Source organism: Pinus tabuliformis, chromosome 3_1, assembly GCF_031772625.1.
Source record: "Pinus tabuliformis cultivar Carrire ecotype Pingquan chromosome 3_1, CPIR1, whole genome shotgun sequence".
NCBI classification, from domain to species: Eukaryota; Viridiplantae; Streptophyta; class Pinopsida; order Pinales; family Pinaceae; genus Pinus; species Pinus tabuliformis.
Genome location: NC_142301.1, coordinates 597,051,667 through 597,123,755, shown reverse-complemented (window position 1 = coordinate 597,123,755; position 72,089 = coordinate 597,051,667).

The following is a 72,089-nucleotide window of genomic DNA, read 5'->3' as shown; positions in this document are numbered from 1 at the left end:
CTAGTGGAAGTTAGGGAGCGATACGCTGAGGAATTTTTTACAGACATTGTAATATTTTTGTGTCGCCATATTTTCTGGGCTGGATCTGGAATCCACGATGTATATTTGCAACTCTTGAAGTTTAATACAAAGGACTGTGCCAGTTATGCATTTTCCTGTTCTAATGTATTTGTAATGTGTTATTTGAGTACCTGAAGTCCTAGATCTCATAGCAGGGAAACGAGCTGGTTGGATAGGGCCCAACCAACCCAGCTCATTCACCCTTTTCGTAAGGTGTGTTAAATTTATTTTTATGCAAGGTTTAAGCAGATCGTATTTCACTCTTTCATAGTTAACAGGCTTTGGCTGTTATGCAAGTTGTGTGATTTAGATCTGATATGTGTAGGCTTGGGTATGTTTCTTTCCTGCTTTTTGGGTTAACCCTGCTTTCCTTTGATGTATATTTAATTTCCTTTCTACAAAACGAGTGCGTTTTGGTTGCTTGCACCGATGCATTTTCATTTTTGCAAGTGAAGGTTGCTTAGTTTACTTCTGCAAGATCTTTTATTTCCTGCAAGATTCATTTGCTTTCTTTTGCAAATTGTGTTTTATTTCTAAGTGAGTTTCCAAGCATTCTCAACATGAAATTTCAGTTTAGAATGAATTTATCTTTATGAGCTCTAATGAAACATTGTTTGCATTATATAGATCTGTACTTGCACTTGTTTCCCTTGTGGAAGTAACTCAGTTTAACATTGAAATTATTAAAGGGACCTTTAAGCTAAAACTTTTATTTATAATAAGTGAAGATCTAATTTACATAATAACAGTCATCTCAAGATTAAGCCTGCTCGTATTTGAATTAGATAGTTATTTTAACATGAAAGAAGTTCCCTGTTCTAGAAAGGATTTTCTCTTTAACTTTGGCAGTACCTTTCATTTCTGAATGCATGATTAGTTAAAGGGTCCTTTGCTTATGAGTGTTTACTCTCTTAGCTCTGTTTCACCTTGCAATTTATTCTTAGTTAACACCCTTTTCATTTTCTGCAAGTGGTTTGGAAACCCAGCAGAGGAACATTGATTTCTTGGTATAGGAACCTATGTTTCGGTATAGGAATGGATATACTGGTACAGGAACAAAGTGCTCTGGTATAGGAATCCAGAGCTCTTGTATTAAGGTCGAAATATTCAGTGCAAGAACAATACATACTTCCAGTGTAGGAACATCGCTTTAGTATAGGAACATCATGCTAGTGCAGGAACGATAGTCCAGCGCAACAAGGAAATTCTTTAACGAAGATAAATATTCTTAACAGTTTAATTATTTCTTTTTCCTACGACTGCACTAAAATTAATCTTAGATATTTATCTTTCATTGTGCAGGATTGATTTGAAGTTCCTTTTATTGAGTTTCTACAAAATACTTTCTTTTTCATTCCAACACTAGAATTCTCTTAGTATTATTTGACGTGTGCATGGGGGATTCACTCACTGAACCTCTGACATATCACGTGCGTTTGTGGCATATTAAACAATACCCTTATTTTGACTTCATATTGGAAAATCCCTCTAAAAATCACATTATTTAACCCTCTACCAATATGAACCCAATACAACTTCCCAATTTAAAAAACCCCTACTTTCACTAGATATTGTAGGTATCCATTTTTAATTAACATTTTTTATACCCCTTTATATTTTTTCATTAACTTTAAGCTCCATGTTATGAAACTAGCTCGAAAAGATAGAAAAGATAGATCAACGCCTTAGAATTCAGCCTCTTCGAGGGGGCAACCTCCTTTACATTACATAAATGAACAATTCTTGGATGATTCAAATGACAAAACCTCCTTTCTATATATAGGAGTCTAAGGAGTCACAATATAATCCAGCCAACCTAACAATAATAATATAAAGCCACAAAAATAACAATAGAGGGATTCTATGGGGCACAATAATAACAATATGGGGGCAATAGGGGCACAACAATATTAATAAGGGGTATAACTACAATAGTAATGGGGTAATCACTAGTATTATAGGGACCCAACATGCCCCTCTCCTTCAAAAAAGTGTTGTCCTCAATGCTTGAGTAGTTCTGGATACTTCTGCATAAAATTCTCATCCTCCCATGTGGAATCTTCAGCGGATAAGTTCTTCCACTTGATAAGATACTCTGAAATTGATCGATTTCGTAGCTGTCGAGTTCTTGTTTCTGTGACTGCTTCCAGTTCCAATATAATTTTTCCTTCCTCGTCAAGTTCTGGCAATATTGTTTGAACTGGGAGCTTGTCGCCTATAACCTTCTTTAAACATGAAACATGGAAAACTGGGTGCAATCGAGAAGCTGCAGGAAGCTCCAATTTGTATGCCATAGTACCAATCTTTTGCAACACCTTGTACGGACCATAATACTTTGGTGATAATTTATTATCCTTCTTAGCTTGCTTGAGGGACATTTGCTTATATGGTTGTAGCCGTAGGAATACCCAATCACCTACATCAAAACTTCTTTCACTGCGATGTTGATCTGCCTGTTGTTTCATTCTATTTTGTGCCAACACGAGGTTATCCTTTAAGAGTTGGAGGACTTGTTGATGTTCGATGTGATGTTCCACTGCCTGAACCTTAGAATTTTCTCTTAAATATGATGTGATGGATGGTGGTTGATACCCATAAAGTGCCATAAATGGGGTCATTTTTGTTGTTGTATGGAAGGAAGTGTTATACCACCATTCAGCCAGAGGCAACCATTTGACCCATTGTGTCTGTTTATCAGATACAAAGCAACGAAGATATCCTTCCAAACATTTGTTTACTATCTCAGTTTGCCCATCAGATTGAGGATGATAAGATGAGCTATGAGCTAACTGAGTACCAAGACAAGAAAATAATTCTGTCCAAAAATTTCCAGTGAAAATGGGATCTCTGTCACTTACAATAATCTTTGGGTTTCCATGTAGCTTTTGAATTGTTTCCATAAATGCAGTAGAAACTGTACTGGCTTTAAATGGATGTGATAATGCACAAAAGTGTGCATACTTGGTAAGTCTGTCAACTACCACCATGATGACACTCTTTCCCTCAGACTTGGGTAAACCTGTGATAAAATCCATTGAAACCTCCTCCCAACGTTGGCTTGGAATGGATAAAGGTTGTAATAGACCCGGTGTCTTAATTGTTTCAACTTTATTTTGTTGGCAAACCAAACATTCCGCCACAAAATTTTGAATATCTGATTTAAGGCCATCCCAAAAAAATTCCTTCTTAACCCTGTGGTAAGTTTTTAAAAATCCTGAGTGCCCTCCTAAGGGAGAAGTGTGCAATTCCATAAGAATCTTTTGTTTTAGCTGGGAATTCTTACAGAGGTATAAGCGATCTTTGTACCATAACGAATCATTTTTCCAGCTAAATGTATCAGACGTACTGGAATCTTGTTGTAACTTTCGAATAAGTGCCCACACTTCTTCGTCATTCTTCCATTCCTCCCTTGCTTCGTTTATCCAATCTGGTTGGATAATAGAAATGGCGCACAACAATGCTTCCACATCCTCATCCTTTCTTGAGAGTGCATCTGCCACCACATTTTGCTTCCCTTTTTTGTAGATGATTTCAAAGTCATAACCCAACATCTTTGTGACCCACTTTTGTTGCTCTTCAGAGGATAATCTTTGTTCTAAAAAGTATTTAAGGCTATCATGATCCGTTTTTACCTTGAAGTGTCTTCCCATTAGGTAGGGTCGCCATTTCTTAAGTGCATGGAGTATTGCCAACATTTCCTTCTCATAAATAGCTTTGCTTAAAAACTTTCCCTTGATTGGACGACTTTCAAAAGCAATGGGTCTTTCATCTTGCATTAGAACAGCACCAATTCCATTTCCTGAAGCATCACATTCCACAATAAAGGTTTTTGTGAAGTCCGGTGTAGCTAAGACCGGTGCTTGGCACATTGCCTCTTTAAGATGTTCAAAGGCCTTTGTTGCTTCCAGAGTCCATGAAAATGCATCTTTCTTCAATAATGTTGTTAGAGGTGCTGCTATTCTCCCATAATTCTTAACAAACTTGCGATAATACCCTGTCAACCCGAGAAATCCTCGCAGATGCTTTATGGATGTGGGGATTTTCCATTCCTTAATGGCTTTAATTTTGCTAGGGTCTACCTTAACTCCTTCATGAGATACAATATGACCCAAATATTCCACCTCCTGGACTCCAAAGAAACATTTGGATCTTTTTGCATATAATTGTTTCTCCTCCAATAGTTGTAGCACCCTGTCAACATGTTCAACATGATCCTTCCAAGACTTGTTGTAGATTAGTATATCATCAAAAAATACTAACACAAATTTTCTAAGGAATGGTTTGAAAATTGAATTCATCAAACCTTGAAATGTTGAAGGTGCATTGGTAAGGCCAAAAGGCATGACCAAAAATTCATAATGACCCTCATGAGTTCTAAATGTTGTTTTCGGAATGTCTTCAATCTTCATTCTGATTTGATGATATCCTGAACGAAGATCCAACTTGGTGAAGTAAATTGATCCATGCAATTCATCCAGTAATTCATCAATGACAGGAATGGGGAACTTATCTTTAATAGTGAGCTTGTTGAGCTCCCTATAATCCGGACACATGCGCCATGATCCATCCTTCTTGTGCACCAATACTACTGGAGCAGAGAAAGAACTTTGACTCGGTTGAATTATACCAGCCTCTAGCATTTCTGCAACCATACGTTCAATTTCACTCTTTTGGACATAGGGATATCTGTACGGCCTGATGTTTGGAGGAACACTTCCTGGAATCAGATGAATAGCATGATCATGATCACGCATAGGTGGGAGACCTTTGGGAGTCTCAAATACCTTGGAATGATTGTCCAGGACTTTTTGGAGATCTGGAGAAATAGATGATTCCGATGTGGAAACATCTAGCGAACATAATTGTGCAATTACACCTCTTTGCTCCTTTTTTAGAAGCTTTGTCATACCATTAGAGCTGATTATCTTTCCTGGTTTCCCTGCAATACCCCTTAATTCAACTTCCTTTCCTTCCTTAGAAAATTTCATGAAAAGTTCTTGAAAATTAAAAGCTATTGTACCCAAGGATTGTAGCCATTGGACTCCTAGTACAACATCAGCACCTCCCATTGGAATGGAAAGCATTGGGCTAGTCAATACATATTCTCCCATGGATAGCTTGATATTATGGCACTTTCCAGAGCAATTTATTGTTCCTCCATTTGCAATCATCACTTGACACTCTGGTGCTGGATATAGGAAGCAATTCAATTCTTTTGCTACCTTACAATGAATAAAATTGTGGGTGCTTCCTGAATCAATCAACACTATTACCTTTTTCTTCTTGATTTGTCCTTCTATCTTGATGGTTTGAGGAGTGGTAATTCCCGCCAATGCATTACAAGATATGGTTGGATTTATTTCTTCTTCATCTAGGCTTTGTTCCTGGAGTATATCCTCTTCTTTTGACCTTTCTTGCTCCTTTTCTTCTTCCTCTTCACAATCTATGTAGAATAATTTCTTCTCAGCACACTTATGACCTTTAGTGTATTTGCTATCACAACTGTAACAAAGCCCTTTTGCTCTTTTTTCTTCCAATTGTTGTGGTGTCAACCTTATAGGTTGTGGAAGACTAGGGGCAACAACACTTCCGTCTTTATAGTTGTGAGTGGTATGCTTCCTAGTTGCCATAATTTTGCTTTCCATTTTTCTTGCTAACCTGAATGCCTTCTCTAATGAATCAGGTTCCCAAAGGCGAACATCATGTTGGATATTATCCTTTAAAGACCCTATGAACACATCAATCCTATGCTCCTCTGGAATATCTTTTACCCTTATGTTCAATTTTTGGAACTCCTCAATGTGCTCCATTATTGAACCCTTTTGTTTGAGACTTATCAATTGGCTAAAAAAAGTGTTGCTTTTTGTATCCTCATAATGTGCTATCAATTCTTCCGTAAAAATTGCCCAAGTGATAAATTGTTTACGAGAGCAAAGCCATTGATACCATACAAACTGATTTGGTTCCAAATATAAAGTTGCCATACGTACCTTTTGTGTGTTTTGCACATTATTGAGATCGAAGAATTGCTCCATCTGTAATATCCATGTGGCAGGATCCTTGCCATCAAACTTCCTCATATCGATTTTTGGAATATGGTGAGTCTTCGATCCAACATTAGCGTCTATGGAATCATGATTAACATTTCTTTTATTCTCATCATGAGTTTCCTTTAGTACCCTTTCACCCTTAGTGCCCATTTCTTGTAGCAACTTATTCATATTTATCTTCAATTCGTCCATGTCTGTCTTAAAATCTATCTTCAATTCATCCATCTTAGCTTCCACGCCAACTATCTTAGCTTCTACGCCTTTCTTTAAACAGTCCATCTTAGCTTCTACACCTTTCTTTAAACCATCCATCTTAGATTCTATTCCTTTTTGTGTAAGGGACAGTTGTTGCACTTGGTCTTGTAATTTTGATATATCATGTTTCATTTCTTCCTCTTCTTCATGAGTCATGCTAGAGCTTTCAGGTTCCTTACTAGGTGTTTGCATTTTATTTTCTCGGCGCATCAGTTACCGATAATAATGCTCTACTATGCCCTTTGAATTCCTTCAAAATAAATTTTCAAACCAAGCTTAAGCAAAAATTTAAGAAAATCTACACACCTTTTTTCACTTTGTAGGAGCTCGATATTGCCTCTGATGTATCTTTGTACTTGCCGATCATCTAGTTCTGAATTTCTGACCTGTAGTAACCCTTTTCGTCCTCTTTCCAATGCCACAAGTCTGACCCAAATTGGATTCTCCAAGGAATAGTTATGCGAAATCTCCCAAAGTGACTTGATTATAGACTAGTTCAGTAGAGCGAACTTGTACGACGTGCCACGAGTAACTATTTCGACCTTTGGCTCTGAAAAATGTATACAAGATACTACAGTCCGTCCTCTTTCTTTACCTTCTTACAAAAGTTCAATCCGGTCCCCAGAGAGAAAGTTATGACGACTTTCCCCAGGTCACCTGTTTGGAATGTAATTCATGAGTCTGCAAAAAGACCAACTTCCTTAGATCATCTCTCCGCAAATATAGGGCTAAAAGCTCTGAAATTTGGACCCAAGGTTTAGCATGATATCTTCTCAAATGGGTTTTTTTTGCGACTTCTGAAACGTCACAGAAAACAAGTTATAGGGAAAATTCCACGATGACCTGTTTGGAGCAGCGAAACCCTAGAATCCAAAGCTCTGATACCAAATGTTATGAAACCAGCTCAAGAAAAGATAGAAAAGATAGATCAACGCCTTAGCATTCAGCCTCTTCGAGGGGGCAACCTCCTTTACATTACATAAATGAACAATTCTTGGATGATTCAAATGACAAAACCTCCTTTCTATATATAGGAGTCTAAGGAGTCACAATATAATCCAGCCGACCTAACAATAATAATATAAAGCCACAAAAATAACGATAGAGGGATTCTATGGGGCACAGCAATAACAATATGGGGGCAATAGGGGCACAACAATATTAATAAGGGGTATAACTACAATAGTAATGGGGTAATCACTAGTATTATAGGGACCCAACACTCCATTTTTTATATTTTCCAATATACAAACCCTTTACCCCCTATATATCCACCAATATATTATGTCATTTTTTCCTCAATAAATTTCCCCAATATGGACCCACGTAGTATGATATTTCTCCCCCAGTGAAGCCCCAGTGGCCATGTGATCTTTTTTATTCTGCAAACTGTAATTAAGAAAGATAGGAACAAATTTAGTGAAGGTTCATATCGTTTCTTGGCATGTCCTGTGCTACACCTCTAAGCTTACGTAGCCCCGGGTTGACAAATTAAGTGTTGAAGGAGTTTGCTTAACTGAAATTCCTGCACCCAACATTTTGGCGTTGCTTTCGGGGAGGTATTTATGATTCGTAAGAACTTTCTGATTTTTTTATAGTAGCGGTAATTCTACTATTATTTTTTTCTGCAGTGTGCTTCTATTTCTTGAAGGATTTTTTTCTGCTAATTTTTATTTCGCAGCGTTTGATTTGAGATTTTTTTTCTTTTTTATATAATTTTAAAAGTTTTGTCATTCTTTTGGTTAATCATTTTAAGATGAATGCCTAAAAAGGGTAGGGGTCTGAAGCCCAATAAGGGCCAAAGAAACACTGATAAATCCAAATATTTTTCTCATTTTGGGCCTTCTTTTGCAGGTAGAAAGTCCAAACAGACACAGACCCACCACGTGGGAACTGTCCACTTGGATTCTGGAAACAACAGTTCAAGTGTGACACAACCCAAAAAGGGGAAGAAGGAAACTAGTGGTGATCAAAATACTAATTTAAAACATAGTCAACCTTCTAATTCTATTAGGAGTGGTCCGATTGGAGGTACAAAAATGGCAGAAAACGAGGACCATGCTGAAGGAACTGGCGAGAATCAGGTAAATGAGGAACAATCCACCTTTGGGTTTCCAATCGTGAATTCGAGAATAGTTGTACAAATGAAGAATATTCCACCATCAACTCTTCCTCATTTCCATGGTAAGGTACATGAGGATCTAGATTCTTTTCTGTTTGAATTTGATATATTATGCAGAAGCTATGATTACTCTACAGATGCCCAAAAATTAAAATTATTTCCTGCAACTCTCAAGGATTCAGCTTTACGCTGGTTCATGGGATTAGGAGGAGATACTATAAATTCTTGGGACCAAATGAAGAGAGTATTTTGAACAAATATTAGGAATATTGTAAAACTAGAGAAATGCAGGATTAGATCTTCACTATTGTGCAAGGTGATGATAAGACATTGGAAGATTATTTAGAGAGGTTTATATACATACTCCAAAGGTCAAAACACAAATTTCACATAAGTATTATTAGAACCTTGTTCTTACGTGGTCTTCAGAAGATTCTAGACATAATTTGAATTTATTAGGACAAGGGGATATTTTTTTTTAACAAGGTTGAATAGTGGATATATTACCAAAAGTTGTGATGGAACAAGCTCCTATTACAATCGGTTGTAGCATAAAAAGAAACTAAGCAATGAGATGGGAGCGCAGTCCCTTATCCTATGCATGATTTCAAGACTTAATATATTTTTGTGACTATTCTTGAGTACTACCTAACATACTGACCTACTAATAAAGCAAATTTACATATCATGGATTCTCTGAGACTTTTTCATGGCTTGTAGACTGATTGCTCTTGAGATGGTTGTTACTTCTTGTCATAGTTGACCGAGTTCTCTCCTTCATTACTCATAGTATTGTTTTTATAATATGCCACTACTTATCCTAAATTCTTGCATTTAGTTTTTAGCACCATGATCTCTTCTTTCTTCATTTCCATGTTCCTTTTCTGGTAGTTATACTCCATTCTCATTTCATTTCTGATATCCTTAACTGACTCTTGCAGTCGATGAATCATAAATTTGTTCGCTTTGCATGTTGGACATGCATCATTCCTTGCTTCCTTTTCAATGCGGTTGAATTCCATTTGATTTGTTTTCTTCTTCTGCCTCTTATGTTGCTTGCTATTCCTTGTATTGTTATGCTTCCTGTATCTTTTTTTGCCTGAGATAATCCTTCTTCTGTTGTTGATTCCTGCTTGTCTTTCTCCCTACAATTTACTATTTGATGTAGCTTTGTTATCCTGAATATGAAAATCAGGAAGAAGGGAGGCCTAATTATGACAATCAAGGAGAAGGGTTGATGTGGAGGGAGGAGTTAAGAGGCGGGGGTGATCGGGTATGAGGAAGAGCGAATGGGAGTTGAAGATTTGTGCAGCGATGGTGGGTGGTAGATTGAAGGAAATGACAGGATTTGGGATTCGTGGACTGAGAAGAGTAGATAGGGAGGAGCTTAGGAAAAGTGAAGATTCTTGGAGCAGAACAGGGGATATGAGGAGCATTTCAGGCATATGACTTTGCCTTGAGCTGGAGTTGCATGCTATGTTGAATTTCCAACTGTATTTGTAGAGGTTGGGGGCAGCCCGAGGTCTTACGTCGATGGGATGGATTGCTGCATGGTTCTTGTGACCAAGATTGCGATCGTCCTTGCTGCAATCACTCATGTGATTTTTTGAGCTACTATGATGTTTCCCTTGAGTTCTCGTGACTTTCTACTTGTCATTGCAGAGATATACCTTTTGTTGATTTCTGATTGCTGCTTTTTTCTTTTCTTTTATAAGAGTGCTTTGTTCCTTGTTTTTTATGGACATCATGCTTATGATCTTTTGATGAAGGTTATGGAACAGAGTTGTGATATTCCTCTTGGTTTTCCCGAACACTCCCTTCATTTCTTTTCACTGCTTGATTTGCAAAATAGTCTGCCTGTTGGTTGTGGGTTCGCAAGACATGTTTGAAGGTTACATATCCAGAACCTTCTAGATTCTTCCTGATTCTCTTATATATTCTGCTCATGAACTCATTGCTTGGATTTTTGTGATGGGCCATTGCCTCTATTATTATGGTTGAGTCTCCTATTATTATAGGATCTTGTATCGCTCTTTTCTTTATTATTCTTTTTCCCATCAATAGGATGTAGGCTTCGGCCTTATTATTTGAGACTTCTCCAAGTCCCCATTCATATGTTACATTTTCTTTCCCATCTGGATCAAGAATAATTCCCTCTGCCCATGCCTTTCCAGGATTATGTTTTGAGGCCCCATCAAAGTATAGGAAATGTCTTTTCTGATTTTTTTTTTCCAATTTGTGAGTTCCTCTTCACTCATTCTCATTTTCAAGTTGTTTCCTGATTTTGTCCCCCTTTTTCCTTTTTGTCCATTGTTGTTTATTATGGCTTTGTTGAGTCAATCTCGCTCTTCTTGTTTAAGAGTGTTGTAGTTTGTTGATGTTGTTCCCTTGACATTGAGTATTTCATAAGTTAATCCCCAAGTTTTTGAGAGCGTCTTCCCTATTCTTGGAGTTTGATTTTTGAAGATGCACTTGTTCCTTGTCAACCAAATTTGCCAACAAAGAACTACTAGAACACATTTCCAAATCCTCTGTATTGTGACTTTTTTCTTTGTTGTATATGGTAGGCCTTCTCCAAAGTTTGGAGAAAATCCAGCAAAGTGACGCAGGAGGAAGAAAAACTTACAAAAACCCAATAATCACCCCGCAGTTCACCTTTTAGTTATAACCCAACTGTATTATTTTAAACTGAAATTCTTTGAAAAACAAGTCGAAACAATGAATTTTTACTTTTTTTAATCAGCACACTCATTGTATGCGAAAATTCAACGCGTTGATTCTCTATGACTGCCAATCTAGATCTATGAGATCTGATGGTTGTCGGAGATTTCGGGCGGGACAATAGACCGGGGTTTAACTGCCCGATAAATAGTTTTCTCCCCCTCCTCCTTTGCTACGTGTCGAAGGGTGTATGGGATCGGGCGCCTAACCTTTGAAACAGCTTACAACCCTTGGGTCACCCAAAATAATGTCCACTATAGTGAGACCACTTCCACAATCCAATGGTCGCGGTTGATCGCGATCCAACGGTTGCGATTGAATCGCACGATCGCAATCACAATGTCCTCTTGGCCAGACTCCTTATGCTTCAATGTGTTGATCTGATATCGGTCTTACGGACCCGATAAAGTATGGATTCCCATCTATAAATTTTTCAGTTCCGGATTCCAATCCCAACTCCGTTTTGCACCGATTTTTAGTGTAACTTGGGTTTTATATTTGTGGGGCCAAAACTATATAACAAACTCGTCGATTATTCTTTTAGCTCTATGTTATCTATTATAAAGCGTGAAAACAGAGCAAGCATCAATATCATCTGAATACAAAGAAAACAAGCACTCAAGGATTTCCATGGCTGTATGTATAATCATGCACCCAACAACAATTTATTCATAATAAAAGAGTTATAGAGTCTCGGCCTTGGGGTTGATTACAACAAAATAAAAGACCTTTGTTTCGTATGAAATCCACACACTATTCCTTCTCTTGCTCCGCTCAATCTTCTCCTCAATCCTCTCTCTTTTCATTACATTTTTCCTTCCTTTTATCAATTGAATATCACTCTAACTGTATCTAACAACTCAATCCCTATTTTAATCAATCTAATAACAAATCTTCTAATTTCTAGCTCTATCTCACACCTATGCTAACAACTTATCTTTGAACCTAAAATAAGACAATTTCTAACTTATTACAATAATGAAATACAACTCATTTCTTGAGAGATCAAACCCTCTCAGTAAAACTGATTTTTGACCAATCAGGTCAATGAAATTCAACTTGTTTAGCCACAACATGTGAACAAACTTTCACATTGCTGGCTAAGTCCAGATGCTCCTGCATCAGACTCATGGGGAAGAAAAGAAGCGTCCTTCAAAATTTTGTACTCCATACTTTTGCAATTATGTTGTTGTCAACCAGCTAGAATCCTCCACTGGTTGTCCTTTCCATTTGACTAAATATTGGAAATAAGTCTGTCGTCTGGTTCTTTTGGATACTCTTTTCTCCAAAACAGCTTCCACTTCTTTCTTAGCTGTCTTTGGCATTTGTTCTTCCCAATTCATAGTTTGAACTTCATCTCCTGTAGTTTCCTCTTGTATCTATGTCTCTGCCTCTTTGTACGGATACAAATCTGTAACAATGAAAATAGGTGATATTCCAATCCCTTCTAGAAACTCATTTCATAAGCATCACTTGAAAACTTTCTTTTAATTCTACATGGTCCTATCTTTTTCATTTTCAGTTTATTGTAATTCGTAGCAGGAAATCTTTCTTTTCTCAAATACACCATCACTAAATCTCCCACTTGGAACTATTTCTCTCTTCTTTTCATATCTACCCTCTGTTTGTATTTGCTGCTACTTTCCTGCAATCTGCCTTTGACTTCTTCCTGTCATCTCTGCATCTGTTTTGCAAACTCTTCAACTTTTGCACTTCTGGTCTCTTGTTTACCCAAATCCTTGAGCTCATACACACCTCTTGGATTCATTTGAAAAACAATCTGAAATGGACTCATTCCAGTACTTCGGTTTGGAGTATCATTATAAGCAAACTCATCTTGAGCTAGTGCTAAATCTCACTGCTTAGGATTTTGATACACTAGACTTCTCAATAGATTTCCCAAGCTCCTATTTACTAATTCAGTCTGTCCATCTGTTTGAGGATGGTATGCTGAACTAAAACTGATGTTAGCTCCCAGTTTCTTCCAAAACGTTCTCCAGAAATGCCCTACAAACTTTGTATCTCGATCAGACACAATACATATAGGTAACCCATGTAATCTTACAATTTTCTGAAAAGAATAGATTAGCTATGTGTGTTGCATCACTAGTTTTCCTACATGCAATGAAATGTGCCATTTTGGAAAATCTATCTACTACAACATAATCATTCCCTCTCTGGGTTTTTGGTAATCCCAAAACAAAATCTATGCTAACTGCATCCCACGATCGGTATGGTATTGGCAATGGCTGATACAATCCTGCATTTTGACTCCTTCCTTTTGCATGCTAACATATCCTTCACTTCTCAACAAATTTCTTAACTTCAGTCTGCATTTTTGGCCAATAATAAAAAGCATTCACCTGAGCAAAGGTTTTATCTTGTCCAAAGTTACCAGATAATCCTCCACTGTGTTTCTTCTTTATTATGTTTTCCCTCATGGAACATTTGGGAATACACAACTTGTTGCTTTTAAACAATAGACCTCCTTGAATTAGATAGTCCAACCACTAACTTCTGTTATGATTCATTGGATTCTGAACTATTGTATAGATATCTTTGAAAGCTGGATCATCCTTGTACATTTCAATCATTTCCTCAAATCCTACAACACCCACTTTGAATTCTTGCATAATAAAACTTACCTTGCTCAATGCATCAGCGACTTTATTTAACTTACCACTCTTGTGTTTTCTCACAAAAGTAAAGCTTTGCAGAAATTCGACCCACTTGGCATGTTTTTGGTTCAGCTTTGGCCGATTATTAATGAATTGTAAGGCATGATTGTCTGAATACAATATGAATTCTTTTGGCAACAAATAATGTCTCCATTTTTTCAAGGCCTACACAATAGCATAAAACTCTTTATCATAAGAAGAATATTTCTTCTTTGCATCATTCAATTTCTCACTGAAGTATGCTATTGCTCTTTGCTCCTGACTCAGAACTACGCCAACTACAACTCCACTAGCATCTGTTTCTACTTGAAAGACTTTCTCAAAATCAGGCAAAGCTAAAATTGGTCCCTCTGTGATTTTCTTCTTCAGCAAATTAAAATTTTTGTCTGCTACTTCTGTCCACTTGAATGGATAATTGATCTCCTCAATCATTTCAAGAATGGGTGCACAAAACTGACTAAAGCCTTTGATAAACTTTCTGTAAAAACTCACAAGACCATGGAAGCTTCTTACCTCAAATATATTTCTGGGAATAGGCTAGTTCCAAGTTGCTTGGACTTTCTCTTGATCCATCTTCAAGCCTTCTTTAGAAACTACAAATCCCGAGTAAACCAGTTATTCCTTCATGAAACTACATTTCTTCACATTTATTAGTAGTTTCTCTTTATGCAGAGTTCTTAGAACCAACTTAAGATGCTCTAAATGTTCCTCCTTACTTTTACTAAAAACTAGAATATCATCAAGATAAACAATAACAAACTTGCATGCATACTCCTTCAAGACTTCATTCATTAATCTCATGAATGTGCTAGGTGCATTAGTGAGTCCAAAAGGCATCACTAACTAGTCATACAACCCACTGTTTGTTTTAAATGCAGTCTTCCACTCATCACCTTCTCGAATTCTTATTTGATGATATCCACTCTTCAAATCTATTTTAGTAAAGTATTTTGATCCACTCAAACAGTCCATTAAATCATCCATGCGTGGCAAAGGAAATCTATACCTAATAGTGATCTTGTTTATGGCTCTAGAATCTGTGCACATACGCCATTCTCCTCCTTTCTTTGGACTGAGTACTGTTGGTACAGCACATGGACTAAGACTTTCTCTGATTAGCCCCTTATCCATCAACTCCTGCACTTGTCTTCCAACTTCTGCATTCTCTTGAGGAGTTAAGTTGTATGCTGCTTTATTTGGTAAACTTGCTCCTGGTATTAGGTTAATATGATGACTAATACTCTTGATCGGTGGCAATGCATTCGGCAACTCATCCACAATAATATTAGCAAAATCATCTAACAGGATTTTAACTTCTTCAAGCAAATCATCCAAGTTTGTGGAAGTAAAAATTACCTTTGGTCTTCCCACAATAGCAAAATGCAACTCCTTGTTCTTCACTACTTCCTACAGCAGCTCCTTTCCACTTATCACCATAATACTACTTCCAGGAGTTCCTTTGTCAACATCATCCTTCAATGGCAGCAATGTATGTTTAGTTCCATCCTTCTCTAGGGTATAAGCGTTTCTCCTTTCATCATGAATAACTTTTCGATCAAATTTCCACGGTCTTCCCAGAAATACATGGCATACATCCAGGGGCATTACATCACATAATATCACATATTTATACGTACCAATTTGTATCTCCACCTTGCATTGTTCTATCACAATAATCTGATGTCCTTTCTGTAACCATGACACTTTGTAAGGAGTAGGGTGCATGGTCTTTGCTAGTCCGAGCTTGTCCACCATCTCTGTAGAAACAAGATTGTCAGTGCTTCCACTGTTAATTATTACTTTGCAACACTTACCTTTTGATTTATAGGTAGTTTTAAACAAATTCTTCCTCTATGCTGCTTCTTCAATCTCCTTCTCTACTCTAAGCAAAGTCCTTCTCAATAACAAGGATTCACCTACTTTAGGGGATTATTCCTTTTCCATAAGTCGAGGTGGTTCTGGCTTTGCCTCAGCCACATTCGCATTCCTCTGACTTGTTGGTTTATTATGAGGACAGTCCCATGACATATGTCCCCATTCTCCACATGTATAACACTAAACATCTCTTCCTCGCCCTCTTCCTCTGGGCACAAATCTTCCTCTGTTAAATTCTCCCCTTTGTGGTGGTCTACTACTTGAGCTTCTTACTTCATGCTGATGTTGTTGTCCCCTTGGTCTAGTAGTTCCCCTACCTCTTACTGAGCTTCTTCCTCTATTCATCTGATTCTGTTTCCTTAATATCTTCTCTTCTGCCTTCAAACTTGCTTGATAGGCATCTTCAATAGTCTTCAAACTTAACAAGCTAATTTCATCTTGTATGTCATACCTTAAGCCATTGATATATCTAGCTACCTTTTCCATATCATCCTCTATATGTCCTACCCTAATACTCAATCTATAAAACTCTTCTGTATACTCTTTAACATACATTCCTTTTTGCCTTAAATTTTGCAATTGTTTAAAAAGATTTAACTGATAATCTTTAGGCAAAAACTTGGCTTTCATTTTACTTACCATTTTGTCCCATTGCTTTATCTTGGACTTTCCTTTCCTCATTCTTGATGTCTGTAGCTCATCCCACCAGATAGTTGCATGACCCCTCAATCTGGTAACTGCAAACTTCACCGTCTTCTTGTCTTCAACCTCTTCATAGTCAAAGTATTTGTCTAAGGATCTGATCCAATCCATTAGCTCTTCTGCATTTAGACTCCCTTCATATGTAGGAATTTCCACCTTTGGTTTTCCTCCTACTTTCGCCAACATCTTGATGACTTTGGTAGTTTCATTTTCTTCGTCTCCTTCCTCCTAAAGAGATTCTTCTGAATAACTATCATCTCCTTCATCAGGTGCTCTTCTCTAGGCAGTCTCAATTGTCTCCATTCTCGTACGCAGACTCTGTACCTCTTCCAGTAGAACTGCATTTGCTTTAGGTCTTCCTCGACCAATGCTAGCTCCTCTTCGTGGTGGCATTTTTGCTTTAAACAACCAGATCTTCTGCTATGATACCACAAATGACGCAGGCAGAAGTAGAACTTACAAAAACCCAATAATCACCCCACGGCTCACCTTTTAGTTATAATATGATTGTTTTCTTTTAAACTGTAACGCTTTGAAAAACAAGTCAAAAACAACGAATTTTTACTTTTTTTAATCGGCACGCTCATCGTATGCCAAAAGTCAACACGGTGATTCTCTGTGACCGTCGATCTAGATCTGTGAGATCTGACGGTTGTCGAAGATTTCGGGCGGGACAATAGACCAGGGTTTAACCGCTCGATAAACAGTTTTCTCCCCCTCCTCCTTTGCTACGTGTCGAAGGGTGTGTTAGTGCCTAGATTTACCTTAGGCTGAGGAAGGTAGGATCCAGGGCCAACATCAAACCACGCTTAACCTGGTAGCTAGCCCTACCAGGTCAGGAGAGGGCTCTCTCCAAGTCAATCTCAGCAAATTATGATCGATGAGGGCTTGAGATGACTGATAGAAATACTAATCTTAGGCTAGGTATATATGTGAAAAAGTTTGATTGAATAAAATGATGTTTTTGTTGGCTCAGATGGAAAGGTAGATTTTGGGTGTGGGGATCGAGGCTTAGTCTTGCAGAGATCTCAATGGGGCAAGGTAGGCAACTGATTTTGGCACTTCAAATCAAATGAGATGGAGGGATTAGACAGGTGAGGATTTGAAGAGGGCAAGAGCAACCATGGGTCCTCTCCAAACAGCTGAAAACATCAAAAAACTAAATCAAACCTCAAGTAGAACACTGCAATTTCAATGGATTCTACTTACACTCTTGTTTGTTTAGTTAAAAAGAAACAAGATAGAGAATGGCATACATAACACATAAGAAAATTCACAATTACAAAAGAAATCACTGTACCAAGACAAATTTCCACATGGATCCCAAAGAGTGTTGCAAATCCTGGTCTCAATTCCTTAGCCAAAATGCTGATATGAGTGTACAATGAAGCTCAAGGCTTTCTCAAAAGTCCAACCATCTACCAAAATCCAACCCCTACACTATTAAATTCATAAAATATATACATTTTCTCATCCTTGTACTAAGGGATTGAGCTCAACCATTTTCTTCAAAATAGAATTAGTTACATTAAACTTGGGCCGAATTTCTGAAAATAGGTATTGAAGATGAACTCGTATCTCCTAAACCATAGCACCTGTTACAAAAATGAAAGAAATTTTTGTATATAAGGTCGCGTTGGAGAAAAACCTTTCTCAAATTTGGGAAATTCATTTCCAGTAGCTCGCAATATGTTCCACAAAATCATCTCTAAAACAGAAAATCATTAAAAATTTAAATCTGTGAAAATGAGGTGTAAAGATCTAGTCACATATTTCAATCCATGACAGCTGTGAATAAACTGAAAGAGGTTTTTGTTATATGGCTCATTTTTAACAAAAACCTCCTTGGGTTTTGCAAAATTACTTTCCATCTATTGTAAAATGGCCCCACACTAAAATTACTAAAACAGCAAAAAATATGACAAAATTGCTTTGTTTTAATGTAGGCTCCAAATATCACTGTATATCTCCCACATAGTAGTACCTGTGCATAAAATAAAGGAGGTCTTTGTTATCTAGTATGTGATGAACAAAAAAATCTTTCACTTTTGAAAAATTCCTTACCATTATTTCAGAAACTGATTTTGTACCAAACTTGTCATTGTGTGCAGCATCTGACCTCAAAACATGTATAACCAAGAATCACTCATTCATTTCTTCTAATCCAGGAACCAGTTATGGGAGTGTGATATATCATTGGAAAGTTTTTTCCGAGATTCTTCTGATGGACACACTTGTGACATGTTTTGTGCTGAACATCATGTGCAAAACATCTAACAAAACCAGACATAGTAAGAGCTCATGTTGATCCCTGGTGACAGGCTACGAAGACTGGAACTAACATCGGCTCCAATGGGGATGGTAGCTCCTTGGAGGTGCCAAGAACTACAGATCTCTGGAAAGCAGACAGTTCCTCTTCCATTGGGCATGGATGGTCAAACAACTACAAACCCAAAACAACTCATACCAATCCAAAAACATATACATACTGCAACATGTACATAAACAAATACCGAAAACTGAAATGTTGCCTCAGGCAACTTATTTATGTACAAATCTAACCCAATTTGCTGCAAAATTGATAGACCAAGTAATTTTGTAATGCCATATCAACCAATCAAGTAACTGTGACAAGGATGGTGCTTGAAAGTGCTTCAACTAGGACACAAATGTAAATGTTGACAGCCATACATGCACATAATGAGTCTGGTTGTGTAAAAGACAATTTGATCTATCATTCAAACTGAAAAAAAATTCCATGTACATTGCAATAGGATCGAAAAAACCAGACTCTGTTTGCTGCCCCAACTCCTTAATACATGCTTCCAGCTTCAAACTATCAATGCAAATATCCACGGGAAACCTTACCTTCTGTTCCTTCTGCTGAAAAAGATCCCCATAGAATGGGACTCGATAATCCAGATCCTGGGACTCTATTTGGGTCTCCAATTCAGTTAGATCTCCTTCAATTTTGATGGCAAAATCTTGGAAAAAATTGAGCTTAACTTCATGGCTGCATCGACAGGATTTCAGATAAGAAGAAAGAGATGAAGCAAAGTTCTCATCTACCTCATCATCCGGGCACATATCTTCCCATTCTCTAAAACCTTGAATAGAGGGCACCTCTATTTTGAATTCTTCCTCTTTCTCCATCCATGTTTCAAGAAAGATATGTCAAAAATCTGCAAAGGACTTAATAGATATGATAGGAAAACCTTCAATCCATTTTCTACATTTGCCTTGAAATGAATCAAAGAACAATCTGATGAAGACATCTTCCTTTTTAACTCTAAGGATTTCCACAAATGTTTTAAAAATTTCTATGTGTTCTGGAGTCAAAGTCAAATCTTCCCCATTGAATTTAGGGCCATTACTCAAAATGTATGCATCCTTTGGTAATTGATTAGGAAAACCAGGAAGATTAGAAAAATCGATACATGAATACCTTGAACAAATAGAAGCAACATCTGAGTCCTTCATTTAGCCAGTGGAGCCACCATCAATACTTTGAAAATCTAGACTTCGAACAGTGGAGTCGCCAAGTAGATGATTTCAGCCTTCATATGTGTTTAGTTGTTGTCCACCATCAGCAATCAAATCTGAACTTGATTACAAAATTGTACTGGGGCAATTTGCAAGTAAAATGTTCAGTTTATAAACTAGACCAGATATTGACTGAAGTAGCTTTTATCTACTTGCACTAATGCAAAGCAAAAGCGTTTCGAAGGCTACCTGGCTAATCTTCAAACTTCGTCTGTAGTTTATAAAATGAAGCACACTAACAAACAAACAATTTCTTCCCCAGTGGAGTCGCCACTACGTTAGTGCCTAGATTTACCTTAGGCTGAGGAAGGTAGGATCCAAGGCCAACATCAAACCACGCTTAACCTGGTAGCTAGCCCTACCAAGTCAGGAGAGGGCTCTCTCCGAGTCAATCTCAACAAATTATGATCGATGAGGGCTTGAGACGACTGATAGAAATACTGATCTTAGGCTAGGTATATATGTGAAAAAAGTTTGATTGAATAAAATGATGTTTTTGTTGGCTTAGATGGAAAGGTAGATTTTGGGTGCGGGGATCGAGGCTTACTCTTGCAGAGATCTCAATGGGGCAAGGTAGGAAACTGATTTTGGCACTTCAAATTGAATTATATGGAGGGATTAGACAGGTGAGGAGTTGAATAGGGCAAGAGCAACCATGGGTCCTCTCCAAACAGCTAAAAACATCAAAAAACTAAAGCAAACCTCAAGTAGAGCACTGCAATTTCAATGGATTCTACTTACACTCTTGTTTGTTTAGTTAAGAAGAAACAAGATATAGAATGGCATACATAACACATAAGCAAATTCATAATTACAAAAGAAAGCACTGTACCAAGACAAATTTCCACATGGATCCCAAAGAGTGCTGCAAATCCTGGTCTCAATTCCTTAGCCAAAATGCTGATATGAGTGTACAATGAAGCTCAAGGCTTTCTCAAAAGTCCAACCATCTACCAAAATCCAACTCTTACACTATGAAATTCATAAAATATATACATTTTCTCATCCTTGTACTAAGGGATTGAGCTCAACCATTTTCTTCAAAACAGAATTAGTTACATTAAACTTGGGCCGAATTTCTCAAAATAGGTGTTGAAGATGAACTCGTATCTCCTAAACCATAGCACCTGTTGCAAAAATGAAAGAGGTTTTTGTAGATAAGGTCGTGTTGGATAAAAATGTCTCTCAAATTTTGGAAACTCATTTCTAGTAGCTCGCAATCTGTTCCACAAAATCATCTCTAAAACAGAAAATCATTAAAAATTTAAATCTGTGAAAATGAGCTGTAAAGATCTAGTCACATATTCCAATCCATGACACATGTGAATAAAATGAAAGAGGCTTTTGTTATATGGCTCGTTATTAACAAAAAACTCCTTGGGGTTTTCAAAATTACTTTCCATCTATTGTAAAATGGCCCCGCACTAAAATGACTAAAACAGTAAAAAATATGAAAAATTTGCTTTGTTTTAATGTAGGCTCCAAATATCACTATATATCTCCCACATAGTAGCACCTGTGCATAAAATGAAGGAGGTTTTTTTTATTTAGTATGTGATGAAAAAAATCCTCTTTCACTTTTGAAAAATTCCTTACCATGATTTCAGAAACTGATTTTGTACTAAACTTGTCATTGTGTGCAGCAACTGACCTCAAAACATGTATAACCAAGAATCACTCATTCATTTCTTCTAATCTAGGAACCGGTTACGAGAGTGTGATATACCGTTGGAAATATTTTTCTGATCTTCTTCTTATGGAAACACTTGCGACATTTTTTTTTGTTGAATGTCATGTGCAAAACATCTAACAAAACCAGATATAGTAAGAGCTCATGTTGATCCCTGGTGACAGGCTACGAAGACTAGAACTAACAGGGTGTATGGGATTGGGCACCTAACCTTCGAAATAGCTTACAACCCTTGGGTCACCCGAAATGCCTTCCACTGTAGCGAGACTACTTCCGTGATCCAACGTTTGTGGTTGATCACAATCCAACGATTGCGATTGAATCGCATGATCGCAATCGCAATTTCCTCTTGGCCAGACTCATTATGCTTCAATGCATCGATCCGATATCAGTGTTATGGACCCGATAAGGTATGGATCCTCGTCTATAAATTTTTCACTTCCGGATTCCAATCCCGACTCTGTTTTTCATTGATTTTTAGTGTAACCTGGGTTTTATACTTGCGGGGCCAAAACTATATAATAAACTCGCCGATTATTCTTTTAACTCTGTGTTATCTATTGTAAAGTGTGAAAACAGAGCAAGCATCAATATCATCCGAATACAAATAAACCAAGCACTCAAGGATTTCCATGGTTACATGTATAATCATGCGCATAACAACAATTTATTCATAATAAAGGAGTTACAGAGTTTTGGCCTTGGGTCAGATTACAACAAAATAAAAGACATTTGTTTCATATGAAATCCACACACTATTCTTGCTCTCGCTCCACTCAATCCTCTCCTCAATCCTCTCTCTTTTCATTACATTTTTCCTTCCTTTTATCAACCGAATATCATTCTAACTGCATCTAACAACTCAATCCCTATTTTAATCAATCTAACAACAAATCTTCTAATTCCTAGCTCTATCTCACACCTATGCTAACAACTTATCTTTGAACCTAAAATAAGACAATTTCTAACTTATTACAATAATGAAGTACAATTCATTTCTTGAGAGATCAAACCCTCTAAGTAACACTGATTTTTTATCAATCAGGTCAATGAAATTCAACTTGTTTAGCCACAACATGTGAACAAACTTTCACATTGCTGGCTAAGTCCGGATGCTTCTGCATCACAAAGGCTTTTCAAAATTTATACTAATTTCTAGAGGGCTTATGAGCTGCTGCGAGCACTCTTTGGCGAAAATGCATTCTTGAAATAAATGTTGAATGGTTTCTTCAGCCTGCAAGCATATTGGGCATCATGATGGGCCTTGGAAGCCTTTCTTTTTTAAGTTTTCACTGGTCAAGATCTTCCCTTTTAAGAGAGTTCATATGAACATTTTGATCTTTGGCAAGCTTTCTAATTTCCAAACTGTCTTGCAAAAATCCCAGTCTTGTTGGTTTGATTGTTCTTGTAGGATTTTGTATCCAGTCTTGACCGTGTATTTTCCTCCACTTGGGTCCCAGAGGAAGTCATCTTCCTCATCATAGTTTATTGGTGCTGCCTCTTTTAGAAGCTGCCTTAATTTGCTCCATTACACCTCCAAATTTGTAGGGATTGTTAAGATTTGCCAATCTTGCCAATCTCTTTGGTTCCAAAGAGAGATTGAGTGAAGAGTATTTAGACCTTTTCCTATCATCCATTTTTGAATACCTTCAATTTCTGGGTGAGTCTTCAGTGATTCTTTTCCCATAATTCTATCCTCCCAAATCGATATTGTTTTTCCATTGCCTGGGATTTTAGAGATGTAGTTGCTCATTAAAGGAATTGTCTTTTTTACTAGCTTCTAGGCTTGAGTACATTGTCTTGAAGGGATATTTCCATTAAGCAATCTTTTCCTAGAGTCGTCCATGTATTTTGAGATGAGTGTTTTTTCCACCAGCTCTCTTTTCCTGTGATCAATCTCCATATTATTTTCATTCCCAGGGCTGCATTCATGAGCCCAGGTAACCGGATTGATAAGCCTCCTTGTTCATATGGTAAAACTACTTGCTCCCACCTGACCAAGCTGAATTTTTTGTTTTCTTGCTTCCCCCCTACCATAAAAAGCTTCTTAATATTAAATCCATTTGTTTATGGGAACTTGCTGGGGCCAAGATTATTTCATATTGGTAGATAGGCAGTGCTGCTGGAGTGCTTTAATTAATATTACCCTTCCTACCATATTTAGCCACATCATTCCCTAGCTTTGTATTTTATTTTTTATTTTTTCAATCTGTTTGGTCCATATTTCTGCCTTCATGTTCTCTTTTGAGATAGGGAGTCCCAAGTAAAAGAAGTGAGTCCATTTTTCCTATATGGGGATTTCTAAGATTTGTGAAATCCTTTGCATGATTCTGGGAGGGGTGTTCCATCCATATATTCTGCATTTTGTGTTATTTAATAGCCCACCTGAAACCTGTAAGAAATCATCCAAAGTTCTTTTGAACCTTCTTGCGATTATTGTTGATTCCCCTCCCAACAATAGGGTGTCATCAGCAAAATGTGAGTGATTTATTATCTTTACTCCTTTTGTTATTCTGAGCCTGGTGATGTTTCTTTCTTTTCTTTGTTTTTCCAAGGCTCTGCTTAAAGTTTCCTGAGGCCTCTTGTGCTTTGAAAAAATTTGCTGGGCCTTCCATTTATGACAGGAACAATCCAAGGAGTAGAGATGCATGCCTGGACGTTTTCTGTTATTTCTCTTGAAAATCCAAGTTTCTTGAGAATTGCCATTAGATATGGGAGGCTGACCCTGTCAAATGCATTTGCCATATCCAATTTGATTATGATTCCTTTTTCTTTTCTTAGTATACTGGAATGTACAGCTTCCTGTACAATAATTACATTATCTATGATTTGCCTGTTGGGCACGAATCCTCCTTGATTTTCAGATATGATTATTGGAAGCACTTCCTTGATTCTATTTGCAATTATTTTTGTTATGATCTTATAAGAAGAATTACAAAGATAGATGGGACGAAACCTATGGAAAGTGGATGGATTAGATTCTTTTGGGACTAGAGCAAGGTAGGAGGATTTTGTATTGCTTCCTATTTTTTTTTTTAAGACACTCTTCACCATTCTTATGAAGTCATTTTTTATTGTATGCCAATGGAATCTGTAGAATGCTATTGTAAAACCATTTGGCCCTGGGCTTTGTCTGAATGTAGGCTCCATATAGCCGCCACTACCTCTTCTTCTGTGATCTCTTTGCACGTTTCTGCATTTTGGTCTTTTTTATTTTATTTTTTTGTGTGCTGTAGGAAATTTTCATATTCAACCGTTTCTTCTTTGGTTGAAAGTAAATTTTTAAGGTGCTTGTGGGCTACTTTTTTTAATTCCTCTACACCTTTGACCTCTTGACCGTCACCTTGTATTTTTCTATCTGATTTGTTTCTCCTCTTATCTTCATAATATTATGGAAAAAGCATGTATTTTTATCCCCTGCCTTGAGCCACAGGCTTCTAGATTTCAGTCTGGCCTCTTCTTCTTCTTTCCTATTTTCCCTGTATATTTCCCAAAACATTTCCTCCTCTCTTAGATAATCATGTTTGTCTTCTTCTTTGCTTTCTTTTTCAATTTGTGTGTTGTCCATTTTCTATTGCAGCTCTTTTTTCTTTTTTTTCTTTTTTTATTTTGTTTGCTCTTGCCCATTCCTTTAGCTTGGCTCTTAAATTTTTTAATCTTGTCTCCCTAATATACTGGGGTGATCCTAATACTCTTGGTGCCCATGCTTCCTTGATTAATTGGCTAATTTATGTATTACTATCCCATATTGAGTTGTATCTAAATGAGAGTGGTGCTTGATTTTCCATTTTTCTCGTAATTATTGCCACCAGTTTATGATCAGATGCCTTGGTATGTAAAAAAATTTATTTGATGGCGTTGTGCAGTGTTGCTATATTTTCTTGGATCAGAATTCTATCCAGCCTTTCTTTAATGTTTCTTTTTCCCACTCTTTTGTTGCTCCAGGTATATTTTCCATTGTTTGGGGGGATGTCTATTAAGTTGTGTTGTTCCATTATCTCTTCCAGAGCATCCATGGATGGGTCTGTGTGATATGTCCCTCCAAACTTTTCTTCTATACTTCTTACCAAATTTAAGTCTCCTCCTAGAATTCTTTTCTCAGCTCGTGTTTCTTTTAATGTTTCCTTTATGGTATCCCAATATTGTTATTTTTACTTGTAGTGGTTGGGAGCATATATGTTTATGACACTATACTTCTTTTTTGTACTTATTTGCATTAGATCCGTCTGTATCTAGTGCTAATCTTTTTTTTGTTGTATCAATTCCCAGATTCCTTTCTTCCATATTGTGCAGATTCCTCTTGACGCTCTTGTTGCCTGTATTGCCTCCCCTTCATAATTTTTGAATTTTTTTTTAATATTTTTAGTTTCATGGCTATTTTTTTTGGTATCCTGAATCATAAGAATGTCTATATTTTCTTTTTCCATAATGTCTCTAGTGGAATTTTCTTTGAAGGATGATCCCATTCCTCGGCAATTCCAGAAGACCACTATCATTATTTACTTGTTGGGTGGTGCAAGGGTCCTTTCCCTCTTTGTTGGTTTTTTTCATTATTTCCTATGCTCCTTCCCAAGAAGGTTTCCATAGGTTGTTTCATTCCTAATGCCATTTCCTTTGCCGTTGCTTCATCCCTCAGCTCTTTGTTTGACTTTCTTCCTGCTCTTTTTTGGTATTCTACATTTGGAAGTGTTTCCTTTGACTGATTTCTTGTTATAATTCTGTCTACTGAGGGAGGGGGAGGAGAATGGGTGTTTGAGATCAGAGGGGATGATTGGGGGTTGAGAGAATGGGGGGGTGATCTGGATCTGGATCTGTGTCTGGGGGATGGGGGAGCTGACGGGTCCAGTGGCTCAAAAGGATTTAGGCTAGTGAGAGGATTGTTATCTACTTTTGGTGATAAAGAGAGGGGGTCAGAAGATATGGTAGGCTGCGAAGAAGGATGAGTGGGTTGTTTGTTGGTTGTCTTCTTTATTTTAACCTGTTCCCATTTGTTTTCCGGATCTTCAATCTTTTCATTTTCATTTTCTTTTCTTTTTTGTACATCTATTAGCAAAATGGCCATATTCGTGACATACCTTGCATTTGAAGGGGATTTGTTCATAATCCAGTTGTTGTATATGCATCCACTAATCCACTTTGATTTTGATTGCTTCTAGAAGCCCTTTCCCTAGATCCACTTCTAAGCAGATTTTGGCACATGCATGCATATTTTCCTTTGGCTCACACTTGTCTATGTATTTCCCAATTGCATTTCCTATGGCTTTAACTGAATCATCTCCCCAACAATGGAGGGGAAGATGCGACAACCTGACCCAGACTGGGACAGCACTGGGTACATCCATTTCTGGATCAAAGTCTGGTGTCCATCTGTTTAGATACAGTCCCCTTGTATCCATAAAGTATGGGCCATTCCGAAATATCAGATCACGATCTTCCTTGGTTTCAAAGTGGAAGGTGTAGTACCCTCTTCCACAGAACCTAATTGAAATTTTCCCATTTATTGATGCAATCCAGTTCCTTTCTACCCATTTTTGGAAGGTCTTGGGCGAGGGCCATAACCCAGTAAATTTCCCGACTAATCCACGCTCCGCCAGAGACAGACCTGCTTTACGAGGAAGGGCAGGAGGGAGTGAGATTTCAAGGATGTCTTCCAATATTTTAACAAACTTAGTGAATGATGGTCGATTCTTTGCCTGACCCATTACAGAAATGAGAGAGGCAAAATCTTTTGTTGTTCCTTCATTTTCTTGCTAGTGATCAAAGAGAGGGTCTCCGTCCTCTGGTGAGTCCATCTTGCTCGATCCTAAGTAGCAGGAGGCCGCTAAGGGGTAGCTGCATGCTGTGTGTTGCATTCTCTGGCTAGGGTTGCACAGATCCTTAGTCGCAATAGCAGCCCGATGATCTTCAATCACTTATAGTTGAATATAGGACAAGGAGATATTGCTCAAAAAGCTATGATCAAATTTGTGACTTGTACAGGAAGCTCTCACGGAACCAATTTAGTTCTGGTAGAGGAAATCGAAGTAGAACTAACAAACTTGGATCTACAGATGCTATGATTATTGGTTTGTAAAATAAAATGGACAACATGAAAATTGAAATTATGAATACTGTTAGCAAACAAATAGACTCTTTGAAATTTTAGTAGAAATTGGTAGAAGAACAAGAGTCATTGTCTACTTATTGTCCAAAGTGTAGGAAAAAGAATCTTTTAAGAGAATGTCCTGTTGATGTTAAAGGTACTAATAAATGTGTGATTTGTGTAGGAAAACATGCCACCGAGGAGTGCCCTTCTATACTGGGACTGAAAGTAGCATTCGAAGGAGAGCAATCCGAACCTGAGCCATTGCATGTTATGGAAGCACGAAGAAAATTGCCTTAGGTAGGTGCAGGTATGGTTCCTGAACTTCCACCACATTTTTATGGTTATAATGCAGCACCATATTCCTATCATAATGTAAATCACTCTCAACCTTGGCAGCATGGGAATCACTTTCAATATGGACAACCTCCTCAACCTTGGCAACAAGGATGGAGGGGGTCAAATCATTCTCACTATTCCCATCCTACACATATGCAATCATATCCTACTGCATATACACCTTATCCCATGTCACAACCATATTTACCCTCCTTACCTCAGCAAAGTCAACCAATGCCAACATTACCTTTACCACCACCCTTTTGACCACCCCAACTACCTGCTCAACTGGTACTGAATCCTAATAATAAAGTGGTACAATTGATTCATTCCATTGGACCACTCCCTTCTCCCATTTATCAGACCTTGCTGGTTGGGATCCATGAGCTTCAATTGAGATCAGGAAGGGTAGTACAACCAGAAAAACAAAAATAATCCATGGTGATTATCGAGGAGAGAAATGAGGAGGAAACTCCAGATTGTTTGAAAGAAGATGTCGTCATTCAACCCATTCCCACACATTCAGGGTTGCCATCTTCTTCAAAACAACCTCCCTATCCAGAGAGGCTAGTTATGGAGAAAAATGACCCCACTCTCAAGTCTAGTCTGGCTTCCGAGCTTAGGAATATTTGCATAAAGGTCCCTTTGCTACAAGCTATTAAAGAGATCCCCATATGTACAAAAATCATTAGGGAACTTTGTCTTAAGAATCCAGGAAGGAAGAGAGTAGAACCCCAGACCATTCAGTTTGTTGGCAAAGTAGTCGATTTGATGACAGGGTGTGCACAAATGGAAAAATACATTGATCATGGAAACCCGGTTGTTTCTGTCCAAATAGGTGATATCCTTGTCCCCAATGTATTAATAACCTTGTGGGTGGCCATTAATGTGATGACTAGGTAGACCATCGATCAACTTGGGTTTCTCCATATTTTTCCTACCCCTACTGTGCTTTAACTTGCAGGTAGATCCAAAATCAAGCCAGAAGGTGTGTTGGATGATGTGGTTGTTTTTATTGATTCGTGGGAATACCCCGCGGATTTTATTTTGCTTCAACCTAAAAATCCTATGGGTGGACATCCCTTGATTCTAGGACAACCATGGCTTGCCACAGTCGATGCTTATATTGGATGCCACTCTGGTGATATGTACATTTCCCATGGAGACAATAGGAAGAAAGTCACCTTGTATCCACCTGCTAGATCCATTCAGGAGCTCAAAGATACCTTATGGCTAGATTACGATAGTAGTGATGAGGAGACTCGATCTGTGTCTTTGATCCATCATCATACCAGGTCCACCCAGGAGGATGAGTTACGGGACTTCTTGAACAATCAAGACACAATGCCAAATTTTGACATGCTTCGTCAAATATTTAGTCTATATTTTCAAGAAAGTTATAGTTCTCAACCTCCCTCATCACAGACTCTAGCAGCATCTTCCTATACTCTTGAGCCCAAGACCACTCTTGTTGAGATTAGTCCAGGAAAATCTTTACACATCAACTCAGACCTAGATTCATCCCAACAAGAGCAGCTTGTTAGCTTGTTGCGAGATCACCTTGATGCCTTTGCATGGAGTTACAAGGATATGAAAGGCATACCTCCCGAAACCTGTACTCATCATATCTATATTCAGGAGGGGGCCTGACCTGTTCGACAACCCCAAAGGTGCATGAACCCTATGCTAAGAGAAGTTGTGAAAGAAGAATTACAAAAACTCTTAGACGTTGATTTCATTTATCCTATATCTGATAACCAATGGGTCTCTCCATTGGTGATGGTTCTGAAAAAAGATGGGAGATGGTGCATTTGCATTGATCACAAAGAATTGAATAAAGCCACGCTCAAGGACTATTTTTCCCTTCCTTTTATCGATCAGGTGCTAGATACCCTTCCTAGTAAAAAGTACTTTTAATTTCAAGATGACTTTAGTGGATATAAACAAATCCAAATCACACCTGAATATCAAGACAAAACCACCTTTACATGCCCATGGGGGACATTCGCCTACCGAGTGCTTCCCTTTAGGATATGTAATGCCCCAGCCACCTTTCAAAGGGCAGTGCTAGCTATTTTTGTTGATCTCGAGCGTGTTGAGATTTACATAGAAGATTTTTCAATGTTTGGTGACTCGTTCCAAGAATCCCTAAAAAACTTAGAAAAAAATACTTTTCTGTTGCCAAGAAGCTCACCTTGCTTTAAGTGATAAAAATTGCAGATTAACGTCCAAAGCATGGATAGTTCTTGGTCATTTGATTTCTGACAAAGATATCCAGGTAGACTTGGCTAAAATAGAAGTTATTTTGCATCTTCTCGCACCCAAAACACAAAGGGAAGTGAAAGGATTCCTAGGGCATGCAAGTATTACCGGAGATTCATTGAGAACTTTTCTAGGATATCTACACCCCTTTTTCGATTATTAGCTAAGGATAGTGAGTTCTTGATCCAGGTGGATCTTTCGAAAAGTACCAGTGGCATGACAAAAGGCTCAAAACTCAAAGTGGAAAGATATGGATAATATTAGGATCGAATTGAAGTGCTCGTCATCCTGATTCTAATGGTGTGAACAACACTCAAATCTGAGTCCAGATGACAAAGTTAGAGCAAGTCAAAGTTTTAGTTTGACTTGTCCAAGTAGTAGGGAGAAGATGACATGGCATAGTTTCAGTGAATAAGGGAGCGCCAAGTGGCATGATGCCATTGGACCCCACATATCACCTATCAGTGAAAAGGAGGAGCACTTAAGGAAGAATCGACCCCTGGCGTTCCTGCTATGAATGTGATATCACATGTCATAGGCCAAAGGAGTTATGAATCGGCCAATACAGGACTTAGTTGTGATATACATCGCATATCGCAATTGCATGAAAAGGTTGGTGCTTACGATATAGTTAAGGCGAAAAGCACTGATTTTGATACTGCGATAAGAAGCCTAGACCCGAAATGTTATAGTGTGTTTAATAAACTCGGCGGGTTCGCAGGTCTTGCAAAGTGCTAACCATTGCGCCAAGGGTTTCACGCCAGTTGTGATAATGCGACAGGAGTGTCCGACGTGAAGGCATTATGTATATGGTGAATATTCCTGTCGGGTCCATAATTATCGCAAGATACTATGCCTAGGCATTGGATTGTCCACCGATAAGCTAGAACCACCAATGAACTTGCGGCCGAGAGTCATGCACCATTGAAATGGGTTTCTAGACAGTGGCTTATTATTATGGAAGGGTGGTTTTCGTGAATCCTTCAGGCCCGCTCCCGCCTACTAACCTTGGGTATTATGTTGAAACTGCCCCGATTTTGAGGGATGCCACCATGATCTTATATATATAATTATTGTGTTAGAGAAAGGCAAGAGAGGACTAGCCGAATACACAGATTTTATTGCATATAGTGGACCTTGACCCTGGTAGCAGGTCAAAACCTTGAGCAGCAGGGAGTTTCCAAGAAGGTTGCAGAAGGCCTGATTATCCAAATTGAGTGTTTGGATAGGCGTTTTTGCACTATTTTTCACCAAGGAGTTCAGTGATTTTGTCTGTTTTCAAAGTTGTGCTCTCCATTCTCCTCCCATCTATCATATTGGAGGTATAAGGGTTGAAATTTCTTGTTGTTTTACATTTATCTCTTTTATGCACTAATAAAAAGAAGGCCTCCCCACTATTGAGCAAGGCCCAGAGACGTAGTCCAAATTGGACAAAATTCGTAATCAAATCATTGTGTTATGGTTTTTGTGTTCTTCTTATTATTTCTGCATCGTTTATGTGCTTTTAAGTTCCATGGTTAATTAAATTTATTATATGTAATTCCGATGCATCTGTAAGTAAAAGATCCTTGATCAATTTTGGTATCAGAGCAGGTCTTTGTAGATGCAAATTGCATGAGTTTATGCTAACCCGGAACAAGCTGCAAAAAGGAGAAGGAACACTTAACTCCTTTGATCTTGAAGCAGGACGTGCACAGCGAAGAAGAAACATGGCCAATGAAGAAGCTCATTGGAAAGAGGAACATAATTTCCAAAAGGTATTCTACAATATGGAAGGAAAAGTAGAAAAGTTGTTCACAGAGTATGAGAAGGCACTTAGGCATGAGAAGAAGGATGTCGATGATCATGAATCAGCAAATTAGGAAGGTGGTGGAGAAGATCCTCCTCCCTCTCCTTCTTCCAGTGATAGTTCTCATCACTCTCATAGAAATTCCAAACAGACCTCTAAGAAACTATTCTTCAAGTTAGACATGAAGTTCGATCTACCCATGTACAATGGAGAATGTAGTGCAGAAAAACTCAATAACTGGATCAGACAAATAGAGGTTTACTGCTTAATCTAGCAGATCAAAGAAGATGAGGCGAAAGTCCAGTTAGCATCTCTTCAGCTGAGTGGCACTGCTCTCGTTTGGTGGGAGAGCAAGTTACAGAAGGGTAGCACAAAGTTAAGTAACCTTTTGTCCTCTTGGTCTAGTTTTATTTCTGCATTAAAAGACCAATTCTACCCTTTGGGTTATAAGAAAAAGGCACTTATGGAATCGCAATATTTAAGGCAAGGTAAGGGCCATAATGTACAAATCCTCACGAAAGAACATCGGAAACAAGCATTGAATCTGGGCATCTCATCAGATGCACCTGAAACTGTAACTAAGTACATAGGTGCGCTGCATAATTACATCAGACACTCGTTATTACTGTTCTAGCCTACTTCAATTGATATGGCCATCGTAAAGCTGTACATATTGAAAGTTGAGGCAAGAATGATCGAGATGACCAAAACAAGAAGATGTCATTAAAACCCCAGCATGGCAAATCCCAGAAGAAAGGGAAAGGGAAGGACAGGAAGACTATTGCAGCTAAGAAGGGGGACGGAGCAACACCATCGTGCACTCACTATAAGAAGGATGGGCATGACGAGGAACATTGCTGGAAGCTGCATCCGAAACTAAGATCAAAGAGATTCAGTGGAAAGGGGAAGCAGAAGATAGTGGCAACAACGCAGGACCTTGGATAAGATTCCAACGATGAGACATTGATCACAGCCATGGGTGCAAGAGGTACTCTTTATATTAATGATAGTTCTGATTCGATTGCAAGCACTAGTAATTTTAAAGAGCCTGTGAGTCGTGAGCAAAGGAGAATGAGTTGTTCCAAATTAGAGCTGTCATAAAGCATACAAAGGTGGAAGCTCTATTTGATTCGGGTTTCCAAGCAAACTTGATCTCAAAGTCCTTAGTGTAAAGGTTAGGCCTTGAAACTAAACCTCATCCGAGTCCATACCTGCTTGTTTAGGTAAGCGATAAAGCCAAATTGCAGGTCACCAAGTAGTGTAGGAACAGATTTGTAATTTCTTCTAAATTAATTGATAAGGTAGAGTTAGATGTAGTACCTTTGGACATCTGTGGAATAATCTTCGGAAGCCCATATTTATATGACAAAATGGTCATTTTCTTTCGACATGAAAACAAATACCACCTCACAAAGGATGGGGTCGAGTATATAGTTAGAGATCATCATGAAAAAGTTAGTGCTAACCTTGTCAGTGCAGGACAAATTAAAAGACTGATAAATTCCAGTAAAGGGTGCATGCTCTGTGTGAAAGAAGACGAGATAGCTAACGCTTTCAGAGGTTGTGATCCTGATCATAAGAAGGAATTATTTGAAATTGTTTCTGACTATGATGAATTGTTTCAGGAACCAAGAGGATTGCCCCTTAAACGAGAAATCCAACATGAGATCCATTTGCAACAGGATGCCCCTTTACCAAATGTTGGCATGTACAGGATGGCTTCTATTGAGATGGAGGAGATCAAGAAATAGGTGCAGTAACAGTTAAATTAGGGAGTCATCAGACTGAGTTCTTCTCCTTGTAGCTCACCAACCATTTTGGTCCCCAAGAAAGATGGCACATGGAGAATGTGCGTGGATTATGGGACGCTGAATAAGATCACGATGAAGAATCGATACCCTCTCCCTCACATTAATGAATTGTTAGATCAATTAAAAAATGTTGTTTATTTTTCCAAGATGGATTTGCGTAGTGGTTACCACCAGGTGAGAATTACAGAGTAGGATGTCTGGAAAACTACATTCAAAACCAAGCAAGGGTTGTTCGAATGGATGGTGATGCCATTCAGGCTGTGCAACACTCTAGCCACGTTCATGAGGGTAATGAATGATTTATTTCAGCCATTTCTTGATCATTTTGTTCTTGTGTATCTAGACGATATTATTGTGTACAGTAGGACATGGGAGGAACATATGTGTCACATAAAGAAAGTGCTTGATGTTCTGAAGAAAGAGAAATTATATTTGAAACTGTCAAAGTGTGAGTTTGGAAAGACTTCTCTGATTTATTTAGGCCATATTGTCGGTAATGGGAAATTAAGGATAGATCCCTCTAAAGTGGAGGCAATAATGAAGTGGCCTGAACCCACAAATGTCACAGAAGTTTAAAGTTTTCTGGGCGCGGTGCAATATTGGAGAATGTTCATAGCAAACTTCTCCATTATCGCATCCCCCTTGCATGCCTTGGCTAGTGTGAAGCGGGCCTTTCAGTGGGGAGGAAAAAAGAAGAAATCCTTCGACACACTGAAAGAGAAGATCAACATGGCACTAATGCTTTCCTTACTAGACCTTCAGCAGCCTTTCAAAATTGAAACAGATGTCAGCAGATATGCCATGGCTGATTTATTGATGCAGCAAAGAAAGTATGTTTGTTACCATTTGGAGACTTTCTCCCAGGATTTTTTGAATTATCCTACGTATGACTGGGAGTTGTACGCCTTGGTCCAGAGTGTAAAGAAGTGGAAACACTATCTGCAAGGAGACCATCATCGACAAGAATCATCAGCCCTTGCAGTATCTTCAGTCACAAACCAAGCTTCAGCGAGCCTGTCACTTCAGATGGATGGGATTCCTCCAACAGTTTCATTTGGTAAGAAAATATAAGAAGGGCATTAGCAACAAAGTAGCAGATATGCTTTCTCGCCCTCCTATTTCTGCATCTGTAATTTTGCAAAATGTTTCTTTTTCATTAGAAATTTATGCTGAATAGTATGCTAACAATAATAATTTTAAAGAAATTTCTGCAAAATTGACTCTTGTACCGCAGGTGGAAAATTATTACTTACAGGGAAATCTATTGTACCACCTTGGAAAACTGTGTATACCCAGTAATGAGAGGGTTCATGTAATCCAAGAGGCTCATGCCTCTCTGGTGTCTGGCCATTTTGGAATTGAGAAAACTTTATGTCATTTGGAGAGGTTTTGTTTTTGGCCTCATGAAAAACATTGTGACTCACTTTGTAAAGGGTTGTGTGTTGTGTTATGTTTCAAATCCCTCTAATAGAAAACTTGGGCTCTACACACCAATCCCTATTCCGAGTCGACCATGGGAAAGTGTGACCATGGAATTTGTAGGAGGTTTACTTATGTCTAGGAAAGGTCATGACTATTTGTATCACATTGTGAATAGGTTTAGTAAAATGTGTATTTTAATGCCTTGTAAAAAGCAGGTCACTGCTGAGCAAACTACTTTTCTTTTCTTTTAGCATGTTTGGGTCCATTTTGGGTTGCCCACATCTATTGTGTCAAATCGAGACTCCCTCTTTCTTGGGGAGTTTTGGACCAGCTTGTGGAGAACGATAGACACTAAGCTGAAAAGAAGTATGACATTTCATCCACAGACTGATGGATAGACAAAGGTTGTCAACTGCACCGTGGTACACTTGTTGCGAGGCTATTGTGGGATGAACAACTTCCTTATGTGAAGAATGCATACAATCGTGTAGCACATTCATCTACACATAGCTCACCATTTGAGGCGTGTTTTGGGTATCTACCCAGGGATCCCTTGGACATGGTCTTCGGGAAAGAGGAAGATGGAAATGGATGAGATGATAGGGACAAAGTGCAGAAGTTCATTCAGCGGATACAGGTAATTCATTAGGCAGTGCAGGAGTAGTTGGAGAAGAGTCAAGATCGGTATAAAGCTCAACATGATAAGCACCAAGTTGATCATCAGTTTCAAGTTGGGGACAAGGTATGGATCCATATCAGCAAAGATAGAATGAAGTTGTTAGCCTCCCGTTACAACAGGTGTTCATTTTTCATGATTGACATTTTTACATGCCAAATATGTCATACTTTGCAGGCTACAGTGTTCCATATTTCCACAAGATGCCATGAAGTGTGCTAGTCCAAATGGAACAGTTGTATTCCAATTTTGATGAGTTGTTCCAGTTTTGAAGAATTTTCATTTAAGGGAGGTCCAAACAGTCTAATCTTGGTCTCCCTAGGTTTCAATTTCCTGTTTTAGAATATAGAGAATGTATCTGTCCAAACAATGTAATCTTGGCAGATTTGTAGATAAGTAGAGAATCAAAGGGACCCAACTGTTTAATCTGGGCCCTTGGCAGAAATAAGTGTAGATTTAGATAGGAAGACATTCAAAAGAAAAATTTTAAATCTGGGTCTGCAAGTCTACGTGCACCCAAATCAAAAGAAGAAAAAATGTTAGGTGGGTAGGATGGGTAGGTAGCTGTGAGGTTGTAGAATGATGATTTATGATCAATTTTGTGTTACAAAGTGTTTTATCTTTTCAGATCACAGTTATCAGTTGGTTTTCATCTGGAGGAGCTCAAGCTGGACATCACTAACTCCCCCTTCTTCTAATTCCCCAAGTCACTCACTAATTTCCCCAAAGAGGTCAAGATCTCCTTGATTCCTCTTAGTTTCATCATTTTTCATGTCATTTGTCTTAGTGAAGATCTGCCTCACTCAAGGATTCTTTTTTTCTCATCTATGAGTCACTTTTCCCTCGAAAATTACCCTAAGGTCCCCCACCTTAGCGCCTGCTTATCATCTCCATATTAACTACTAACTCTAGTATATAACTCCCTATCAGTTTTCCCCTTCCCCTACTAAAACTATGTATATAAAACTTCCCTATGTAAATATCCCCTCCCTGGCAATATAGCCATATTTCTTCTAAGTCAGGGAAAAAGCAGTCTATCTGGGGCTGTTTTTAGCCCATCCGTGTCATAGCAGGAGTTAGATGACACCTGGTCATGCTAACAACCTCTCCCCTAGCCCTAAAACCTTAAAAAAAAACCATATTTCGCCCCTATCCCTAAGTCCCAAGTGTAAATATATGAACCCGCCCCCGTTTATAACCCCCAAAACCCACATAAACCAAAGTTTCAAAATCCCGCCGTGCTTTATTAAATTTAGAATATTCCGTGTATATTCCCACCCCTTACCCCTCCGTTGACTCATCCTTACCGCCAGCCGTCCGATCGTTCTGCGCCCAGATCAACGGTTGGCGGGTCAGTCCCATCTCCGAGCCGCCCGAAGGTTAGCATCCGGGAGATGGGCGGTATTGCCACCGTACTCCCGCCACGCGTCGCCTCCTGGGCTGTGGCAGAGCCCCCCCTGACAAAACCACTCTTCCTCAAAGCCGGTGCGCCTAGAAATCGCTTACCACCCTCCTCCATCCTACGTCAGCACCACATCGACGCTGACGTCATCTGCCTGCGTGGCCTTCTTCCACTGTACCGCCGAGTCACCCTGCCACGTCACCCGTCGTACGAGGTCCCACCCGCTGACGTCATGCTGGCGTCATCAGCAACTTTGGCGGGAAGGGCGAAAATCGCACTCTGGAGCCCCAGAATCAGTTTCTGAGGCAGTTAAATCGCGCATCGCTGGATAAAATAGGCCAAAATGGGGAATCTTTTCATCGCGCAGCCCCCAGCAAGCCCGAAAGGCACCGAATGACCCGTTTTTAATCGCGAAGCATGCAGAAAGGAGCAGAAGATAGTTCTAGAGGAAACAGAGGCCGAACAATGGCCATTAATTTTTTATTAGACCCACAACAAAGGAGAGAAGCGATCCAATTCATTTGTCAGAGAGTATCAGAGGAAAGAGAAGCAGCAAAGCGTACCAGTTAAATTGTTTAAAAGAAACCTTCAGTTCCCAAAGCAGGTTAACATTGAATGGCTGCCAACAAAGTCAAATCAGGTGGTGAAAGCCCATCCCATCTCTCAAATCACAGTTGAAGCATTTAAGTACACCGAACTACAATGGAGCAGAGACCCATGCACAGTTATTGCAGAGACAACTGCACCAAGCCACTGAGGACAACACATTTACTCAGTCCCCATACGGCGGCCCTCAGCGCAGCTCAAGATATTTTATGCATTTATTTCTGGATAGGATTAGGTTAAAGTAATCATCTTTCCTCCAGACCTGTTTAGGTCAAACTGTAAATAAGCAATTTTGAAGAGTTTTCCCTATATATACCACCCTCTGCACTGTTTTAAGGGTTGGTCGATTGATAATTCTCACTAGAGACTCGCACTGTATACCTGAGATTTTTTCTGTAATAAAAGACTGCTGAAGAGTTTGGAGTATGACCGTCTGATGTGTTGTTAAAGATTTCTTAAGACTAAATGTGGAATTCTTGTGCTGCAGCCTGGAACAATAAGTGCATCTTACCTCTGTTTTATTGTTAACCACTATCTGAATAGCAGAAAGAAAGATTAGCTTAGAATTTGTTTACAGCACTCTATGCTCAATTTCTGTTGTTTCTGTACGTTTTCATCTGAATGAATTGGTAATGAATATGAATTCCTTCTAGCTCATATTTACCCTAATTCACCTTTGTTCGCTAATTATCTAGGGATTCTTTACTGCCCCTAGGTAGAGCTATGTTATCACCTTCTGTTAAGCTGAAAGAGAGATTCTTGATTGCCTCTCATTCCTTAGCATTCATTCCATCCTTTAAACCTGAAACATTGTTTCATGTGCAGCTACCTTGCCCCATATATCTCTCTTGTGATCAATAAAACGCATCACCAGTCTTCCTCCTCGACTCCATGCCAAAATCAAAACAAAAAACCCTCAAGCCCAATACCTAGCCTAAAATCATTTTCAACAAATCTAAATCATAAAGAGAGAGCCCTCTCTGATTGCAGGTTGGCTAGAACCTGTAGTCCAAAGTTGGTCTGTGGTTACCTCGGCCATATCCCTTTATTACAACCTGAGGGACAACCTGAGTGATAACGTAATGGCGACTCCACTGGGGAATCTCCTCAGTTAAATTCACAAAGAAGGTTGTAAAAAATCCACAGGAAAAATCAATTTTCTAATTGCTATATATCCCTTAAAACTATAGATGAAGCCTGAATGTCAGCCAGGAAGCCTTTGAAATTGTTTTTGTTTTACATTTACAGGAGTAGATAAAAGTTGCTTCAGTCAATCTTCATGCTAGTTTTAAGCTATACACAGCCATTCCAAAATCTGATCAGTTCCTTGCTAATCACAAAAATATTCCCAGAAAAATACCAAAAAACAAATTCGGAAGCTGGCTCCTAAGAAAAATCCACGATACACAAGGTCAAATCCAGACTCAAATCCCCCAGTTGTTTTTTAGAACCCTAACATAATCCCAAAAATCCTTAGGAAGCAAGAAAGACAGGAAAGTTTTGCTGATTTGAGTCCTGAAACAGCTTACCCTAGCTGTATTCCGACTCCTATCAAGGTCTTATTTCGTTCAACCCCTGTTTCCCCTAATTCATCATCCACATCTCATAGCACTCCTTCCACACCTTCATTCACTGCACATACTACCATTACTGTGGTTCCCACCGTTCCAGTTGTTCATGTTATTCCGATTATCCTTGTTGTTCCATTAATCCATGTTGTTCCACTTATCCCTGCCAATATGGCCAATAGATATGCACCCCTGCAACTGCCTGCTAATCCTGGGGCTTTACCTCAAGAGTACCAATCGAAGATCACATATTTTGATAGTACTGGTCCTTTTACTGCCCTTCAGCACACTAAAAAGATGCAAGATTATTTTTAAAACTACGTAATAGATGATGATAGCGTGAGAATGAGAATTTTTGTTCAGAGTTTAACAGGTGATGTAAGAACTTGGTTCAGATCACTCGCTGCAAATTCCATAACCACCCAGATGAGCTTTACCAATCCTTTACCAACAGAGGGGAGAAAAGGAAAGACCCCTTGCACATACTAGCAGAATATGATACAATTAAAAGAGGTCCTCAAGAGACTGTTTTGGAGTACTGTGCAAGATTCAATAATGTATATAACGCAATACCATAGAACCTAAGGCCTCCCCCTGATCTGGCCTTGTATAAATTCCCTGATCGATTCGACTCGAATATGGCATACTAGTTAAAAGAAAGAGCTCCTCAGACCCTTGCAGACATGCAAAACGTTGCTGTTAGCATAGAAGCCAACTTAATTGCCAAAAGAAACAGAGCTAGAGTGGAAAGAAGAACCACCTTTAAGGAAGAACCCTCAACTTTTGATCAAAAGCTTGATGCTATCATCAATGGCCTGCAAAGGCTGGGAGAAAGAGTAGAAAATGTCGAAAGGAAAGCATCATGGGAAGGACAACAGTCTAATACCATAAGGAACCCAAATTTTAGGAAAACGCAGAACACAAATGCTGGTAGGTCTAACCAAGACCATGACATAAGACCCCCTTTTCAAGACAACTATGTTGAAGGATCTACTTCTAGTGAAACCATAGAGGACACTCACATGAACCTGATGGATCTAAAGGGTGAGCACAAAACATTTCTAAGCCAAGAAGACCAAAATGAACTCGACTACAATCAGTTCCAAACTAAGTCTAGCGAGTCTTTTGATTTTAAACAAGGTTACGATACTGCTGTGTATGAAGTACACAAACAATATAAGCTGAGAACTAGGACCATTGACATTTCTGAACCTAGCAAAACAAAGGATGGCAAACAACCCAACAAGATTAAAGGTAAGGCTGTCATGACAGAACCAGCTGATATACCTGTCCCGAACCCGCAACAAGTCACTGTAGAAGACATAACAGAAATACAGCCTTCTGGAGATCAGCCTTTGCCACCTTCTTCCTCGAAAGAAAGCTCGAACAGTGTTCCAAAAAACTTTCCTGAAACTGAAAAACCGCAAGCAATCAGTCCTCATAACGCCGATAAACAAGAGCAAATAGCGGATAATTCAAATGAAACAGAAAAAACTGCCATTATCAACACCAAGACTCCATTGGAAAAGCCATTTAATTTAGAGGCAGAAATAGCTAAGTTGAAGATATCCATTCCCCTCTCAGAACTTGCCAAACACGATGTGTATAGACAACAAATTCAAAGATCACTTCAAATGCCAGAGGTTAGGGATGATGTAAATGTTTTAGATGACACCCCAGAGCTGTTGTTTGGCCCAGAAGTTAATGGAAAATCAACATATGGACCTGTCCCACCCTTTTATGTCAGTTTGCATATACATGACAAAGTTTTGCACAACGCTATGTTTGACTCAAGGGCATCGCACAATCTTATGCCCAAAGCAGTTATGGAAAAACTGAATCTTGATGTTACAAGACCTTACAAAGATTTATACTCATTTGACTCAAGTCAAGTGATATGTTTAGGCCTCATCAAAGACCTATGTGTCTCCTTAGTCCAATATCCCAACAAGACCATCCTCATGGATGTAGTAGTTTCTGACATTCCACCAAAGTATGGTATGCTCCTATCAAGATCATGGGGAGCAAAGCTCCAAGGATCCCTTCAACTAGACCTCTCCTATGCCACTATTTTAGTCTTTGGGCAACCAAAGAGACTATATAGAGAAACACTTATGAAATATGTGGTAAGTAGTGAGAGCAAGCGTGAAAATTTTCCCATTTATTCAATCCACTCTTATATGGATTCCTTTATTTTGTTTAATGATGACACAAATTCTCCAATTGATAATGAGCCCTTCGCTCAGGAACAACAAGCACACATCAATGAAGAATCGGCTGCACATACTGATGAAACTGTCACAATAATTAGTGCAACCAGCATGCTAGAAGGAACTCCCCAAACAGAAATTTCAAGTCTGCCCAATCCCAACATAGTTGAAACTCTTAGCACTAACCACAAGCAAGAAATCACATGGTATTTAGAGTTTGATGGCTCTGTTAACAAGTTAGGAGCAGGGGCAGGTGTCTGGATTCACAATACACATAAAAATCATGCGGAAGGTCATGCCTACAGACTGAACTTTAAATGCACAAATAACATGGCGGAGTATGAGGCTCTGCTGCTAGGGCTTAAACTGCTCAAAGCTATAGGAGTTGTGAAAGTGTCTATCCTAGGAGACTCTGATTTAATCATACAACAGATGAAAGGTAATTTTGTAACCAATGACAATAGAATGAGAGCCTATAGGACTGCTGCCACTAATATACTCAAGGCATTCACTGAATTCAAGCTGGCTGAAATTTCAAGAGAAGATAACATTCATGCACACAGCCTAGCCACCTTCGCTAGTACATGCAAGCTTCCTTTTGAACCAAACCATCACTTCACAGCTGAAATAAAACATAGGCCCGCTGTCCCAAATAACGTTAAGGATTGGCAAGTGTTCGAAAATGATACCCAGATTAATAATTTCCTCGCTCTTGAGCATGAGCTTTCAAGTATCAATATTAACTTGGATGCTATGACAGATTCAGAACAGCAAACAAATGAAGATCAGCAAGCTGCAACAGCCAAGCAGATCCTGAACCCGACTGTTTTTGACAAAGAAAACATAGAACAGCTGAAACAAATGCATTTGGAAGACATTGCCAAAGCAGAGGCTGAGATCATTGACTTAAAGGATAACTTTCTGCCTGCTGGCCTAACCCCATTAGAAGACATGTTTGATGCCAATGATGTTCCTAGAAAGCCAAAATTGCAACCCATTAACACTGATATAGAAGAACACAACATTGGAACAAAAGAAAATCCCAAAATGATCAAATTGTCCAGAAATTTATCTCCTGATCAAAAGCCCAAGTACATTGATTTGTTCAAACAGTTCCAAGATGTATTTGCTTGGAGTTATGAGGATTTGAAATCCTATGACACCTTGGTGATCCAGCACACAATCCCCTTAAAACTAAACCAGAAACCCTTCAAACAGAAACTTAGAAGAATTAACCCTATGCTTCTTCCCCCAATTGAGAAGGAAGTAAAGAAGATGTGGGAAGCAGGTATAATAGCACCTATCAGATTTTCTGAATGGGTGTCCAATCTTGTTCCTACGAGAAAAAAGACAGGTGAAATCAGACTTTGTGTAGATCTCAGAAATTTAAACCAAGTCTCCTTAAAAGACCACTATCCCTTGCCCAAAATGGACCACATCCTACAAAGGGTAGTGGGGTCATCTAGAATCTCTTTGCTAGATGGTTTTTCAGGTTTCAACCAAATACTTGTTCACCCAGACGACCAAGACAAAACAACCTTTACCACACCATGGGGAACATTTAAGTATGTCAAGATGCCATTCGGACTTAAAAACGCTGGTGCAACCTTTCAAAGAGCAATGGATATTGCTTTTGCCAAAGAAATACATGAATTCCTAGTTGTCTACCTTGATGACTTGACCCCATTTTCCAAATCTGATGAAGAGCACCTCAAGCACCTTAGGAAAATATTCATGACGTGTAGGAAATATGGCATTTCCTTGAAGCCCAAAAAGTCTCTCTTTGGCCTTGAAGAAGGCAAATTACTTGGCCACATCATATCAAAAGATGGGATCAGAATTGACCCTGAAAGAATCCAAGCCATCCTCCAAATCCCATATCCAAGAAACATAAAAGAGCTGCAAGCATTCCTTGGGAAAATCAACTTCTTAAGAAGATTTATTCCAAATCTAGCTGAGCTGATAAGATTGTTAAGCAACATGTTAAAGAAGGATGCCAAGGTAAAATGGTCTCTTGAAACCAAGCAAGCATTTGAAAGTATCAAAACTGCCTTAACCCAAACCCCTGTCCTAACCAGCCCACAGTTTGACAAAGATTTTATCATATTTTCGTTTGCATCTGATCACACGATAGCAGTTGTCCTTTTACAGAAGGATGAACAAGGAGCTGAAAAACCGATTGCATTTTTCAGCCGAGCTCTAAGAGATGCCCCTTTGAAATACCCAATCATGGAAAAACAGGCCTATGCACTTGTTAAGGCCATCAAGGATTTCAGAGTGTACATCTTATATTCACACGTGATTGCCTATGTCCCACACGCTGTTGTAAAAGACATATTGACCCAAGAAGGATTAGAAGGCAAAAGTGGCAAGTGGATTGCAAACATCCTTGAATATGACATAGAAATAAAACCAACCAAGCTGATAAAGGGACAAGGTTTAGCTAAACTGATGTCTGAAACAAATTTTCAAGCCTTAGACATTAACCAGCTGGACAATGAACCGGAGCTAGCAACTCCACAGATCAGTGAAATATTTTTGCAATCCCCATGGTATGCTGATATATGTTTTGTATTGTTAAACCTGTGTGCTCCCCCAGGATTGTCCAAGAACAAGAAAAGATTTTTGAAAATGAAGGCTTTAAAGTTTTGTGTTATAGATGGTGCATTATTTTGGAGAAATCATGAAGGTATACTGCTTAATCGTTTAACCATGAATGAAAATAACAATGTCATGAAAGAATTCCATGTAGGTGATTGTGGAGGACATCTATATTGGAAGTCCACTGCTGATAAAATTCTCAGGGCCGGTTTCTATTGGCCCTCTCTTTTTGCAGATGTAAAGAAGTTTGCCATGTCATGTCACAAATGCCAAATTTTTGAGGGCAAGAGAAAGCTATTACCCCTACCCCTTAAACCCATCTCAACCGAACAACCTTTTCAACAATGGGGTCTTGATTTCATTGGGGAAATCCATCCCTCTTCCTCAGGCCAGCACAAATGGATCCTAACTGCCACTGACTATTTTACTAAGTGGGTTGAAGCCATTCCCTGTAGGCAAGCCAATGACACCATAATTATCCAATTCCTTGAGTGCAATATCCTTTCTAGATTTGGCTGCCCTGAGAAAATCATCACTGACAATGCTGCTGCCTTTAAGTCCCAAAAAAATGATCAATTTCTGCCACAGATTCCATATTACCTTGGGCCACTCTACAGCCTATTACCCTCAAGGTAATGGCTTGGTCGAATCATCTAACAAGAGCCTCATCAACATCATAAAGAAAGTGCTGGAAGAGAACAAGAAGAACTGGCACAAAAAGTTGGTAAATGCCCTGTGGGCAGACAGACTTTCAACAAATAGATCAATTGGGATGAGCCCTTATGAGCTGGTATATGGCATGGAGGCAAGATTTCCTTCATCCTTGGGCATTCCTACTATCAAGCTGTTATAGGAAATTCAGGCTGAACCAAATGACATTCAAAGAAGAATTAATCAGACCATTCATCTTCAACAAACCAGAGAACAAGTTTATGACAGAGCTCAAATTTTGCAAGAAAAGCTAAAAAAGATGTTTGATAAGAGAGCCAAGGCTGAGGATTTCAATATTGGTGACAAAGTTCTAAGGTGGGACTCAAGAAGAGAAGACAAGGGCAAACATGCCAAGTTTGATTTTTTATGGAAAGGGCCATTTGTTGTTTCTACTGTTCAGGGAAATAACACTTACTTTCTCAGATCTATAGAGGATGGCACTGCTGAAGAAGGCCCTGTTAATGGTCGTATGCTGAAACATTACCATGATCCCTTTTAAGGGATACAGTGCAGCTTTGTATATGTTTCTGTACAATCTTATTTGTATATATCAACACTCTGTTTTTATTTTTGTATAAGCAGGCCGATTATTTAAGGAGCAGCAGTAAATTTGTGAAGACACAGTCGATGCAAGTATTCCAGTTTTAAAGGCTCTGTCTCTACACCAATTTCAGCAAAACAACAAGAGGAAAATTGTCACATTACAAGCAATTCATGGTAGAAAAGAACTATTTGCAGTCAAAGGCATGTTCCAGCAGCATTGTACATAATTATCAAGCACGCAGAAGAAAGCAGGCAATGCTATACAGTTCACAGTAACTCAGTTGAGGAGAGAATGGTTCAGATTTCAAAATTTCACATTTTTAGCAGCCAGAACAAAGAAATGTTTCCAGTCTACAACAACAAATAGAAAATCAAGGCAGTCTGACCTGCTGTTCTTGGCTTTTCACAAGGAAAAGCCATCCCCAAGTGGAGCCACTGTTAGCCTCCTATTACAACAGGTGTTCATTTATCATGATTGACATTTTTACATGCCAAATATGTCATACTTTGTAGGGTACAGTGTTCCATATTTCCACAAGATGCCATGAAGTGTGCTAGTCCAAATGGCACTGTTGTATTCCAATTTTGATGAGTTGTTCCAGTTTTGAAGAATTTTCATTTAAGGGAGGTCCAAACAGTCTAATCTTGGTCTCCCTAGGTTTCAATTTCCTGTTTTAGAATATAGAGAATGTATCTGTCCAAACAATGTAATCTTGGCAGATTTGTAGATAAGTAGAGAATCAAAGGGACCCAACTGTTTAATCTGGGCCCTTGGCAAAAATAAGTGTAGATTTAGATAGGAAGAAATTCAAAAGAAAAATTGTAAAGCTGGGTCTGCAAGTCTAAGTGCACCCAAATCAAAAGAAGAAAAAATGTTAGGTGGGTAGGCTGGGTAGGTAGCTGTGAGGTTGCAGAATGATGACTTATGACCAATTTTGTGTTACAAAGTGTTTTATCTTTTCAGATCACAGTTATCAGTTGGTTTTCATCTGGAGGAGCTCAAGTTGGACATCACTAACTCCCCCTTCTTCTAATTCCCCAAGTCACTCACTAATTTCCCCAAAGAGGTCAAGATCTGCTTGATTCCTCTTAGTTTCATCATTTTTCATGTCATTTGTCTTAGTGAAGATCTGCCTCACTCAAGGATTCTTTATTTCTCATCTATGAGTCACTTTTCCCTCGAAAATTACCCTAAGGTCCCCCACCTTAGCACCTGCTTATCATCTCCATATTAACTACTAACTCTAGTATATAACTCCCTATCAGTTTTCCCCTTCCCCTACTAAAACTATGTATATAAAACTTCCCTATGTAAATATCCCCTCCCTGGCAATATAGCCATATTTCTTCTAATTCAAGGAAAAAGCAGTCTATCTGGGGCTGTTTTTAGCCCATCCGTGCCATAGCAGGAGTTATATGACACCTGGTCATGCTAACAACCTCTCCCCTAGCCCTAAAACCTTAAAAAAAAACCCATATTTCGCCCCTATCCCTAAGTCCCAAGTGTAAATATATGAACCCGCGCCCGTTTATAACCCCCAAAACCCACATAAACCAAAGTTTTAAAATCCCGCCGCGCTTTATTAAATTTAGAATATTCCGTGTATATTCCCACCCCTTACCCCTCCGCTGACTCATCCTTACCGCCAGCCGTCCGATCGTTCTGCGCCCAGATCAATGGTTCGCGGGTCTGTCCCATCTTCGAGCCACCCGAAGGTTAGCGTCTGGGAGATGGGTGGTATTGCCACTGTACTCCTGCCACGCGTCACCTCCTGGGCTGTGGCGGAGCCCCCCCTGAAAAAACCACTCTTCCTCAAAGGCTGTGCACCCAGAAACCGCTTACCGCCCTCCTCCATCCTACGTCAGCACCACGTCGACGCTGACGTCATCCGCCTACGTGGCCTCCTGCCACTGTACCGCCGAGTCACCCTACCACGTAACCCGCCGTAAGAGGTCCCACCCGCTGACATCATGTTGACGGCATCAGCAACTTTGGTGCGAAGGGCGAAAATCGCACTCTGGAGCCCCGGAATCAGTTTCTGAGGCAGTTTTTGATGCGCAAATCGCGCATCGCTGGATAAAATAGGCCAAAATGGGTAATCTTTTCATCGTGCAGCCCCCAGCAAGCCCGAAAGGCGCCGAATGACCCGTTTTTCTTCACGAAGCATGCAGAAAGGAGCAGAAGACAGTTCTAGAGGAAACAGAGTCCGAACAGTGGCCATTAATTTTTTAATAGACCCATAGCAAAGGAGAGAAGTGACCGAATTCATTTGTCAGAGAGTATCAAAGGAAAGAGAAGCAGCAAAGTGTACCAGTTAAATTGTTTAAAAGAAACCTTCAGTTCCCAAAGTAGGTTAACATTGAATGGCCGCTAACAAAGTCAAATCAGGCGGTGAAAGCCCATCCCAGCTCTCAAATCACAGTTGAAGCATTTAAGGACACCGAACTACAATGGAGCAGAGACCCATGCACAGTTATTGCAGAGACAACTGCACCAAGCCACCGAGGACAACACATTTACTCAGTCCCCATACGGTGGCCCTCAGCGCAACTCAAGATATTTTATGCATTTATTTCTGGATAGGATTAGGTTAAAGTAATCATCTTTCCTCCAGACCTGTTTAGGTCAAACTGTAAATAAGCAATTTTGAAGAGTTTTCCCTATATATACCACCCTCTGCACTGTTTTAAGGGTTGGTCGATTGATAATTCTCACTAGAGACTCGCACTGTATACCTGAGATTTTTTCTATAATCAAAGACTACTGAAGAGTTTGGAGTATGACCGTCTGATGTGTTGTTAAAGATTTCTGAAGACTAAATGTGGAATTCTTGTGTTGCAGCCTGGAACAATAAGTGCATCTTACCTCTGTTTTATTGTTAACCACTATTTGAATAGCAGAAAGAAAGATTAGCTTAGAATTTGTTTACAACACTCTATGCTCAATTTCTGTTGTTTCTGTATATTTTCATCTGAATGAATTGGTAATGAATATGAATTCCTTCTAGCTCATATTTACCCTAATTCACCTATGTTCGCTAATTATCTAGGGATTCTTTACTGCCCCTAGGTAGAGCTCTGTTATCTCCTTCTGTTAAGCTGAAAGAGAGATTCTTGATTGCCTCTCATTCCTTAGCATTCATTCCATCCTTTAAACCTGAAACATTGTTTCATGTGCAGCTACCTTGCTCCATATATCTCTCTTGTGATCAATAAAACGCACCACTAGTCTTCCTCCTCGACTCCATGCCCAATGGTTTGAAACTTATCAGACTATGCTTTGCCTCTCTACTCAAAGACATCAATTTTCCCACCAAAATCAAAACAAAAAACCCTCAATCCCAATACCTAGCCTAAAATCATTTTCAACAAATCTGAATCATAAAGAGAGAGCCCTCTCTGATTGCAGGTTGGCTAGAACCTGTAGTCCAAAGTTGGTTTGTGGTTACCTCGGCCGTATCCCTTTATTACAACCTGAGGGACAACCTGAGTGATAACAGAAGGGAGAAGGGAAGAAACTGAGACCCATTAGATATGGTCCCTTCACGATATTGGCAAAGATTGGAGACAATGCTTTTTGTCATAACTTGCCTGCTTATATGCAAATGTACTCCATGGTAAATGTGGAAAACCTGAAGCTTTATGAACCTCCATTGATTATGGATAACAAGGAGGTTACACAAATTGCTACAGTGGAATATTTTGCACCAGAGTATCTAGATAAGTTTCCCGAAGATATCATACTCGACTGGAGGACTAGAACTTCACAACAGGGAGATTTGGAGTACATCAATGTTGGCTTCAGAGGAATGCATCCAAGAAAATCTCGATGGATGGAGAAGGAAGAAGTGATGGAGTAATTTCCTCACTTACCAATTGACTGAAAAGTCTTTTGGTGGTCCAAAAGCTCTTAGTGGGGAGGATTGATCCAGGTGGATCTTCATAAAAGTACCAATGGCATGAAAAAAGGCTCAAAACTCAAAGTGGCAGAATCTGGATAAGCTTAGCATTAGATTGAAGTGCTCATCATCCTGCTTCCAACGATGTGAACGACACTCAAATCCAAGTCCAAATGAAAAAGTTAGAGCAAGTCAAAGTTTTAGTTTGACTTGTCCAAGTAGCATGGAGAAGATAACATGGCATGGTTTTAGCGAATAAGGGAGTGCCACATGGCAGGATGCAACTGGACCGCACATATCGCCTATCGGCAAAAAGGAGGAGAGTTTAAGGAAGAATCGGCCCCTGGCGTTCCTGGATGCGATTGCGATATCGCATATCACAGGCCAGAGGAGTTAGAAATCGGCCCCAATGGGGCTTAGTTGTGATATACATCACATATCGCAATCCCATGAAAGGGCTAGTGCTTCCGATACGGTTCAGGGGAAAAGTGCCAATTTCAATACTGCGATAAGGGTCCCAGACCCGAAATGTTATACAATATGATTAATAAACCCAGCAGGTCAGCAAGTGTTGCATACTGCTAACCATTGTGCCAAGAGTTTCATGCCAGTTGCGATAATGCGACGGGAGTGTTGGACGCGAAGACATTATGTATATGGTGAATCTTCCTGTCAGGTGCATAGTTATCACTAGATGTTGTGTCTGGGCATTGGACTATCCAACGATAAGATGGAACGGCCAATGAACTCACCGCCAAGAGTCATGCGCCATTGAAATGGGTTGCTGGATAGTGGCTTACTATTGCAGAAGGGTGGTTGTCATGAATCCTTCAGGCCCGCTCCCGCCTGCTAATCTTTTGTATTATGTTGAAACTTCCCTGATTTTGAGGGATTCCGCCATGATCTTATATATATGATTATTGTACCAGAGAAAGGCAGGAGAGTGTTGTGCTACACAACAACCCTCCCCATTTCAAAATTTTCATATAAAACTTTAGTAAGAAATGGTTCCCCTTTTAGAATATAAATAAAATCAATAAAAACATTTGAAAATAAATTTTTATCATAGATTATATAAAATTTGCTTTTAGGATAAGTTAAATCGCAATCGCAATTGCAAATCTATCAAACCCATGGAAATCCTTTTGATAAGGTCCAATCCTATTTGAAATATAATAAAACCTTATCATAAAGCTTTATTGAAAGAAAACAATTATAAAAAGAATATATCACATCATGCAAATCCTTTATTTCAATAATGGACTTAAAGTGTCCCATTGAGAACCTCTGATGCAATAAGCCGATCGCAATCGTACATCGCCAAAATCATCAGCACGATGATTCAAGTGTCCCATTGGGAACCTCCAATGCAATAAGCCGATCACAATTGTGCATTGCCAAAATCATCAACACATTTCAAAAAGTTCCGTTGAAAACTGCCGATGCGATATTATTATCATAAAGCGCACTTTCAATAAAAGGAAAAACACGAAATATCACGAACTATGTTGTTTAAAAGTTATAAGTTAATTATAAATAAAATTTAAATGATTTATTACTTTTAAAAGCATGTCGCCTCCCCATGCCAGCTCACCAATGTTCGCAATCGCAAACATGCAAAGGAAACATTTTACCATGGCACTTGTAACTCCTGATCTGCGATATGCATTTATCGCTAATCGCTAATTGGGAAGTCACGATACCTATACCATAAAGGACCGTTATAAATTTGTGATGCGACATATTATCATGGCATTAAAGTTTCACGTTGGAAGTTACGGGGAAATCATTAATAAGCAGTTATGGTTGAATCCTTCGAGAAATTCATCCGTGGGGACTTAACATATCATAGATCCATAACTTCCATTATGCTTAATCGTTGTTAGTCCTCTGTGTTGTGTATTAGCTTTGAACAAGTTTTTCCACTGTTACCTCCTCCTATTTCATTTTGCAGAGTGACTCGGAAGTTACCAATCCAGCAAAAATGTCTAAGAAATCTCGGAAAGAAAAAGCCCCCCATCATAGCGAAGGATGAACCAGCGAAGTTGGTACTGATAGTTGATACTACCTGTTCAGGCCTTGGAATGAATTCATGGGAGGGCACATATAATCTACTCGAGGCCGAGGTTCCATCTGAAATTGAAGAAGGAGAAGCAACAGGCGGTTCAACTGATAAATCAGAAAATACTCTTAATGATTTAGCCAGCTCCTTCCTCCACAAAATAGCAGCCCGCACAAAAGTATTACCATACAATGACCTGGTGAGATGGGTTATAGAAATCAACATAACCGACAGAGCCTTCTATACAGCCGATGGAAGGATGTTCGAGACATTCAGGGCAGAAGATATCAAGAAGATGTATCATTTGTCGGACCCCCAGAAACATTACAACAAAGAATTTTTAGAGGCATTTGCAAGGGAGAATGATATAGAGTCAAATCCTATCAGGAAATGGAGGCATTTCCCAAACAGGCATAAGCATGAATCTTCCGGTATGTACTCCATAGACTCCTTAGCATCTCCTTATTGCTATGCTAGCGCTATGATATGCAGACTCTTTGGAGTCTCTTATTCAGCTAGGTTTTCAATAGAAATGGTGCCCTTAATGGAAGCAACAATTAATTCTTATATCATGGATTGGGAAAACATTTTATCATATAAAATGGCCAAAGAAATCCTTAACTACAGAAGAAACAGGTTTGTAACTACCCGGACAATACCTCCATTTTATATGAGCACATACATCATGGATACCATCTGTTTCAATTTTGACTACCCCATTCTAGGTTGGAAATGGAATCCTCAAGTCCCAACTCCCGTTCACATTTATCATAATTATTTGTGGAAGGCCCATTATAAAGATCATATATATAGAACTTGCCATGGTTTTGTTTTACCCGTCCATCAGGCCATATTCAACAGACCTGCTCCTAGGTTATCCAATGAGGCCAACATCGACCTACCATCAATCGGTAGTTGGTTTGGTGAAGAAAAGTTCACCTATATCATACCTTTTGGCAGCACTACAGATCCACATGTTCTCCCCCTTATACATTCCTGATAAGCTATTGGCCAAAGAAATAGCTTACTAGATAAGAGAAACAGGAATATCCAGGAATCTCAAAGAGTCCAAGAAATAAATGTGGCCTTCATTTCCCTTCCGATGTGGTACTTATTCACTGCATGATTTCAAACATGCAGAGAAAGAAGCACAAAAGATAAAAATTCTTAAGTTGGCAGTCATTCCTAAAAGACAGTATGATCCAAAAGCAGTGGCTTACAACTTTACCACTCAGGTAAAACTTGCTAAATTTGAACGTGAGAAAGATTACTATGATGACTTGTTCTCTTCGGCTGAGTCATTTTCAAGGGTAAAACATCTAGCAAAGATCAAATTAGGAGAAGGGGAAGTAAATAAGTTTCTGTAGTTCAGAATACAGAGGTTACAAACACTGCCTCTAGATTTATTGGCCACTACCCCTATGGTGCAGCAAGAAGGCCACACTCAAGAACAAACTACTGAGAAGACTCCTGAAAAGGAGAAGAGTCTTGAAAAGGAGAACAGTCCCGAAAAAGAGCAGAGTTCCGAAAAGGAGCAGACAAAGGAAAAGACCAGCGAGCTCCTAGACACTGATGTAAATATTGATTCCAGCCTACTCAAGGAATGGGAGCAGTTTGATCAAATGATCAAAAACCAAAATGACTCCCAAAAAATCGTTACGCCATAATCGACCACAACACAGGAACCTATTGTTACTAGTACTACAGTTGAAGGAGCAGTCGGAACAGTGAATATTCAACATGATATTGAAATAATCCCAGAGAATCCCTCCCAAGAAATTGTATTGAAGGTTGAGGAAATACCACCCCCGGATGTATTTTATAGTCCAAAGCATAGGGATGTGGTCAAAAGACAGAGGAAAAAAGAAAAATTGACCAGGGACCACTCTCAATTCCTCAATCTGAACTGATGAATGTGGTATGGAAAGACTTAGAAGTTAATCCTTCTGAGGATTTAACCAAGCTTTCCCAATATGCAGGTGCTTATTCAGCTACCACAATGGATATGTCTTCCGAAGTTAGCCAACCAATCAAAGAGAAGGATCTAAGGATCACTCAACTTGAAGGGTAAATAGCGAAAGAACAGCAGAAGATCAGTCAGCTTGAGCAACAACTAGCAAAGCAGAAAAAGCAGAATGAGCAACTAAAAGAACAGCTAAGTCTGGAGAAACAAAAGATTGATCAACAAGCTCTCCAGAAACAACAAAAGTTGTCTCAAGAACTGAGCAAGCTTCGAGTGGCAATTCAGCAGGAAAAGAAAACTAAAGAAGAACAAATTGCACAGCTGCAATTACAGGTAGAGAGGTTCAAGGATTATCCAAAGGTTGATGAATTCAAGAAAGAAGCCCTAGAAGTGACTAAAGCCTTATCTCGGCAACTAAACATCCTTTGCCATAAGATATCATTGGTTGACCCATTGTGTACTATCACTGCATCACTCATTGAACAAGCAGTTGACACCAGGCTGGAATTTGAAAGCGCAGATGATAAAGTAACGAAATTTCTCTCTTGGGAAAGTTTAGAAGAAGGCACGGCTGCAAATCTACCGAAAATCCAAGAATCGCACAAAGAAATCCTGTTTTCGGCATGGGAATCATAGCTAATAAAGGCCGAAAGAGCTACTTCCAGAGCTAAGGCTACAAGGAATAGTGTGATCAATTTGGTAAATGACATCTTATATCTAACTAACTTGATCTCCGATTGCTCTCTAGGAAAGCTCCCTAAGGCAAAAGCGCTAGAAGATTAATGGAAACAGGATCTGGCCAATAGAGGAACAAATCGGCAAAGTACAAAACTTGACTTGGGATGCATTTTGATTTTCCTAGTAAAGCCACACAGCCAGCAGATGGCCACCAAATTCCTTACCAATGCTGTCAATCTCATGGTTCCCGAACTTTTTGATGCTACGTACACAGCTTAACTACATTCTAGGCTGAGTCACCCTCCAGAAATTCAGCAAATGCTCTCAATTTGTCAGCCGTAGGTTCAAGAGGAGAAGTAGATACAATGGATCAGTTAAAAGGCTATCACACTGATATTTTCATAAATCAAATCCCAGATTTTCATGTTACAGTTTCAACAGCTTAAAGCTTTTTTTATTCACAATTAGTTTTTATTTTATTATTTAAACCCTTTCATGTCTTTGAAGAAATGGTCTTCAACTTGTAAAAGATTTGACTTGATAAGTTTCACTTTTGTACTTCTGAACATTTTTTATCAGTAGTGGATCAAGATTCTACAATTTTGTGAAGAAACTTTTTCAAGACCTGCACTTTTGTATTTCCTGGAATATTTTCTCAAATAAGAAAGTGGAATCAGACTGTCATTGACATTGGAAAGACTCAAATGCATGCGGCATTTTTATCACTGTTATTTTGTCTTTTTTCCTTATGTAATGAAGAATTTCTTTTAAAAGTTGCTATCGTTGATATATGTATGTTGTTCAAATAATTCTTTATCATATCATTTTTGAAGATTTAGAATTGTTATATTTGAAAGATATATGTCAACGATATACATTGTTATGAATGCGATATGTTTTATTAATAGTTACTTCGCTTAATTTCTTAAACAAAGTAATCATTATCTATGAATGCATCTTTCTATCGATTAAGTAATTCATCTATATGATTTTTTGTCCATTAAAAAATAATCAGAAATCGCATTGCTATTACATTACCCGGGTTAGATAAGCATATTTGTATATTTTTAAGTCATAGGTTAAAACATGTATCACCCTTATTATACATTATAAACCAATCACCCATAAAACCATTCATTATATTAGAAACTGGTCCCAGAATATCCAGTCGAAGCCACCACACCAAACGGAAAAGGAATTGTACTAAGGTTCGGACCGGGTGGTTTTCCCTAATGTTTGGTGCTAGGATTTTAAAGGCATCAACATTTTTGGTGCTAGAAGGAGGGCCTCAACTGTGAATGGCGAGCAAATCTAAATCCATAGGCCATTCTAAGAGTAGAAATCCCTCACCATTTCCTCCAACTTCTCCTTCACATTCTAAATCTCTTATTTTAAAGCGAGAAGTTGAAAAGGAAAATACAACACCCACTGCTGAAAACTTAAAAATACCTGACAATTCTTCTCTTGAACCCCCTTAAGTACAGACCTTAATTCATAAACTCCAAGGGTTTTCAATATCCCAAGAATAGTCTTAGTTATCCCAGGGCAGTGTGACTCGCAATATATTCCATCTCAGCCTCTTACTAAAGCACAAAGTGAAAAGCTTGGTATACCACCGACTAAATTCCCTCTACCAAGTAGGAAAAGAGCTAGGAAGACACCTTTAGAATCTGACAGTGAGACTCTTTCTTCATCATCATCCATTCCATCTAAACCATTGCAAAGTCATCCATCCATTCCCCAACTCAAGATCATAGTCCATAAGGGTACAGGCACTCCAACATCCTCCACCCAATCACTTTCAACTGCCTCTTCACCCTCTTCTATTGTTAGTTCGACAATGGCACAACCTCAACCAAGACCATGGACAAATCCAGGAGTTGTCGCCATGCCTGCACCTTTGAGTCAATTACCAGCTCATCCTGAAAAATGGTTACCAAAATTTAATCTAGACATTGGCATATTGGTTGAAGAACATATAAACAATTTCATGTTATCAATAAACTTGAACGGGGTAGCAGAAGAAGATGTTGTTGTTAGGATTTTTCCATACACTCTTCAAGGGACAGCTAGACCATGGTATTTCTCATTACCAACAAGATCCATAAATAGCTAGGATGATTTTCAGGAGCAATTTTTAACTAAGTTTGGAGATGATAGGTCCATAGTGACTTTGATTAATGATCTCTCTAATCTGAAATCGGAATCAAAGGAACCTATCGAAGACTTCAACTCCCGATTTGATAAACTGTTGAATAAAATTCCTGCAACATCCAATCCTAGTGAAGAATTCCGAAGCGAATGGTATATATCTGCTTTACCTTCAAATTAGCTATCTTTGTTGATAGGGATGCCAAACCTACATTAGCAAAAAATACGAAGGAAGCAATTGCTGTTGAAAAACGTATCATTCCTTTGGAAAAGAAAAACGCTCTTGAAGAAAGAAAATCCAAAAATGTTACTTTCAAATATGATTCAAAAAAGAAAGCAGTTAAAGATCCATACGACATGGAAGGTTTACAAAAGGTTTTGAAAACTATGTCTAATGAAATGGTGGAAATAGAAAAGCAAGTAGCTGAAACTTCTACTAAAAAACCATTTATAAACTTGAGAAGAAATCAGTCAACTGAACCAAAACCACCTAATGCTATATCTAATGCAGAATCAGATCTAGATGATGATGAAGATGAAGACACCGTTTTGTCATCAAAGGAAATGGAAGAAGAGGAAACAATTGAATGTCATGGGATGTGGGACTTTATGTTGCCTAACTCTGATACTAAAATTGAACAAGAAGCTCTCCCATTAAATACCAGAAGTAAAAATGCAGCAAAGCCTATTCAAACAAATCCAAAGAAGAAAAATTCAAGCCTTATTACTAAAGACAAATCTCCCATGAAGAAAACTCTGGTAGTGCCTACCCAAAATCAACCATCATCCTCCAATCCACCCTCTTCATCTAAAACATTAGTAGTTTCTGACTCTATGGATTACAACATTGTGGAAGACATGAAGAAGACTCAAGAAAATATTTCTTTATATGAACTTAGCAAGCTCAAACATCAACAGAAGTTGTTACTTAAAGAATTAAATGTTGTACCTTCTTCTCCTCTCCCAACTAGTGTAATATCCAAGGTGGCCCAAGGATCAGGTAAACCACCATTGGAAAAAGTAGATGCTACTGATGTTGTTTTGATCAGAGATAGGTCTAATTCTCATGCTCCTCATTTTTTCCTTGACTTATGAGATCTATAATAGAAATCTGCGTAACTTCCTGATAGATTCAGGGGCTTCATAGAACATAATTCTAGCCTCAGTTTGCTCCAAATTAAACATTGAGCCCCAAAAATATGCAGTTCATATTGTTCAATTAGATCGGACTAAAGTTCAAGTTTTAGGAGAGATTAATTTAGTTACCATTAGGATATTGGTTGATCCCATATTAGTTCAAAGAATTAATATATTGATTGCTGACATCTCTGAGTTTTATGGTTTAATTTTAAGTAGGGATTGGTCTAAGAAACTCCATGGTTACATTTCCACTGACTGGTTTCACATGTGGCTTCCCTATAAAGGGAAACCAAATCAAATCAAAATAAGTCGGGAAAAACACATGACTCATACAGTAACGGAATTTGAACAAGAAAACCAACCTGTAGCTTTCAATAGCAACATTCTCAGAAATTACTCAGATGAGTCATTCTTTGGAAATTTTAATGCTCAGCAATTGCCTTTTCCTGTTAATAGTATCAAATCACAAGTTGAAAATTTCTCTCATACTGATACCTCAAGATGTGTTAGTATTGCTAATAAACTTGTAAATAAATCTGTAAATAAGCTTTTATTTTGGCCTTTACATTTTGATGGATCAAAATCCAATGACGGTGCAGGAGCATAATGTTTTTTAGTTAGTCCAGAAGGAGAAAAAACTATGCTATCATGCAGGCTAGAATTTGAATGTACCAATAACACTGCAGAATATGAGGCATTGACCCAAGAGCTCTATAAAGCAATAGGCCTGAATATTCAATATCTGAAAGTATTTGGTGATTCTGAAATTGTCAACAAACAAGTAAGGAACACTATTCATTGTCTCTCAGGGCATCTCAAACATTATCAATCCCTTGTTCAAGAACTCATAACTCATTTTCTGGCATTTAACATTTCCCCAATTCCTAGATCTCAGAATGCAGCAACTGATTTATTGGATAATGTTGCTTCTAAGCTCCTTCCATCCATGGATTATAGTCCAGATAGGTTTTCAATTGAATTAGTTTTTCGGCCATCTGTCCTAGACAATGTCACCAATTGGTGGGTATTTAATCATGATGAAGACATTTTAAATTTCTTGACTTCTGAAAAATCCTATGATGATCAAATTATTGATGAAAGCAAACATGATCTTCAGCTAAAACAAAGACTAAATGAGAATTCTATTCCTAAATCTGTGGTCAAGTTGGAAGATCTCTATGATATCAAAGATAGATTAAAAAAAGTCACTAATGCAAAACTTCAAAGTTCTACATTAAAGTTTGAATTAGTAAATCTTGGCACTGAGGCCAAACCCCAAAATGTCAATATAGGGCTTGAACTCATATCAGAAGAAAGATCAATTTTCATCAGATTATTAAACAAGTAAAAAAATGTTTTTTCTTGGAATTATGAAGATTTGAAAACTTATGATACTTCTTTCATTCAACACACAATTCCAATGATTTCCGATGAGAAACCTGTACAACAAAAGTTAAGGAAAATTCACCCAAATCTGGAAAGTCAAATCAAAGCAGAATTGAATAAACTTCTGAAAGCTAAGATAATTTTCCTGGTCAGATATTCTAAATGGGTTTCAAATTTGGTACCTGTAAGAAAAAAGAATGGTGATATTAGGATTTGCATATATTTTAGAAATCTCAATAAGGCGTGTCAAAAAGATAATTTCCCATTACCAACAATGGAACAAATACTTCAATCAGTCGCTGGTTCAGAGTTAATGTCCTTTCTTGATGGTTTTTTAGGATACAATCAAATACTTGTGCATCGAGATGATAGACTAAAGACTAAATTCAGAACTAAATGGGGAACATATGATTATCAGAAAATGCCTTTTGGTTTGATAAATATTGGAGCTACTTTCCAACGAGCCATGGATATAGCCTTCAAAGGTTTGATCAATAGGTCAGTTGTTGTTTACTTAGACAACATAATTGTCTTTTCCAAGAAAAGGGTCAATCGTCTACATGATTTAAAACAAATATTTGAGCGATGTAAAAGGTATGGGATTTCCCTAAATCCCGGGAAATCATTCTTTGCTCTAAATGAAGGAAAACTCTTAGGGTTTATTGTATCCAAAGATGGCATATATATTGATCTTGACAGGATAAAAGAGATTTCCGCTATTCATTTGCCACATAATAAGAAATCAACACAATCATTTTTGGGACAGATAAATTTTGTAAGAAGATTTGTTCATGAATTTTCTCATATAGTCTTACCTTTACAAACTATGATTAAGAAAAATTCAATTTTCAAATGGGGACATAATGAAAAAGAAGCCTTTGAATCAATCAAACAGGCAATTATTAATGCTCCCACATTGAATACTCCCAATTTTTCTAATCATTTTATTTTGTATACTTTGGCCACTGAAATTTCTTATGTTGTTGTTTTAACACAAATCAATAATCAGCAAGTAGAAGCACCTATATCATTCTTTAGTTCCAATTTGCAAGCTGTTGAAATCAATTATTCCGAAGTTGAAAAACAAGCTTTTGCTGTGTTTAAATCAATCAAACACTTTAGACCATTTCTCCTAAAACACACACAAAAATAATAGTCCCATTCTCCACAGTGAGGCAATTGCTAGTACAAAGGGAAGTAGGAGAAAAGAGAGCTAATTGGGTAACAGCTTTACAGGAGTATGATATTGATATTAAACCAGTGAAAATTGTGAGAGGGCAAGGTTTTTGCAGGTTATTAGTAGGAGCTTCTAATATTCCAGAATATGAAGATTCAGATAAGACTCTTCAAGTGAATGAGATAAGTATCATAAATTCTAAATCTCAGTATGTTGATCTGATCTTTTACTTGAAAAATGGATATGCTCCCCCTAATTTCAGTTACAAAAACAAACGTGCCTTAAGATTAAAAGAAAAACACTTTGAAATCATTGATGATGTGTTATTTAGAAGAAATTATGATTTAATTTTATTAAGATTTCTTGAAAAAACTAAAGCGCAAAAGGTTTTGCAGGAATTACATGATGGTCCAGCAAGTGGACATTTTGGAGGAGATACTACAGCTCACAAAATCATACATGTTGGATATTATTGGCCCACTTTGTTTAAAGATGCCCATGATTATGTCAGGAAATGAAAGATATGCCAAACTGCTAGTGGGAGACAAAGGAAACCAGCCTTTCATTTACAACCAGTAAACATTGAGCAACCATTTGAACAGTGGGATAGGAGAGATTGTTCCACATTCTTCCAAGCAACACAGATACATCCTTACAGCCATGGATTACTTTACAAAATGGGTAGAAGCAATTCCATTAAAGGTAGCCAATTCTGATCCAATCATTGAATTCATTGATCAATTCATCATTACTAGGTTTGGTGTACACAATGCCCTTATTTTTTATAATGAATCTTATTTTTCTAGGAGTAGTATAGTTGAATTCACTCTTGAGAGAGGTTTTAAATTAAAATATTATGTTAATTACTATCCTCAAGGTAATGGTTTAGCAGAGTTAACTAATAAGAATCTCATTAAGATTATCAAAAGAATTGTTAATAAAAATCAATAGAATTGGCATAAATCTTTAATATTTGCATTATGGGCAGATTGCATAACTCAGAAGGCCTCAATAGGTACTCCTTTTAACTTAGTGTATAGGAAAGAAGCTGTAATACCTTTGAATTTAGCACTCCCATCTCTAGCCCTAGTACAATTTATTGAAGAAAATCCTTCTTCCTCTATTCAATTAAGATTTGATCGAATCCTCAAATTGCAAGAAGAAAGAGAGAAGGCCAAGATCACTCATGCTAAACATCAACAAGTCATTAAATCTTCTTTTGATGCAAGTTCTACCGGCTCAAAAACATTACAAATTGGTGATCTCGTGTTGAAATGGGACAAAGCACATGAAGACAAAGGTAAACATACCAAATTTCAAAAAATGTGGCTTGGACCATTTCAAATCATTGAAAAGATAGGCTCATCAACGTTCATACTGCAAGATTTATCAGGAAAGAGAGATTCTCTTCCTGTGAATGGGCTTATCTTAAAGAAATTCTTTTCTTAAGAAGGTAACCCCTTCTTACATGTAAATATTCTTTATGCAAGTGTGTTTATTTTAGAAAATAATGTTGTGAATAGTCTTCCATTGGCCTTTTACTATTTAAAACCTATAAGAAATGATATTGTGAATACTTGCTTTCAAATGCTAGAAACTTGTAAGGAAATGATTACAGTTTTGGAAAGTTGAATAAAACATCAAACTCTAAAGACCTCTTTAAAGTTTGCAAAATCTTCCAAAACCTTGAAAATACTACAAATCATTCTAGGTTTTATAAATTTAAGAGAGGTTATTCATAAAAAGCAAAGAATTTTCCAAACTTAGCATCCTTAACTCTAAAATTGTCATCCATAAACTCTTAAGGAGAAAGTCATTCACTCCATCCACTAAGTTTATCATTTTTTAGAGTGTAATTCTAAAATATGTTTGATATAAAAGATAAGAGGTCTCAACATTAGCCTGCTTACCATGATCATAGGGAACTAATTAAACTGACATTACCAATACTGCATATCAAAATAGCATAATGACTTATAATCATAAGACAAGGGGTCTCATCACGAGCTAGCTTGTTCAATTCAATTATAACCAGTGAATGGCATTGTCATAAGCTGGCTACCAAAGCAGGACAATGGCTTTTTATCTTAAAAAATTGAAAGAATGTAAAATAAAAAATGTATATGTAAGCATATCTTTATGGATATATCTTTGAGAAGTTATACTCTTAGATGGGCGGGACAATGAATGGCTGATGGTTAAAAGGTAACCCTATCAAGACTATAGATGTTTGCTGGCAGCAAAGGATCTACCTGTGACAAAAGAGTAAATTTAAAAGCTAAGTTGGAGGAGCACCCTACTTTATCTTTATCGACCAATCAAAGCTTGAAGAAACTAAAAATGTTTTTATGTTTAAGGGATTGTAAAAGAAACTGCAAAAATTTTTGTTATTCAAAGTAAATTTTTGTTTAGCTATTCTTAGATGGTTTTCTTTATCCTCAATTGTTTCCTAACTAAGAAAGTTTTAGATATTACATTATTTTTTCAGAGATAACTGTTTCTTCTAGTGAATCGCCAATTGTTGTGCTACACAACAACCCTCCCCATTTCAAAATTTTCATATAAAACTTTAGTAAGAAATGGGTCCCCTTTTAGAATATAAATAAAATCAATATAAACACTTGAAAATAAATTTTTATCATAGATCATATGAAATTTGCTTTTAGGATAAGTTAAATCGCAATCGAAATTTGCAAAACTATAAAACCCATGAAAATCCTTTTGATAAGGTCCAAGCCAATTTGAAATATAACAAAACCTTATCATAAAGCTTTATTGAAAGAAAACAATTATAAAAAGAATATGTCCCATTGCACAAATCCTTTATTTCAATAATGGACTTAAATTGTCCCATTGAGAACCTCTGATGCGATAAGTTGATCGCAATCGCGCATCACCAAAATCATCAACACATTTCAAAAAGCTCTGTTGAGATTTGTTGATACGATATTATTATCGTAAAGCACGCTTTCAATAAAAGGAAAGACATGAAATATCACAAACTGTGATGTTTAAAAGTTAAAAGTCAATTATAAAGAAAATTTAAATGATTTATTACTTTTGAAAGCATGCCGCCTCCCCATGCCAGCTCACCAATGTTCACAATTGCAAACATGCAATGAAAACATTTTACCACGGCACTTGTAACTCCCGGTCTGCTATATGAGATTATCGCTAATCGTTGAATAGGAAGTCACGATACCTATACTATAAAGGACCGTTATAAATTTGCGATGCGACATATTATCATGGCATTAAAGTTTCACGTTGGAAGTTACGGGGAAATCATTAATAAGCAGTTATGGTTGAATCCTTCGAGAAATTAAACCGTAGGGACTTAACATATCATAGATCCATAACATCCATTATGCCTAATCGTTGTTAGTCCTCTGCGATGTGTATTAGATTTGAAAAAGTTTTTCCACTGTTACATCTTCCTGTTTCATCTTGCAAAGTGACTTGGAAGTTATCAGAAAGCAAAAGCCCCTGTCATAACGAAAGATGAACTAGCGAAGTTGGTATTGATAGTTGATACTACCTATTTGGGCCTTGGCAAGACTTCATGGGAGGGCATATATAATCTACTTGAGGCCGAGGATGCATATGAAATTGAAGAAGAAGAAGCAACGGCCAGTTCAACTAATAAATCAGAAAATGCTCTTAATGATTTAGCCAGCTCCTTCCTCCACAGAATAGCAGCCCGCGCGAAAGTATTACCATACAATGACCTAGTGAGATGGGTTATAGAAAGTATCAACATAACCGACAAAGCCTTCTATATGGCCAATAAAAGGATGTTGGAGACATTCAGAGCAGAAGATATCAAGAAGATTTGTCATTTGCCAGACCCCCAGAAACATTACAACAAAGCCTTTTTAGAGGCTTTCGCAAAGGAGAACAATATAGACTCAAATCCTATGAGGAAATGGAGGCATTTCCCAAACTCCATAGACTCCTTAGCATCTCCTTATTGATATACTGACGCTATGATATTTAGACTCTTTGGAGTCTCTGATTCAGCTAGATTTTCAATAGAAATGGTGCCTTTAATGGAAGCAGCAATGAATTCTTATATCATGGATTGGGCAACCTTTTTAACAGATAAAACGGCCAACAAAATCCTTGACTATAGAAGAAATAGGTTTGTAACTACCCAGACAATTACCCCATTTTATATGAGAGCATACATCATGGATACCATATGTTTCAATTCTAATTACCCCATTCTAGGTTGGAAATGGACTCCTCAAGACCCAACTCCCATTCACATTTATCATAAGTATTTGTGGAAGGCCCATTATAAAGATCATACATATAGAATTAGCCATGGTTTTCTTTTACCCATGCATCAAGCCATATTCAACAGACCTACTCCTAGGTTATCCAATGAGGCCAACATCAACCTACCATCAATCGGCAGTTGATTTGGTGAAGAAAATTTCACCTATGTCAAACTTTTTGATAGCACTATAGATCCACATGTTCTCCCCTCGTACATTCCTGATAAGCTATTGGCCAGAGAAATAGCTTACAAAATAATAGAAACAGGAATGTCCAGGAATCTCAAAGAGTCCAAGAAATAAATGTGGCCTTCATTGCCCCTCCGATGTGGTACTTATTCACTGCATGATTTCAAACACGTAGAGAAAGAAGCAGGGAAAATAAAAATTCTTAAGTTGGCGTTCATTCCTAAAAGACAGTGTAATCCAAAAGCAGTGGCTTACAACTTCACCACTCAAGTAAAACTTGCTAAATTTGAACATAAGAAAGATGCCTATGATGACTTGTTCTCTTCAACTGAGTCATTTTCAAGGCTAAAACATCTAGCAAAGATCAAATTAGGAGCAAGGAAAGTAGATAAGTTTATGCAGTTCAGAACACAGAGGTTACAAACACTGCCTCTATATTTATTGGCCACTACCCCTATGGTGCAACAAGGCCACAGTCAAGAACAAACCACTGAGAAGACTCTTGAAAAGGAGAAGACTCCTGAAAAGGAGAAGTCTCCTGAAAAGGAGAAGAGTGCTGAAAAGGAGAATAGTCCAAAAAAGGAGCAGAGTCCCAAAAAGGAGCAGACAAAGGAAAAGACCAGTGAACTCCTAGACACTGATGTAAATATTGATTCCAACCTACTCAAGGAATGGGAGCAGTTCGATCAAATGATTAAGAACCAGAAGGACTCCCAAAACATCGTTACACCAAAATCGACCACAACACAAGAGCCTACTGTTACTAGTACTATAGTTGAAGGAGCAGTCAGCATAGTGAATATTCAACATGATATTGAAATAATCCCAAATACTCCCTCCCAAGAAATTGTATTAAAGGTTGAGGAAATACCACCCCTGGATGTATTTTACAGTCCAAAGCATAGGGATGTGGTCAAAAGATAGAGAAAAAAAGAAAAATTGACCAGGGACCACTCTCAATTCCTCAATCTGAATTGATGAATGTGGTATGGAAAGACTCAGAATTTAATCCTTCCTAGCATTTAACCAAGCTTTCCCAATATGCAGGTGTCTATTTAGTTGCCACAATGGATAAGGCTTCCGAAGTTAGCCAACTAATCAAAGAGAAGGATCTAAGGATCACTCAACTTGAAGCGCAAACAGTGGAAGAATAGCAGAAGATTAGTGAGCTTGAGCAACATCTAGCAGAGCAGAAAAAGCAGATTGAGAAACTAAAAGAACAACTAATTCTACAGAAACAAAAGATTGATCAACAGGCTCTCTAGAAACAACAAAAGTTGTCTCAAGAATCGAGCAAGCTTCAAGTGGCAATTCAATAGGAAAAGAAAACTAAAGAAGAAAAAATTGCACAGCTGCAATTAGAGAGGTTCAAGGATTATCCAAAGGTTGATGAATTCAAGAAAGAAGCCCTGGAAGTAACTAAAGCCTTATCTCAGTAACTAAACATCCTTTGCCATAAGATATCATTGGTTGACCCATTGTGTAATATCACTGCATCACTCATTGAACAAGCAGTTGACACCAGGCTGGAATTTGAAAGTGCAGATGATAAAGTAACGAAATTTCTCTCTTGGGAAAGTCCAGAAGAAGGCATGGTTGCAAATCTACCGAAAATCCAAGAATCGCACAAAGAAACCCTGTTTTCGGAATGGAAATCACAGCTAATAAAGGCCAAAAGAGCTACTTCTAGAGCCAGGGCTACAAGGAATAGTGTGATCGAGTTGGTAAATGACAGCTTATATCTAACTAACTTGATCTCTGATTGCTCTCAAGGAAAGCTCCCTTAGGCAAAAGCACTATAAGATCAATGGAAATAAATGTTGGCATTATGACACAGGTTTGGCACTATGACACAGGTGTTGTCCTTGATGGCAACTCACTCAGATGGCAGATCACTGTTCAGGCTCTCAGAATGAAGGAAAAAGAGGTATACATAGGTTCCTTTGACAAAGTCGCGTATACTCGCAGGATTGCCAACCAAAAGTCGCGTATGCGTATGCATGCACTTTCATGGACAAAAAAGTGCGTACGTGTGCAAAAAATTATTTTTGGTCCATGGTATTTAGTCCTTCATATTTGGACCTATGGATTTGGACCATGGTTTCTTGTCTGAAGTGTTGAACCTACGTATTTGGTCCAAGGTATTGATTCTTTATGGTTTTGGACCATGGTATTGTGTAAGGCCTAAGACTATAAAAGGGGAAGGAGATCATTAGACAAAGGCATTGACTCAAGCATTGAATATCTCATGAAGAACTAGATCTGGAATACTGGTCATTGGGTTATGGTGCATAGCTGGATCTGAATCAAGGAGGAACCTGAGCGCAAGAAGAAGGATAAGTACTATTGATGGATCAAGATCTTAAGGCTTGAATAGTAGTATCTTTGTGTGATTTTGATCTGTTATTTTGGTGCATGACTTGATCTATAAATCTGATAATCTGGGTATAACTAATGTCTGAATAAGTGAAAAGGATAAATTATCTTTTATAGATCTGTACGTAGGTTCAGCAAAGAAAAGGCATGTATACATGCTGGTTCTGTAATGCAGAATAGCATATACATTGGTTGGCCTTAATTCAGAAGCGTATGCACACAGGTTGTACACATTGAAGTAGCATACGTCTCTTGAAATAGGTTTTAGTTATTTCTGTTTATTGCTGCAATGTTCTTGGTCCAGAGTTGGTGTCTGGTTACTGTTACTGTTTTCTGGGTACAGCATTCAGAGAGGTGACTATTTGATTCAGTTTTGTTTGGTGCAAAGGAGATTGGTTGATGCAGATATACTTGATGTTTGATTCATGGATCTAGTCTGAAAATTTATGAAACGTGGTCCCTGAAAGCAAAGAGAAGGTTGTAGCTTTCTGTAGATCATCACCTACATACTAGTACCTCAGCTAGTACAAGAGCTAAGGGGGTTGCAGCTCCCTTCCAAGAGAAGCTAGAGAATGAGAGAAGGTCGTAGCTTTCTGTAGGTAGCAGCCTACGTACTAGTATAAGACTGTACCAGTACAAAATCATTGTAAAAGGAAGTTTCTAATTAAAAGAAGATAGAGATGAATTGCAGCAGGTGGTTTTCACCCACATTGGGTTTCCACCTTATATCTTTGTGTCCATGTGTGTGATGATCTGTTCTGTTTTACTGCTCCTATTTATTGTTCTTATGATTAATGAAGTCCTCATGCACTGATTAAAGATCAACAATTAATGAATCAGATATACGCTTGTTTCTTTAGTCACAGTAGCGTATATACGCAGTTTCCCATAGCTGAAGTAGTGTATACAAATCTGATTGTGAAATGAAAATTAATTAATTTGATAATACTTATTCACCCCCCCCCCCCCCCGGTCAGTACTATTTCCAACAATTGGAATCAGAGCAGGTCCTTCAAAATAAGCTTGATCGCTTGAAGGAAGATCTATCATCATGAGCAACTACGAAAAGGAGGCATCTATCAGGCCACCAATCTTTTATGGAAGCAACTTCGTCTATTGGAAGGTAAGAATCACAACGTATCTTCAATCTCTTGGTACAGAAGTTTAGGATATCGTGGAAACAGGATACACATTTCCATCAGCAACTTCTATAGATACGGCTGGTAAGAAGCAGTATGAAACAAATGCAAAGGCTGTCAATACTCTATTAGGGAGTTTATCTCAATCAGAATTCATCAAGGTTATGCAGCTCAAAACCACAAAAGAAATATGGGACAAGATTGTTCTGAGCTATGAAGGAGATGATCAAGTAAAATGTGCAAAACTACAAACTCTCAGAATCCAATATGAAAATCTCAGAATGCACAATGATGAAAGTGTGGCTAATTATTTCTTACGTATAGATGAGATTGTTAATTATATGAAAAACTTGGGTGAAGAGATAAAAGAAGCTACTTTGGTTGAAAAGGTTCTAAGATCTTTGTCTTCTAAGTTTGAATCAAAAGTTTCAGCCATAGAAGAAAAGCAGAATCTTCAAAGCATTACCATGTCACAGCTGCACGGAATTCTAACTACTTTCGAAATGAGAAAAGGGGGACCATCAGACATGAGAGAATCTGCATTCAAAGCCTCAGGAAAGGAGAATACATGAGTCAGGACATATGTCAGAAGGAGAGGAAGAATCAAACTTTGTCAAGCACCTTCAATGGGGTTCTGGAAGATTCAGAGGTAAGCTACCTTTTAAATGCTTTGCTTGTGGAAGAGTCAGTCACTATGCAGCCAAATGTCCACATAAAGATAAGCTTGACAAAGGTAAGGAACCAGTTAGATGGAACAGAAAACAGAATGTAAGTAAGAAGAGCTATTATACACATGAAGACAATGATGGATTTTCAAATAGTGATGAAGATGAGCAAGGTAATGATTATAGACTTTTGATGGCTTTTAAAGATGATGATTTCTTGGATGTTATAGATGAAGAAGGTCTTTATGAAGAAATTTCTAAAATTAAAATTTGTTTAGAAGAAAAGAATATGATTATAGATACTCTGACATTCCAACTTGCTGAAAGGGAACAACACAATGAAAAGTTATAATGTGAAATTGTGGGACTTAGAAAAGATATTGAGAAAACAAAAGCTCTTAATCTTAGATTTGCTAAAGGATCTGAAACTTTAGATGAGATTATCAAAGTGCAGTGTTCTCCTCTAATCAAGACAAGTCTTGGTTATACTGAAGAAGCATCTCAAGCACAGAAGCCATCTACCTCCAAAAGTTATCTTGAAGTAGCAAGGAGAAGTGAACAGGTTGACAATCGATAGCAAAGGCACAATGCAGATCACCAGGCAAATCAGGGACAATTTACTTCAAATATGAACAGAGATCACCAAGTAAATCGAGGGCAATCTACTTCAAGGATAAACAGAAGATACAAGCAACCACAGGTAAATCATTCTCAATTTTCCTTAAGAATGAATGGTTATGGAAATTACAATCACCTGGACAGAAGGTTTGATAATCGCAGGAATTTCTTCAATGGCCAATGTTTCTCTTGTCATAACTTTGAACACAAAGTAGCTCAATGTGTTTCCTACAAGACCATCAGGACCAGAGAAGCACGAAATCAAGGGAGTGTGACTAGAATCATGAAAAGGACCTATAATAACTTTTCTGCTCTTGAAAATGAAATAGAATGTTCTATTTGTAACAACTTTGGTCATGAAGATTCTGAATGCAGGAGTAGGTTTTGTCAAACAACTCAAAAGGAGCAAGCTTCATTGAGTCCCAAAATATGGAGAAAGAAAGAACCACAACCAGAAAGATGTGGTATAGCCTTATATGCGGAAGGACAAGAAAATCAATGGTACATCGATAGTGGATGCTCGAAACATATGACAGGTGATAAAGAAAAACTTCAGCCATATAGTGCCTTAGAAAAGGAAAAGAAGGTCTCATTTGGAAATGACACCCCTGCATTCATAAAAGGTAAAGGTTCTGTTCTTTTGAAAGAAAAGGTCAAAGCTGGAAATGTTATGTATGTTGATGGCTTAAAGCATAATCTATTGAGTGTCAGTGAAATGTGTGATCAAGGAAATGAGGTAATATTTCGATCAAATGGATGTATTGTTCATGAGCTTGATACAAGAGAAACAGTGATCAAAGGCATAAGAACTCCAAATAATTTATGCATACTCAAGGGAGGACAACAACAATGTTATCTAAGCAAGAATGATGAACACTGGCTATGGCACAGAAGATTGGGGCATCTAAGCTTCTCTCAGATAAGGAAAGTATGCAAATATCAGGCGGTTCGTGATCTCCCTGACATCAGAATTCCAGACAATACAATATGCAAATCATGTCAGTTTGGTAAGCAAACCAGAACTAATTTCCCTGAGAAGGAAGGATCAGCTAGTAGGCCACTTGAACTTGTCCATACTGATGTATGTGGTCCAACTAGGAAAAGGTCACCTCGAGGAGAAGAATACTTTATATTGTTCATTGACGACTTTTCCAGGATGTGTTGGATAGGACTTCTGAAACATAAAGATGAAGCTTTCGAAAAATTCAAAGCATTCAAAGCCTTGGTTGAAAACGAATCAGATCACAGAATCAAATGCCTCAGGTCTGATCGAGGAGGGGAATTTACCTCAGATGAATTTTTTGATTTTTGTGAAGAACATGGAATAAGAAGGGAATTCTCTACTGCAAGGAATCCTCAGCAAAATGGAGTAGTGGAAAGGATGAACATAATGGTTCAACAAATGGCTTGTGCTATGCTTGATGAGTCTGGAACTCCTGCAACCTTCTGGAGTGAAGGTGCATTTGCTGCGGTTACTATTCTCAACAAGACAATCATCCGGGTGAACAACACTCAAACTCCTCATGAACTTTGGTATGGTAAGACTCCCACGGTTAAATACTTCAAAATTTTTGGAAGCAAATGTCACATCAAAAAGACTGATGAAAACCTTGGCATGTTTGAACCTAGAGCAGATGAAGGCATTCTCCTTGGTTATTCTCCCCACAGTAAAGGATATAAGTGTTACAATAAAAGACTTGGAAAAATTTCTGAAAGTATTGATGTAGTGATTGATAAAGAAGGAAACATTCCTAGGCAGGTAAAATCTGAATATTTTGAAGATGATGAGGACTATCCTTCAACACCAAATCAGACTTATGACGAAGAAGAAACCCATGAGGCACCAGAAGAACAGATAAGGATAGAAGAAAAGACTCCATCCAGGTATGTTCAGAAGAATCATCCAGAAACTCAAATTTTGGGGCAGAAAGAGGCAGGTGTACAAACAAGAAGAACTATTTCGGAAGCCTCAAGCTATATAGCATTGCTCTCCTCCACTGAACCACAAAATGTAAGAGAAGCATACAAAGACGAATGATGGGTCAAGGCCATGAATGAATAACTTGCACGAATTGAAAAGAATAACACTTGGGAGTTGGTTCCTAGACCAAACGATAAGAATGTCATAGGGACAAAATGGATATTCAAAAACAAGTTGAATGAAAATGGAGATGTTATTAGAAACAAGGCCAAACTTGTTTGTAAAGGGTATGCTCAACAAGAAGGTATAGACTTTGAAGAAACTTTTGCACCGGTTGCTAGACTTGAAGCCATAAGAATGTTCCTTGCTCTTTCTAGCTTTTAGAAGTTCAAAGTTTTTCAAATGGATGTGAAATCTGCCTTTTTAAATGGAGACTTGGAAGAAGAACTGTATATTGAGCAACCAGATGGATTCATTCTTGGAAATGATCCAAAACTTGTATGCAGACTTAAGAAGGCACTCTATGGTCTTAAATAGGCTCCAAGGGCTTGGTATTATCGTCTGGACAAATACCTCCATCAACAAGGTTTTTCAAAAGGATCAGCAGATAGCAATCTATATGTAAAAATTGATAATGATAAATTGCTAATACTTGTCGTGTATGTTGATGATATCATCTTTGGTAGCAATGAAGAAGCCATGAGTCAAAACTTTGCCTTGGTGATGC